The sequence below is a fragment of the Chamaea fasciata genome, unplaced genomic scaffold, assembly GCF_029207755.1.
Source record: "Chamaea fasciata isolate MVZ Bird 193981 ecotype frontalis unplaced genomic scaffold, bChaFas1.0.hap1 SCAF_7, whole genome shotgun sequence".
In the NCBI taxonomy this organism is placed as follows: Eukaryota; Metazoa; Chordata; class Aves; order Passeriformes; family Sylviidae; genus Chamaea; species Chamaea fasciata.
In genome coordinates, this window is record NW_027094092.1 from 49138245 (window position 1) to 49210333 (window position 72089).

The 72089-nt window shown below is 37.7% G+C and overlaps 1 protein-coding gene and 1 long non-coding RNA gene across 6 annotated transcripts in view; both read left to right on the plus strand.

The window, feature by feature from the left end:
* The first annotated feature begins 10037 nt into the window (after positions 1-10037).
* VRK1 (VRK serine/threonine kinase 1) lies at positions 10038-45733 on the plus strand. 5 transcript variants are annotated; one of them, XM_066188765.1, is made up of 14 exons: positions 10603-10724; positions 11163-11280; positions 17452-17610; positions 19074-19129; positions 23173-23242; positions 23636-23723; positions 25138-25246; positions 25389-25481; positions 26488-26620; positions 27805-27925; positions 28802-28860; positions 29708-29886; positions 33868-33961; positions 44020-45733. In XM_066188765.1, the coding sequence occupies exons 3-14, from the start codon at positions 17457-17459 to the stop codon at positions 44100-44102; spliced, it is 1239 nt and encodes a 412-aa protein (XP_066044862.1). In that variant the 5' UTR covers positions 10603-10724; positions 11163-11280; positions 17452-17456; the 3' UTR covers positions 44103-45733. The 5 variants fall into 5 exon arrangements, with proteins under 5 accessions (XP_066044864.1, XP_066044860.1, XP_066044862.1 ...); XM_066188767.1 differs by lacking the exons at positions 10603-10724; positions 11163-11280 and adding an exon at positions 10038-10185; XM_066188763.1 differs by lacking the exons at positions 10603-10724; positions 11163-11280 and adding an exon at positions 10040-10157.
* Positions 45734-49463: 3730 nt separating this feature from the next.
* Positions 49464-72089, plus strand: part of LOC136291812 (uncharacterized) — a 26511-nt gene continuing 3885 nt past the window's right edge. Inside the window, exon 1 of the long non-coding RNA XR_010721744.1 lies at positions 49464-49516. This is a non-coding gene — a long non-coding RNA (uncharacterized lncRNA). The remainder of the gene's footprint in view (positions 49517-72089) is intronic.

Sequence of the window (72089 nt, forward strand, 5' to 3'; positions counted from 1 at the left end):
CGGTAACTCCAGTTTTGTTCTCCTTGCCCTCTTCTGTCTAGACTCTCTGCCCTCTTTGTGCTTTATCTATTTCCCAACTTTTGTGCCCAGAATACCAGGTGCAATTCTTTTCTCCTTGCCACCAGACCAAACCCCTCAGCTGCCCACTCCTACCTGCTGTCATCTCTGTCACTCATCTGTTAAATCCCCAGGCTTCTTTTATTCCTAGGCAAATGTCCCTTCTGGTTCTTTCTTGGAACATCTCCTATGGTTTTTCTGAATATTTCTGTGTGTATATTTCTCATTATAGTTTTGATTTTTTTTGGTGTTATTTCCTCTGTTAGTCTACAGTGGGGAACAAGATTATTTTAATGTTCTGTTTTGTTTATTAGTACCCTGAAACGTTTTGCAGCTCATTATTGATGTGAAATATAAATTCACAATGCATCAAAGGTGAATAAAACGCTATTAGACCACACATTTAATGATACATGTTCAATCCAGGATTATATTGCCCTGGTACAAATGACCACATAAGGGCAGATAGGTTGATTTGCATTAAGCTATGTTGTTAATTTGAAAAAAAACCCCTTCATCTAAAAATGGGGTTTCACAAGGAACTTTTCAGATGCTTTACAAAAATCTTCATTCCTTACCTTATATTTAGCTTTCCATTGGGGGAAAAAGAACACAACAACCTTGAGGCTGTGAGTTAAATATGTCATTCTATGAAGAAAATTATCCATATGTCCTTTCAGTCTTTTATGCTTTCCATCTATAGAGTGTTTAGTAACTAAAGATAATTATACATAATAAATTAGAATCTTAATCAGTCATAAAACTTCAAATACTTCTACCCAGTATGTTATACATGTAATGTGAATTAATTGTTCACAACTGGCTTGTTTTAAAGACCAGGTAAAAATGTTTTTCAGGATATCTCTAGGAAAGTAGATACCTACACATGCATACCTCTTCCTTCCATTCACCTTTGTGATTCCAGGATGATATAATAGTTTTACTATTTCCAGCAGATGCTCTGGCAATTCAGAGATGTGACAAACAACATTTGCAGGAAAAGGTTATGTATCCTATCTGACCAATTGCATATAGAAATGACAAACTTCCATGCACATGATTTCCCCATTCAATTTTTTTATTTGAGAAAATTTTCTTGTGTCTCATTCTGAACATTCCCAAACATAGCCTTTCTCTCTTTCACATGACACAAAAATTGGTCACTAAAAAATTACATTTTGAGCTTAATCTAAACAACAGAACAAAGATATCAATGCTGAAGTGGAAGCAAGTGTGTCTTTAGCTGGTTATATAGGACTGTATTGTTGCTGGTTGTACAGGTTATATTGTTTGGGTTTTTTTTTAAATCTCTGGAACAGTTGTGTTTATTTTTTGATGCCTGGGGTGTGAGTGCTGAGTGCCATACCATGGGGTCTTGATTAAGAGTGAGAGGCAATGTAGCATCTATGTTGAATAGGTACTCCATGATGGCTGACTACAGGAAGGGAGCTATTCATCCCCAAACAAGTGCTTGGATAACATTCTACACGAGCAGGAGAGAGAGACAGCATGTGCACTTTGGGATAATTCAGCTCTGTCTGCATACAGGGTCGAGCAAACAGCACCAATGCTTTCAAGCCTAAACCAGGCAGAACTGTCCCTCTGCTTAGAAGGCTGTCTCATGCACAAACAATAAAAAGCCAACTAAACAGCAAGCACTCAGGAAACATTTTCAACTTTAAATAAATAACTTAATAAAAAGGGAAAAACACCTCATCAGGCAATCTACTGCTTTTGAAAGTAGTTGTACCGTCTCAAGTTTTTACAACTAGAAATGCTGGCAAAGCAGGCTCTATTTTGGGGCTCTGCAGAAAAACTATGCATTAAAAATATGCTCCCACTGTAATGATCATTCTCAAAAGACTCTTTGAAAATGAAGGAAAAACAAAGTTTACTTTGGTCAAGGAGACGGGACACAATTCTAAGAAATATTCAAGCATAAGTTATATAAAATTCATGAAGCTGGAATATTTACTCTTTTACCCATCAATTTTGACCCAGCTAAGTTACTTTCATCAGGAGAGATGGAATGCTTTATACTTATGGCCTTTCTAGCAGTCAATATAGTATTGACTGTATTGCAGCCAATGTAGCCAGTGTGGTGATGAGATACTGTAGTTTTCACAAGCTTTCATTAGGTTTGCTATGAAATGCCATGTTCTCATATTAGTCATCCTCTCTGCTTTGTATATTAGAAGATGCATTTCAAACTGTTTTTAAAGTACATTATTATTCAGCTGTTCACCAAAATAGACCAATATACATTATAATATGTTTACGAAGTGGCAGTCTTACAATTCAACAATTTAAAACTTACATTCCATCTGACATAGCTACAAAATTGTTTCAAATGGCTGTGCTTACTTTTTGGAGCAGGCAGTTCTAAATGAAAAGGTTGATGGCTTCAATTTGATTATTAGCAAGTAAAAGAACACTGATAGAAATATTGCAGTCAGTATGTTGATGTTCCAGGGAGAATGAAAAATGTTTGGTGGACAGTTTAGAATACTGTCAGTATACAGTGTCATAAAAACTGCTGAACTTGCTTCTTTATTTATATCATTAATGTAGGTTTAATACCATTTAAATATCTTCAAAGCCACGTCATTACTGAAAAAATTAGCTGTTTCAACAATAGATGGTAAACACCTTCTTCCTAGTGTGCTTCAACCAAATATGAACTATAGGCAGCTGGAGAGGGACAAAGCTTAGCACCTCCTGTCAAAAAGCAGCTAGTTTGCAGGGAATGCAGAACTCCTCACCTCCACCATGAGACACGCAAGGTCATCTTGTCATATGTGTGGATGGAGTCAGGTTCAAGTATGTGAAAGGAAAGGAGGTGGAGGAATGGAAGGAAAAAGCAGAAATTCAACCTATTGTCCCAATAACAAATCATGAAAGAGAAAGCCCCTCAGATTCTACACAATTTTTCTCTGCCCTGGTAATTTCACTGTGGCAGAGTAAAACTGATTATCATGTTTTCCTAGTTGCTACTACTATATTAATTAATTCAATGCTTTCAGCAGATGTCTGCATGAAAATACAGCAACTCAACTTGAAAAAACAGATCTTAAAAACAGAGGTCTTAGGAGGCGAGATAATACTCAAGTAAAACAGTAGTTCTCTGAATAACAGGGCCAGTGCCTGCGATATGGAAAATAAGCAAATGAGACCCCGAGGACAGAAAGAAGATGGAGAGGAGGAGCAGCTACAGTGTGTCTCCTGAAGTCGAGGTTGGAAAAAGTGCTGAGATTGTGTGTGAAGCTACATGTGTGTTTCTGCAGTTTCTTAAAAGCCTTGCATAACTCTTCAGTGAAAAATGTGTTTGCAATTTCCCCCACCTACCATTGGAAAGAAAGCAATTAATAATTTATTATCAGACAAGAAGTTGTCCTAAGTTATCTAAGCACATTTGCATCAAGTTATTCTAGAGGAATACCCATCTACAAACATCCAAACAAGTGGCCCTTAAAGCAAAGAGTGCTGGTCACACAGAAGATCCCTGCACTAACAGTACTGCACACTGAAAAGGCAGCACTGTCAGTGGGACTGCAAACATCCACCATCCCCACCTCCCTCTGTATAGCCAGAGGATACTCTCCTGTCTCCCTTCCATTCATCCTGAGCCTGTGCTGCTGCCAGCACATGTGACAACCATTGCCAATTGTGACAGTTGTTTTTGTGAAGGGGGACATCTGTCTACATAAAATCAGGCTGGGGTCTGCAAACTCATTCACAGAGGACATGAAATAGTCATCAGATGGTAAAAATTACCTTCTTGGTTAAAACACGAACTGCTGTCCCAAAAGTGAGAAAGACTCTATCTGACTAATGCTCACCTGAGCCAGGCTGAAGTTTGTAACATATGTGTTCGGGGGAACCCTTGTAATTGCTGACAGATGGATCTTCACCTAAAGAGCCTTCCACCTCTACTTGCATCTCTCATGTTTTGAAATGTTAACAATAGAAATTACCTTCTCCACCATACATCAAAAAACAGGAACATGAAATTATTGAAAAAGCGATCAATATATGCTATACATATCCTACCAATGAGCTGTTTACAAATGCCAATGAAATGGCCCACTGGCTTTGTAGCTTTTCACAGATGGAGTTGTCTCAGAGGAATATCAACATCAGCCCAAGTCTCTCCTTGGCATCTCCTTTCTCCTCTCATTGTTTCTCTAAATCTTTTGCTGTAAGCCTAAAAGCAAAAAAGTTATCCATACAGTTGGTTCCAATTAAGAAAATTAAAGCTATATATTTTTAAGGAAAAATAAAAATGTCACAGACAACATCTAAACATTTAAAGCACAAGAACAGTGAATGGGCAGGCAGTTATATTGACTCTTGACAATCTACCTTATGCAACACATTTCCAGGGTAAATGCATTAGCAGTTCAGTATTTCTTTAATTTTTGCACAGAAGCATCATTTTTTTTGGGTCAGATCACATTTTGTAACACAATATCAATCTTGCCATACCCATGTTCTAGACGGGCTGTAGGGACTCTGCTGTAATTATGTCAAAAAATGAAATATTTCAAAATCTGATTGACAGCTTGATTACAATAATGCATCTGATTAAATTCAGGGTGTGCTGGTGTAACGAAGGAGGGAATGTCAGTGGTAATTAACTGTATTTTTGCTAAAATTTGTTGAGCATTTCTTGCTCTTAGGTTGTGGTACATTGAAACCAATGAGACACCTAGTGGTAGCATATTTTTAGAGTTTCTTAGTGCCATTAGAGATTGGGGGAAACCAGTTCTTATGCAAAGCATATATTTTCTTACATGTCATGTAAATTTTATGTAGATTAGCATGGTCATGAACACCAACACTATGCAGTACAGTGGCATGACAGGATCCTTCCATGCAATGCTCAAGTATCCAATTGTAGTTCTGTAAGTATTTTTTCTTCTCCAGACAGCTATTATACTACTGTATAATAAAGCTTGCCAGAAGACAGACAAGTATGAATTATAATGAATTGCAGTGGTTTATTTTTAATTTTCACTGTATTACATCTCCTTCCTAGGAAACACTCAATGGCTTCTGCCCCTTCTACTTCCTCAAAGAAAGTTTGTGTGAGACAAAATTCACCAACAAACCTATTTATATGAATATGTATGAACTTTTGATATTAAAAAAGGATGAAATGTGCTAATTTTTATTACCTGTAAACAAAAACTCCTTTTTTCTCCAAACTTTGTTCCAAACTCCAAACTTTGTCTGCTCCTCAGACAAAACCTGCTGTCTCCAATCTAATAAAAGATCTTAGGTGTTTTAGCATGTAGTTTAGAAATACAGGTATTACTTAAATGACAATTTTTAGTGCTTTCTCTCATGAAACTGATGGATAAATGTAGAGATGAGAAATTATTATTTCCTAGATTTAAATAATTCAAGGTGGTATGAAGCATAATTGACTCAAACCTGTGTTCCTTCATGGAACACAGTTCCATGCTGATATCTGCTAACCTTGATATTTTGCCTGCACATCTCTTCCACAAGTTTTACTGTCCTTTCAAATGCATCCCCTACAACCACAAAATCCATTCCAGACCAATATTCTTCCCTTGACCCAGATTTTATTCCCTTTGAACAGTCTGTAACCACTGACTTGTCAGAAACCAGGTTACCTACATTTGTTCTATTTTGGGGAGTGAGGAGACAGAGTAGAACAACTAACAAGGCTTTTGAATTTATTTGGTATTTACTGACTGCAATATCTCTGAATAAGTGCTGTGTTTTCCTCTGTATCTGGGTAACATTCAATAAACTTTGCTTCTTGGCAAGGTATAGATGGTAAAAATATACAAATAAGATGCAATCTAATAAAATACAGTGAAAGATAAAAAATACGTATAAAGCTGGCACACTCATTTATTTTCTGTGAAAAGAATTGAAGAGATTGCTAGAGGAAGTAACAAGCACATGGTGATTCTTTATTTTTTCCAACACACAATTACATTTTCAAAAAGTGGGCAGAAAGATGCTATTTTTTTTCTATTTTCAAGCAAAAGAGTTAATACTGCATTGTTTAAAAATCCTCTGTAGAAAACATATGACAGCTTGTTGACCCTGGAAGTGATAGTGACGTCTTCAAGCAGTGGGAAATAAGGAACTGTAGATAGTGAGTATAAGGCATAGAGCTCTCCCTGTTTGCATCAAAAGAGGGTTTTAAAAAATATAACCTCATTCTTTCGTGCATTTTTCTAGAGCCTAATCACCTTAAGAAATCACTATTTGATCAGTAAGTCCACAGTTAAGTATAAGCTCACCTCATTCAAGAGATCTATAGCCTCTGAGCTACAAAGAATAGCAAATAATAAGTTTATAGAATTCTGGTTTCTTATTTAAATAGCATATAGTGACAACACTACTATTTAGCAGAGAAGTGTTTGGAGGTATGCTAATGACCACAAGAAAATTTCAAACCTCCATAATGTGCTTTAATCACCAGCTGGAGATCAAAAGCCACCATGTGATTTTATACAGCATGGGCAGCTTCCAGAACTGCCTTACATGGAAAGAGATCAATGGTAAAATTGGTAGATACAGCAAAGCTTTGCAATAAAAGCGTTTTATGTATCTCGTTCAAAGTATTCAAGTGCCTTTTAGATCACTGATTGAACCATAGACATTATAAAGTGGAACCTTTTAATACCAAAATAAATTTGCAGAGTAAAATTCCATTACAGGAAAAAGCATTGCACTGCAACAGGACAGATAATAATTCTCACACATGTAATGGGATATATGAAATGTTTGATGATAAACAGAAGTTCTTTGCATCATTACAGTCGGATCCTATGCAGTGCTGTTTGTGTGCATGTGAGTGAATCAATGGTGTAGGATATACAGTGCCCCCAGATAAAATGCATTTGTACCTATAAATATCACTCTAACTGGGACGGGGGGGAGACACTTCACAGGCAAGACAATTCAGTCATTTAAACAGAGAAAAACTGCCCATGCATATGAGTTTGGACCTTGACCAAAGAAAACATAGAAATGCTTTAGAAACTCATGAAAGTCCTTTAATTTGGATTAATTTAATGCACTTCAAACAAGCTCCAGTCTTAGAAGCTTCAACTTATTTAAAATTATTTCCTTTAACAGCTTCAAATCGTGTCTCTTAGCATCATAAAACTGCCAGAAAAGAAGTGAAACTTCCAATGGATCTCGCTGTGTAGCTTTTCTTCCACAGTGTTTCCATCAATTCTTCTAATACTTCATCTCCTTTCTGTGGAATTATTTTGGGTACACCATAGAGACTGGATCTCTCCTACCCCATATTCCATTCCTCTCTTTAACAAATAAACTACTCAGGGAATGAATTTTAAAAGACGACATTTTAAAAGAGCTACAAGACTTAAAAATATTTTCCCTGTCTCAGCATCTTAATTTTGAATTTTAAATATTTTGAAAAGTGCAATTAATAATGTCTTTTAAATTCATAATGTAGAATTAAGAGTCAAGTAAACCAGGTCTTACTATGAGAATAGTTACAAATTTCTTTTATCATTTCAAACTAAACTAACTTTACTCAGCATCTCTGGTTCTGATTCTTCATTTGTAATAAGGGGTAAATAATTATTTGCTGAAGTGATTATTTATTATGTTCTTTAGAAAGCTGACCCTAACAAAAACCAATATTGTACCTTCCTTTGGTGGGGAAAACTTAGATGACCACCTTATCTCATGGGGAACTTTTTAGACAGATATGTAGTAACTGCACTGAGTAAATAAATAGTCTCATCAAAAGGATTCAGTATTCAAAATCATAGTTTCTTATTCACTGCATACAGAAGGGATTAATAAACAAAAATTTAAATTCCTTCCCAAAAATACAAAAATTAGTCTAACTTTTAAAGACACCTAGAAAGATTGGGAAAACCGGTTTTGTTCCTACCTACCTTTTAAAAGCACTCAAACACAATTGGATGTTGTACTGGTCTCCTGAAATACACACAAGCTCTGAGGTTACTGGGTAGATCACTCTAAATTCTCTTGAAATGTCTATTAATGGACAAACAAGACAACTCTGGAGTGCCATACTGATATACTCAGAGAATAATGATTGCCCTTTTAAAGTTTAATAAAAGCACATTAAATGAAAAAAGCCACAGCCTTAATTTAATTTATATAACCTATTTCCTCCGAGGAAAATAGTGTGAAATGTGAAGACAAAAAGTAAGTTTACAGTAAACACATTTTTCCCTTAGTGTCAGTACATTGCCACTGCAGGATAACAACTGGATATGAGGAGAAGTATAATGCCTTGTACACCACAGTATGGGTGTGGTGGGAGCTTGGCAACAAAAGGTACTGAATCAAAAGCTTTCTCCTTGGAAGGTGACCATACCACTGTTGTTTTTCAGACTGTTTATGCACTCTGACAACAAGGTTTTCAACAAAACCTTTTGTGTTCTAACCATTCATGAGGTCTGCAATCTGACCAATATACCATGATGATTTTTTTGGTACAGTAACCTTTATCTCTACTCCCATCTTTGGTCCTCAACCCCCGGTTAGGACAGCTGAGTGTAACGCATGTGTACTCTTTTATCGAGTATCTGTGGTGGCACAGTCTCCCCATTCATTTTGGAATTGTCTGCTAATGTTTTATTATTATTTTGTGGTTTTTTAATGCATTGTGTGTAGTACAACATGGTGTTTGAGCAATGTATATGCATTTTTCTTCTCACTTTGCAAAGTAGAAAAATAAAGAAGATTGCAGAAAGAGAACACATATTGGAATTATAAGACATTTAATTCTACAATTTTTGGAAGAACATAATGTGAAGAACATAATTTACTTTGGAACTTGAGTACTACATTCTATTAAATTCAAATGTGATTTATATGTATAAGTGGAATAGTTATTAAATTTCTCATTTAATTTTCTCTATCAGCATCTTAAAATGGCTTCATGATCCCAGTAATTCAATTCTAAAGAGGATGGAACTGCAAGTGAAATGCTATCACGCCTAGTAGTGTTCTTCACTTAGTTCAAACATATGTCTGGTCTTTCTTATGAAAAGTAATATCCTAGAACATTTTGAACAGTTCAGATTCTTGAACATCTCTAGCAGTACCTAGTATTTCAAAAATACATTTCGATTATTCTTAATGTAGCCCGGGTGGCCAAGGAAATCTATGTAAGTACTGTCATGATGAGCATGCTACAGAATGATGGTTCTTTGATTGAAGCTGTTCTAAAACCGGAGCATATGAAGACGGTGGCCGTGAAATCACAACGCCTTTTTAAATGGTTGAAACACCCAGTAAATTAACAAAATAAAATAATTTTCTTTTTATTTTTCTGCCTCAGCCCCTAAATTCCCTGGTTTGCCATGTCTTTCATCCTCTGCACCTCTCTCTCACTTCGCAGCTTGGCATGATCAGGTGCGGATGTGCGGACAGTTGACAATGGAAGGAGGAAGAATCCCTGTTCCGGAGCTGTTTAAGGAAAGGCTGAACACGGCACTTAGTGCCCTGGTCTAGTTCACCTGGTAGTGTTCGGTCACAGGCTGGATTCGATGATCTTTTCTAACCTAACTGATTCTGTGCTATCAGCTTGACAAAGCCTTCCCAAACTTACTACAGCATAAGAAACCAAGGCTTCCTGTAACTCTCAAATTTTTTTCACTGAAAACAGCTTTGAAGCACTAGAAGAGGCTGCTCAGGGCAGTGGTGGATTCACCACTCCTGGAAATGTTCCACAAACGTGCGGATGTGGCACTTGATCACGGTTCAGAGGTGGACATGGGTCTCACAGATCTTCCCCAACCCAATCGACTCCATGACTGGAAAAGACTTCAGATCTTGGCCCACCTCGGGCCGCGGTGCCTGTTGGGAAGTGTAGTTCATGTCGGCCCCTCCTGCTGCCACTTGCTGCGGCCGCGGACTACTCTTCCCAGCAGGCATCGCGACCAGGGCGGGGCGGAGGCAGCCGGCCGCTCTCGGCGGACCAATGGGCGCTGGCGATGCTGGGAGGTGGCGCCGGGGCGGGCGGGCCGCCTGGGGCCGCGGGCAGTGCGGGAATTTCGGACCGGGAGGAAGGAGCGGTGCCGGGCCCGCTCGCGCAGGAGGTACTTGGAGCCAGCGGCTGCCTCTGCGGTGCAATTGTTTGGGGTTTTTTTTTTTAAGAGGCGAGTTTTGGGGTACTGTTTCGCATCCGCTTCGCCGTGCCGAGGGTTTCCGGCCCTTCTGGGGGTTTGCGGGCGGTTTTCCCCGCTTCCCTCGCGGAGGAGGCCGGTGGTTCCGCCGGAGCCGGCCCGAGCCTTGTTCCTTCCCAAGGGCAGGGAAGGCGCCTTGCCTTCCCCGTCCCGGCTCAAGCCGTGACCCGGAGGCGTCCCCTGGGCCGACAAGGGCGGGAGAGAACGGGGCAGGTGGGGCGGCGCTCCCTCACTTTCACCCTTGACGTCTGGGGCCGCTCCCCGCCTTCCCGGGCTGTGGGCTCTAAAGCTGCCTTCGGTGGCAGCGGCCCAACGTGTTTTCCTGTTTTTTTTTTTTTTTTTTTTTTTTTTTTTTTTTTTTGTTTTGTTTTGTTTTGTTTTGTTTTGTTTTGTTTTGGCACTAAGGCTAGGTGGAGGAGGCTGTGTAAAAGCAATGCTCTGTTCCGCTTTAGAGGTTCGTCACCTTCAGGATTGTCTCAGGTGTGGCATCACCTCGGCTGGGAGGCGTTCCTGACTTTTGTTTTAAAGTAATTTTTTTTTTTTTTTTTTTTTTTTTTTTTTAGCACAGGCCTAAAAATCACAAAAATCTGCAATTTTAGGATCAGGAGAGGCCTGGTGTGTAAGAATTCGGCTAAGCTGGATTCTGTCATTCGTTGTTGTTTTTCTTCCTGTTTCTTGCTAATTGACTTCCTTTTTTAAGACTTAAACAGTCTCAGACAGGGTGAACTCTCTTGTTCTCTTTGGCTTTTAATTTGTACTCTTAGAACTAAGGATTTTATTAATTTATAGGGAATTCATGGACCCCTTTTATGGCTAAGTAAAATACAAAAGCTGTTGTGAAGCTTTGTTGTGTCAAAGGGCTTGTGCCTTCGTTTGTGGGAATAAGCTGTCCACTGAATTCTTGGGGGTAATCCCCAGGTGAGGTGGGATTCCTGGTGAACTTCAGAGCTGCTGGTTTTTATACAGTGTGCTAAATTATCAAAAAGCCTTGAAGTTTCTCACTCACGTGTATCAGGCGTTTGCAGTTGGTGGAGAGGTGAGTGATTTGCAGTAACATGATTTGGTGCCTTACAGTGCTCACTGGTTTTTTATTGCAATAACTGAGGCATGATTAAGATTTTTCAGGAGAACCTTAAATAACCTTAAAAGAAACTTTAAAAAGGTAATGTATTCTTGAGAAAGCAGTTTAAAATTAGTAACACATTAATTCCTCTTGTAAATGGCTGTTTCCTACCTCTGCTGCATTCTGAAATATTAAGTCATCTTGGTTGGTTTAGCAAAAATAGAAAAAGGTCATTTCCTTGGTCCACTGTGGTGCTGTTGTGTTACATATATCTCAGTAATTTTGGTCCACTAATGGCATTTATTCATTTTGTCTAAAAAGAATTTTTTTTTTTTTTAATTTCTTGCGAGAGAACCTTAGTGCCTCTTCTTCCATAATAGCCATTAACTGTCTGTATCTTAATCAGGATCTTAGATTGGAGACGTTTTCACAGACAATGATCAACCAGTCACAGAATGTCTTGATTTATACAAGAAAATCTTTGTTCACCATCTACCTCACTCAGTGTAACACGTCAATGACGCATCAGTTGTTTTTTGTGTGGTCCCTCCCATGAAGCAGCTCTACAGTTTTCAGGAGTTTTTAAGTGTCATGTTCTTTCTTCCCCACTGCTTGAGCAAAAATTTAGTTTTGTTTTCTCCTTATTTTTTTTTCAGGCAGATGTGGATTTCTTGCTTTGACTAAAGAACAAGTTTTAATTATATATATAGATTTCAGGTCTTGCTGGAACTACCTGCTCATCTAGGAGCACAGGTCGCCAGCATGCCTTCTCTGGGTTGACAATGAAAATACATCCTGCTAGGATAAACAACTGTAAAAATTACAGTTTCCAGAGAATAAAAGAGGAAGTTCAGGAAGTAACCAGTTTGACTTAACACGCAACAGAAATTCCTTCAAAATAAATTTGTTTTGTATTCATTTCAGAGTTTTGTTGATGATGAATGACAGCAAGAATTGAGAAGTGGCTATTCATATTTATCCTAAGAGTTCAAGTATTCCTTAAGTAGCAGCCATAGCAGACAACATTTGTAAAGATAACACCACTGATATGCCGACAATTTTGCATCAACAGTGCTATCTCAAGTACTGTGTATTCTGTTTCTTCCAAGATGTTTTATTAGGTAGAAGCCTTTGTCATACTAAGAGGCTTCTGGAGAGAGTTTAGACAAATAGACTTCTGTTATTCATACTTCTTAGTAGGAAAATCTTTGTTTTGAGCACATTGTAGCGACATAAAATGCTGCTGTTTACAGTCATGCACCTTGAAAATTGTTCTTGTCAGGCACCTTAGCTAAGTAGGGTCAGGTCTGACACTTGAATGATAGTACAGTACTTGACATCCATGGCACTCTTTCCAAGGACTTTAGCATGATTGCAGGAACTAATGAATTAAACTTCACAATACCTGTGGATAGAAAATATTCCTTTTGTTGATGGGAAGAAGTATTGAGAGGAAAGTTTCAGGGTTTTTTTTTTCTTTTTGGTGGGATGGTGTTGGTGAATATTTAAAGGTGATTTTAGGGAGAATTAGATGGCTTTATTCCAGTTGTGCATTGACAGCTCTATGTCAAGTTTGTTGGTGCATAAGTTTCCTGACAAACCCCTTGTGTTTACTGTATTATGGTTTGAAAAGCATATAGAATGATAGAATTTGCACTAAATTTTAACTGTCTTTTTTTCAATTTTTTATCTTTTTTTTTTCCTAGTTCTATCTTTTCACATAGTAAATTTCTGCTGTGTCCAGGTGTCTTTGGTTTCAGTCAACAAAAGATACTTGAATGGATTTACCCAAATAAATGTGAAAGCATGTGCAGCCATTGCTTCAATATTTCCTTGGGTAACAGCTTTTTTTGCAAGAGAGCGAGCGCTTAGTTTTGTGCATGCTGCCCATTGCAAGCGATCCGTGTTTGGCACCTATGGCCCGCTGATAGTTTGACCAACTTGTAAGTAGGCACAGTGCCATGTGAACAGATGGGTATGAATACAGACAGCCAAGAAACCATGTATGTGTATCTAGTGTATTTGTTAAGGGCAGGGTTCCCAGCTGGGGACGTTCAAACTTATGTCCATTTTGAAATTTTTGCTTTTATGGATAAAGAGAAGTTGTCATTAACAATTTTTTTTTAAAATAAATACCTTCAGGCATACAATTATTGACCATGTTAAACAAAATAAGTGGGGGTGTGGAAGAAGAGGAAGCACCAGCTCTTCTTTGATACTCTCGAGGAGCTATTTTAAGTAAATTTAATTCCTTTTTAAGCAAGGCTGCTATCAAGAGTCTCACTGTGAATGTCAAAGATGTGCAGTGTATCAATAGGTTTGTTTCACAGGCTTGCTGGCCTTATTGAAAGAGAAGCTAAAATTTTTTCTTTTATGGGCAACAATCTGTCCAGCATTCGAGCACCCAAGTGTATCTGTCCAAGTCTTGCCCAAATTACTTGTGATAACTCAGAGATCAAGGGGCTGCAGCCCTTCAAGCCCTCTGCATGGTTCTTATATTGACAATAAGTTGTTTCTTTGCTTGAGGACAAGTATGCTCATTTTAGATAGGTTTTGGTATCCTTTAGATCCTTTAGTGTGTGTGATCTTGTCCCACATCTGAGTCACTGGGCAGTGCTGCTGATTTTTGCACTTTCTTGCCTTATCTGAGTCAGCTTTGGGGCTCCAAACTTCTGGTTTATTTCTTTAGCACTTCTAATAATTTCAGTCTGCCATTTATTTTAATCCATTTCCTGACTTAGATGTCCTGTGAAGCTGCTTAAAGGTCTGCAGTGATCTTTCTGGCCTGCTCTTGTAAGTGAAATCAACACGGAGCTCTGTTCCTTCTGACACTTTGACACCATTGCTTTCTCATTGCTGTGGTCTTATCTGAGCTGACTGGAATTGTCTTTGGTGCTTGAAAGTCTCATTTTTCTCCTGTAGAAAATCTGGAGGAAGGATCTTCCTCCAAGACAGTAAGCTATGTGTCACCTTGAAGATTAAAAAAAAAAAAAAGAAAGACAAAGGGATGTAAAAAGAGTTTCTTGAAGACACTGTGGATAATGATGTGAGTAAAGCTAGTCTTAAAATGTATGTGTAAGATGTGTCTTGATAGTAGGGAAGAATGTTACTGTATTGAAGTGGAAATATGGAAAAGTAATGCAGAATTAAAACATCCTGTTTTGTGGTAATGAGGAAGCTCGTGCAATATAGGTATTGATAAATACCAGTATCTTCCTGTGATGTGAGTATTTCATAGAAGTTTTGTTGAAGTTACTCATTTAGATATAAGTACTATATTCAGCAGGTATTCAGATGTGATTCCATGACATAAAGATACTTCTCAAATTAACAAGGACCCTAAAAAAGAACAGCTTTGGTCTGGAATGATGCACCTTCTTTTCTGTATTTATGCATGTATTGGGTGACTGTGGTGTCTGGAGGCTGCTTGCTGCCGGAGTCCATTACCATCTGACTAGGTTCTTTTAGATGTTCCATGTATAAAGGACTTAATATTTAGTATCAAATTTACTTCTTTGAAGATAGTTGATGCTATGTGATATTTCTGATTTAGGAGAGTGATATTTTATATTTACTGAAAACAATACAATTGTAAGTTACACTTGGCAAAATAGAGCAATTACAATGCACAATTCAGTCATGGTACTGGTGTGATTCTCATTACTGGTCTCTGTAGTATGTTCACTGTCACGATGCTGGTGTCCCCAGCTACTGGGAAGGAATATCTGGAATGCAACCAGCCCAAGCCCATTGGCCTCTTCAAAGTTATTTTGCTACTTATTTAGTTTTTGCATGCTTGTGTTGGACTCAGCCTCCTGTTCACTGCCCCCAAGCTGGCCTGGCTAATTTGGGGAGACATTTACACCTCCATTTGATCCAGTTAGCAATTCTGAGCTCCACTCAGCTATCATTTAGCTGTTTTCCTAAAACAAAGGCCACCCATTGGCACCCTTTGTGTTGAGCTCCTGGGAGTTCCTTTCCATTTTTGCCAGAGCTCCTCGGGCACATCACCATTCTCCATCTCTACTGAGTGTTTTATCCCCTGTTGGGCTTTATTCTGTCTCATTCCACTTAGAGGGGTTTGCTCAATCACAGCTATGTATACTGGACCATTAGTGGACAGAACAACATTTTCAGGCAGCTTGACAATTATTCTTGCCTTTACTAAGTAGAGAAGTGAATTCTCTCTTCAGATGCTGGTTGGGTGACAAACATCATTTGAGGAAGAAAACTTGTAGATACCCAGTCAGAAAAGTATTGTAGAGAGGGAGTGCTTTTGGAACAATTGTTGCAGTTATGCAGTTTTCTGTTTGGGAAATTAGAAGAAATCCTAGAGGAACATTAGAAATGAAAGAGGAAAACTGATGCTAAATAACTGAGTTTGGCTTAGGGTTATTGTACTGAGTTGCTGGACAAATAGGAAAAAGTTATTTTGCTATTCAGAAACTTCCCAAATTGTGTATTAATATTGCTTCTTCCTTCCAGCAAAATAATAAAATCCCACCAGTGAGAATGGTATCTTCTAGAAAATTAATGTGACTTGTTTATATGACATTTATCTTCATAAGGTAGAGGAAAAGATCAGGTTTTTGTAAAAGAATTTATAAAGACCTTTCATGTAAAGAGACCCAGTGTAGTCTTTGCTGTGTCATGGCTACATATTCAGTAATTTCTTCGAGTGCAGCAAAGTCTGACTCTACTAAAACCTCAAAAGATTTACTTGCTCAAAATGAGGCCGTCTGCCAAGAAGGATTTGGAGGTGATGGTGGATGAGAAGCTGTACAGGAGCCATCAAGCACTTCAGAAAATCAATAGTGTCCTGGGCTGCGTCCATAGCAGTGTGGGCAGCAGGGCAAGGCGGGGGATTGTGCCTGCCTGCTCTGCTCTAGTGGGATCCACCTGGAGCACTTCATCCAGCTCTGGGCTTCTCAGCACAGGAAGGACAGGGACCTGTTGGAGCCGCTCCAGAGGAGGAACATAAAAATGATTAGAGGGATTGAGCACTTCTACTATGAGAGGCTGGGAGAATTGGGATTTTTCACCCAGAGAAGAGAAGTCTCCAGGGAGACATTTTTGCAGCCTTTCAGTACTTGCTGGGGGCCTGTAAGAAAGATGGGGACAAACTTTTTAGCAGGGCTTCTTGTGATGGGACAAGGGGTAATGGTTTTCAGCTGAAAAAGGGTATATTTGGAATAGACAGAAGTTAGAAATTTTTACAATGAGTCTGGTGAAAAAGTAGAAGAGGTTGCCCAGGGAGGTGGTGGATGCCTCATACCTGGAAACATTCAAGTTCAGATTGGATGGGGCTCTGAGCAACTTCATCTGATTGAAGATGCCCCTGCTTATTGCAGAAGGACTGGATGACATTGAAAAAGTCCTTTGCAATTCACACCATTCTATGATTCTATGCTGCAGAAAGAGGCATATTCCAGTGGGCTCTTATGTTATTTCTGGAAATATTGCTTATCTGAAACCTGGGGTTATGAGAAGGCAACAGTAATACTTTCACACTTGGGATCTCAAAGTAGGTAGTTATGGATTAGTTTTTGTGGTGACCTACTCAATGTTGCCCTGTAAAAAATACTCAGACTTTCATTTTTTCTTGCTTGCAGTTATATAGGAGAAAAAAATAAAACGGTTTGACTCTTTTTTTTTTTTTTTTTTTTTTTTTTTTTTTTTTTTAATTACACAGAAGAGGAATTCCTCATATTACTGCTGAAGACTTGCAGTTTTTCAATTTGCAAGTTTAACTCTAGGAAAACTAATGAGCTTTATTTCATAAGTTTACTTTTTTCTAAGTTTAGACCTGTGATTGGTTGTGATTGATTGAATGTGGTAGATTCTGAGATTTGTTTTGAGCATGTATTATGCAAGGTCTTGTAATAAGTTTCTCTTCTGAAGATTTTTGCTGTCAAATTTTTTTGTGATGCCTGGAAAAATTAGTTGTTTCTCACTTTTAATTCGTGCCAATGAAGCTGCTTACTACATTTCTTTTCAAGTATCTCTGTAGTAACAAATTATGACTTAATCCATTCTTTTTTGTTTCTAACAGATTTCTATGTAAAATAAATTGGATCAACATGTATGCTATTTTTTTTTTATTATTATTCGTTTCTCTCATTTTCTTTCCGCTATTTTCTCTAGGGAAAATGCCAAATAAGAAAACAGCCGGAAAAAGAGCCCCTGCAAAAAGAAAACTTGCGGAAGTGTTTGGTCTGGGGGAGGTTCTAGCAGATACATCAAGAAAAGAATGGAAATTAGGTGTCCCTATAGGGCAGGGAGGCTTTGGACGCCTGTACCTTGGTAAGTGTAGCTATCTTTGGTAATTCTTTAAAATGGAGAGTAAATGTTTATGCCTATTCAAAACAAAGAAAAGTTGACCCTAAGTTAAATATGTGAAGTGTCTTAATGTGATCTTTTCTACTAGAACCTTAACTTGAGTCATGGTGTTGGAAAAAAATGACAGAAATAGACAAATGGTCATTTTAAGCACTAGTTTTATGAGTATCCAGTGGTAGTTTATTCTTTTTAAAAATCAAAATCTTTATTAAAAATATTTGAATTTTGGTCTGGTTGAAAGACTGGATTTTTCAGGAGTGTCTTTATAATGATGAATTCTGAACTGAAACTCAGTGCATATCATCTGGAGGCAGCTGGTCAGCCAGTACTTGGACTGGTTTTGACTTTGGTATTGCTTTTGTTTTTTCATTCCCTTGTGAACTTTTTTTAATATACATTTTTTTATATACACTTTTTAAAATGTAACCAATGCTAAAACCAAATCAAAATGTTGAACTTTACCTTTAAAGCCTCAGTTGAGGTCTTGTTTTGCAATTTTGTTACAAAGAAAACTTAAAGTGAAATAGGGTTCCATACTTAGTATCTTTTTTACTTGGACAAATGAACAGATGAGAGGTCTTGAGACTTCTCTGCCTCCTTGCCCCTAGTCATTTTTCAAACAATTCTGAAGGGAAGAAAGTTAATGTGATCATTATAATATAGTCTTCCTCATCTTGGAGAAAAGGTTGTGCTGGATTCATACTGAGTTGGAAAACAGGAAAAAAATCTGTCCTGCTTTTAAAATGAACAGACTGCAGCATAAGTGGGTTAAGGAGAAAAACAGGACCAGTGGGTGGCTTTTTGCCAAAGAAGCTTTCAACTTCTTACTCAGCCTCACTCAATGAGCTACTAAATTTACTGGAGTTCCAACTCATTCGAATTCCTGCTTTGTTCAAGCCAAAGCTTGCTCTCTGCTTCCCCATCATTTGCACAAAGCTGTGACCCTGATTCTTCCTCTACTTTGTACTTGCCTCACTTGATGTTCTTCATATCTGTATCTTCTGTCACAAATACCAACAACTTAGTAGCAACAGAAGGTCACTTTTGGAAACATGGCATGGCAACATAGAATTTATTTTTCTTCTTTATGTCTACAAATGTGTATGTTTATGATAGTCCTAGAAAGCAAAAGAAACACTATTGAATAGGCCAAAGTTACTGGATAAAAGGAAAAAGAACACCTTCATTTAGTAAACTGTCTGTACTCCTCAGACAGAAGGGAGAATGCAAGAATGGAATATCTGTATACAGTGGCCTTCACTTACAGTCTGATTCTCTTACCAAAGGCTCAGGCACTGGTCTATGTTCTGTCAGCACCTAGTTACTCTGTTGTATGTTTGTCCATCCTGCATAACAAAAGTGAGTTTATGCTGTGTGACAGTTCCCTCTCCTACTACTACTACTAATAAAAGCTTTCTTTTTAACAGCTGATGTTAATTCTTCAAAGTCGGTTGGCAGTGATGCCCCTTACGTTGCGAAAGTGGTAAGGGAGCATTTGAATCTTTACTTCACAAGTTGAAAATATTTGTTCTAGAATAGAATGTGTAATTTAAAACATCTTCTGAAAATAATGCAATTGCAAAGTGCCGTTTAAAATAAAAGTGTGGGGATACAGAGGGATGCTGCTGAGAATTGGGACTCCTGTGTATGAGGAACATCGTAATGGAACATCAGTGGAGTTGAAAAAGATCCACAAAATGGATCAAATTCTATTTCAATTGGTTCCTAAAACGGCGCAGATATGACCAAACAAATGAAATCTGTCTAGCTTTTGGAGAATTTCTGTGATTCAGCAGTGAGTCTCTGTGAACTGTTGCTCACCACTGGATGTTGATAAACTCCTGACTAGAAACAGCAAAACTAATTCCTGAGGTCTTCACAAAGTTCTTTAAATGTTTTTTTATAAGCCACATACATGTTCTAATTTCTATTGAACTAAAATAACATTGACCTAATTATTAATGATTAGAGAGAAGCAAAAGCATTGTTGATAGCTCATTTTTAGCCCATTGTAGCAAATCAGCAAATTCTTCTTATTACTTGAAATTTTCTTACGGTTTTAGTCTAAAAAAAGAGTTATTTACTTGGATTTGCCATTTCTCTTCCTAAGGTTTAAAGTTTTCTCTAAAATTTTGCCAGAGTATTTTGTGTAGATCAGGTAAGATCTTACAAAGTCTTAGTAAAAAAACAGGGAATATGGGAAGAGTCATAGTAGAGCCAGACCCTTCATTTTCTTGGTGGCACTTCTGTTGCTGCAATAAAAGTAAATACCAGAAAACTGTGCAAGAACTTCATAATGCAAAAGATTAGTTTTTTAGTGCAGTTCAGAATTGCACTTTTTAAACATTTTATTTATTAAACTATATGATGATACTGAAATGCCTTGCTGCAGTAGGCAACCACTTAAGTGCTTTTAACATCTATTCCTGAAACTATAAGGTTAGGTTAAATTAGAGTAAAATACATTTTGGTTAGTATGTGCCTTTAATCTTGGTATTTACATCTGCTGACTAAAGAGAAATTCTAGAATACTGGTTTTGATCCTGTTCAGAACCCCAAGGTACAGTTTGTGATGACCCTCTCTCTGAAATATTGTCCCTTGCTGGAAAAAGCAGTGCTTGCTAAGCAAATGTCAGACTGCCACACTTTCAACATCAACCTGCTGCTGCTGTCTTAGGTGTTTGTGGGCAGGAATTCCAGACAGAGTAGGAGCCCCAGCCTGCAGTTTTATCGTGGCAACCTGTGTTACTGTGTTCAGCCTGTCCTCTTGAGGGTGGGGGTGTCCACTGTGCATCTGTTTTAGAGGCAGATAACAGCAGTGGCTTGCCTGGGAGAGGCAGTGGCTTTAATTACTGGCTCCTGCTGAGTTTGGACTGAGCAGGAAGCAGAGCACCATTTAACTGTCATGGAAGAATCTGGTTTGACTTGCTGGGAGAACCATCAGATATGCATTACTTTATGCTGTGTGTAATTGCTGTCACCCTCTTTTGCTGAGTTTGGAACATGTCCATCTTCTCTCCACTTTGGGCTCTTATTATAAAGAGTTGCCCCAACTTTTGGGTTGCTCCTATGCTAGATTCACTTTGTTGCAGCATTTTGTAAATACCTCCATTGCTAATATCCCGGATGACTACTCACTTTTAATTTGACTTTCATAATTTTGTCTTTATGGCAATAAAGAGTAGCCCCAGTCCTTGTGCTAGCCTCACAAATGACCCATAACATATTATGCCTCTACTGTCTGGTAAAACGCAACTATGGATAAGAGCCCATTTTCTGATGCCTGGGTGGATTCTAGTTTTTCCATCAGCTGAAGCAAAGTGGTTAACAGCTTTGAACAATTATTAGTGTTTAACAAAATATGTGCTTCTATAATAATGTTCTTCAAATTAAGCTATTAAAGCAGGATGGAAATTGGCTGTCTTTGACATATCCTCATAGTATTGATGTCTGAGCAGTCTGAAATGAATCACAGTTTTTATTAAAAAAAGAAATGCTTTTGAACATGTGGACCTTTCAGATGTCATTGTTCAGGAGTGGATGTAGGGTTTAATTACACATCATTACATTGCTGACTGAAAAAGATCAGAATTCTTAAAACACTACTTGAAGTTTGTTGGGTTTTGACATGTACTTTATAATCTTTCATTATGTTATCTTTTGGAATAAGACTTTAATTTCAGTTTTATAAGTCATGTATTTAGAATGACCCTGAGCATAAAGCTGTAGAATTTTGTGTTTGCACTCCTTATGGACGATTATGGCAGATATTGGATGCTGTGTAAGCTTTTTTAGCATCATACATTTATTTATCTGTAGGTAGAATTGATGGTATTGTGGGAAAACACCTTCATAGTCAACATGAAGATCTGGTTTATAGTAAAATCATTTATCCATTCTCTAAGTATGAAAAGATAGCAGATTTTTCTTTCTGACCAGAGAAAGATACACATTTTCAGCACTGAGACATAAATTTTTGTGGAATAATTTATTTATGGATAAATACTGTAAGAATTTTTAACACCCACCTTTTTTTGCCGTGTTTCAGTAGGAAAACAACGTTGTTCAAGTCTATGTAAATTAAATGAAAATTTTAACCCTTCTCCTTTGCATATATAATCTCTGTATTGCTAATTTGTTGTTCATTGTGGATAATTAAACTAACTGTGAAAGTAAATGTGCAGGTACCAAAGTCTGTGTGTGTCGATCAGTTGGTCTGTGTTTGGTTTTGAGTTTTTTTTCTGGTTCCTCCTCACAAGGAGAGGCCAGAGAGCTGTCTTGGCTCCATTGTTTATCAGGGCAGTGCTGCTGGAGATAGTGAGGTGGAGACAGGCAGTGGGTTTGTAATCAAGTGTCCAGGCCTGGGAGTGGTGCCCAGGCTGGAGGTGTCTGCCCCTGGCATGTCCCGTGTCCCAGTCGGGCCTTGGAGCCCGCACAGCATCGCCCGCGGCCAGGGGCGCCCCGAGCTCTGCGTCGCCCCGGGGAGAGGCAGCAGGGAGCCTCCCTGAACTCAGGGCTGCACTCTGGCCTGCAGCAATTTCTGGATCACTACTACATCTGCATTTAAAAGTTAACATTAAACCCGTTTAAGATAGATATGTACCTAATGCCATGTGATTGTATTATTCTTGAGTTTCTTTGCAGTAATTGCATACGTTTTATTACTTTTTAAGTGTAGGATATTCCAAAACAGGTATTGTCAGAGAGGTAGAATGAATTCGGATATATATGAGTAACTAGACAAAAATATATTGCTTAAGCTCATCTTGAAATCAATTACTCAAAATTTACAAGAATTGAGATAATTTTTTTTTCTTTTTTCTTTACCAAGTTCTAGAAATGTAAAATCGAGATACTTCCTCATCTGGTGTTCTTGCAGTATTTCAAATTTTTTAATAGGAATTTCTCTCTTGAACTTTACTTGTAATATGTGATTCCCATAGATTTGCCTGTTGAAAGTGGAACTGAAATGTATTAAATACAAGGTAGACTCTAAAATTGAAATAGGTGTAGTTCTTATAATTTTGAGAAATTTTGAAATCTTCTGTTATTTTTTGTCTTGGACAACTAATGTATGAGGGGAACAAAATGTCTTATATTCAATAAGAATTTTTGTTAAGATTTTTTCATTAAATCATTTCAGGTGTTATTTTAAAATCACTAAAGGCTACTACAGTTGATGCAATCCAGCTCTAATCTGGAGAATCTGAGATAATGTTGTTTAATGTTCTCTGCTAAACTTCTGCCAATAATTGTTAATATTTCTATACATTTCAGTTAATTTTTTATTCTTTAGTCTTCTGCTGTGGGACAGTATTTTTGGTACCCTTAATGTCAAGCCATTTATACTAAAAATAGCTTTTAGTGCTCAATCTCTTTTATAATATGAATATATTCTATTGAGTTTATCAGTATCAGGTAGAGCATTTGAGGGAAAATATGTTTTTAAAGGGTGAATGTTTCAGCTTTTAATAATTATTAGGCATTAACACAGCAATTTTTAATGAATTTTAAATTGTCTTAAAGGAACCCAGCCAGAATGGACCTCTTTTTACTGAGTTAAAGTTCTACATGCGAGCTGCTAAGCCAGATGAAAGTAAGCGGTCTATTAAAATGTTTTAAATGAACTACAAGCATTTATGAAAACAGAGCCTGTAGAAGTAAAGTAAGGTTGAACTTTGAGAATTTCTTTAGGTAATTTTCAAAATTATTTTCAAATTATTGAAATTGAATTCAGATATATAGTAAATTAGAGGGTTTTGGTAAGAAGTGCTTTGTAGTTCTGTTGGTAGTATTCTCTAAGTTTAAACTTGAGTTGCATCTCTGTCCCTACAATGGATATGTGATTAACTATCCTGTATACTTTGCATATGCATTTCCATGAAATAAGCAGCTCACAGGTACACAGAAACTGTGATATGACTACTCCCTTTTTATGTAAGTCTCTACTCATGCAAATTCATGAACTTATCTTTATTTGTATTTTCAGTTCAGAAGTGGACTAAGTCCCATAAACTGAAATATTTAGGTGTGCCAAGATATTGGGGTTCTGGCTTGCATGAAAGAAATGGAAACAGGTGAATATATCTTTTGTTGACATATATTGGAATTTATTTCATCCAAACAACCATTATCTCTTTTAGCCTAAGTTAGTTTATAAGGTGTATTTTCTGCTTATCTTCATGGTTTTCACTTCTGCTACAAATTTTCATGTGCATGGCAAGGGTGTGTTTAGGGACTATATAAACAGATGCATTTTGTCTGTATTCTGTTTGTTACTACTATTTGTGTTTGTTAGTCTTTATAACTGAGACTTGATTTGTTGTGAACATTGCTGTAAAACGATGCTGTTTATATATATGTGGCTTACAAGCTTTTTATATTTTAATTAAAGAAAGTCAATTTCTAATGTAGAAGTCCTGAAATATTATGACTAAAGTTTTCCTTGTTGTGTGCACTGAAAGAGCATTTTCACTCACAAGTATTAAGGAATTAGTGCTCTCTCAAATCTGTTCTATTTTCCCTGGGGACGGGGCTTTTCCTGGTTTCATCTGTTAGGTAGAATAATTGCTGGTCTCATGTTAAATTTGTTTTAAGTTTAGGGAGAGTTTTTACTATTGTTCCATGCCAGGAAAGGTTTTTGTTGCTTGGTGTTTAATGTTAATGCTTATGTAATTGTCCTTATTTCCTAATGGCCATTCTCTGAACATCTGTGCTGTGAGGGAGATTTAGTAGTTCTATGGCAGCTTACAGTAAGTCAGGCTTTGTGTGGCTCACTGCATAGGGCAATCGGTATGGATGTCTTAGTATGTCAGAAATATCAGTGTTCCAGTAGGTTCTCGACTGTAAAACTAATGTAAAAACAGCATTCATTTGGAGAGCAAAAGTAAACGTAAATTTTTTTTATCCTGCGAATAAAAGTGACTTTGCATTCAGCATTTAGTGCATGAATTTCTTTAATATAGCCAGTATGAACTCTTATAGTGCTAGAACCAGTTTGGCTATAGCAATGAGTATCAGAACACCTCTTGCCAAGTGAAAGGTTTTTGTTTTTAACAGTAGGTCAAAAAAAGTTTGCAACAGATTTCAGTAAAGGAATAGTGTAAGTGAACATGTTAAATCACTTAGCGATTTATAAAAACTAAGAAATGTATTTTTGTAAGTTGATGATCCTTAGTTTTGCCAATAGTGAGTTACAATAGGGATGTTTTCCTCTGTGAGTACTTGTTATTTTATTGCATAACTAGAATAAAGAGCAGTTCTTTTTTGATGGATGAAAATTTGAGTGACTGATGTAAAAAAGGTAAGAATTCATGTGCAGTGTTAAAAAAATGCTGTATTTCAAGTATTTCCCATAGTTTCTTTTGAGAGGGATGTATTCAATCACTAGTTAGTACAGTTAACATGCAGATTAAATACTTTCCCTAAGTACGATTCAGTAACTTTGCTGGTTTTTTGGCTTTTTTATTTTTTTTTTGTCCTTGAATTTAGCTATCGATTTATGATAATGGACCGATTTGGCAGAGATCTTCAGAAGATGTATGAAGAGAATGCAAAGCAATTTTCCCATAAAACTGTGCTACAATTAGGCCTGAGAATAGTAAGTTTGAAAAAATGCATTTTATTTTCTCAATCTGTCTTCCCTGTGTAAATGTCTCAGTTCAGTCCCACTTTTGTGCCGAGTCCAGGTCCTCTGGTGGGCAGACCTGGGTACTGCATTTACATGACTTCTGTTTTGTTAGCTTGATATTCTGGAGTATGTCCATGAGCATGAATATGTGCATGGAGACATCAAGGCCGCAAACCTCCTTCTGAGTTACAAGAACCCTAATCAGGTATTTATAATGCATTTTACTCCTCATGTTTGAAACCTTCTATTTGACAACAATGAAAGTGCTTTGAACCTGTGAAATCTAGCAGAAGCTCATTTTTAAAAATGTATATGGTAACATTATTTCTGCTTGACATTTATATCTAGTTAATGTTCTACAATTTTTTAATGCATTTTGCAGGACAGTTATCAATTGACTGTTTGGTCTAAATAGTATTCTAGAGAAATTCTTGGGATTAAAAAAAATTTGACTCAGAAATAGGTATTTGCAGGTGGAAGCCTAAAATTATATAGCACACTGGTAAATTATATTTGCCTGTCTGCATTGTTACCTCTTTGCTTTGTTCAAGAAGTCCATCAGATAAGTGTTCTGTTACTTGGAAAAATTGGTCTTTAAACTGTTGATTGTTCCACTTGATTTACAGAAGTCTTTCATTTTTCTGCATTTTTAACTCTCTTTACTATTCAAACAATGCATATTAGGGTTTCGAATTATGTATTTGTTCTTGCCCAAATGTTTTAGCTTGTGAAATAGGTAAAATAATTAGTAATTTCAGTTCTCTTAAAGTAACTGTGTTGTTAGTGAGAAGTAGTAGTATGTAGTATTGTTCAAATGGGTGAACTGACTTTAAGGAGGGTAGTACAGTGATTGTATTTATAACTCTATTGACATTACTTTTTGTTTTGCTTGTTACTTGGGATTTTTGGGTTTTTTTTCTTAATCTAATTTTACTGATAATAACTATTGTACTGTACTTGCCTTCTGTAGCAGCAGGAAATGATTTCCAGATCAGACTGCTTTATGGAAAACAATAAAATCTAACTGACATTGTTTTCAAATCATATGTGTTAAGATTAATAAAAGTACTGAGAATCATTCAGAGTTGAACAACCCACCGTTCTTAATACTTTCAAAGAAGTTATGAGAAGGGTTGGGAGTTGCATTTATTATTTGTGTATGTTTTGTATTTATAGTTCTTTAACCTTGGAATGCTTTGTGGAATTACTAGGTGTACTTGGTGGATTACGGACTTGCCTATCGATACTGTCCTGAAGGAGTTCACAAAGTATATAAAGAAGATCCTAAAAGGTGCCATGATGGAACTATTGAATATACCAGTATTGATGCACACAAGGGTGTGGGTAAGGATGTAAAATTCAGCAACAGGCATTTGTATATCCTTTTTTATAAGTAAGACTTAATAAAACTCAGTGCAGCAAATAAACAAACCAGGTTTCTGATTCTAAAAAAATTCTTTTTCTTTATGTGCTATGCTGGCACTTTTCTTCTATTTACTAACTTTTACTAATTGTATTTTTAATGCAACTTTCTTAAGTGCTCCTTAAATTATAAAGATAAGAAGTTCAATGTGTCACTTTTTATTAACCAAGTAGAAATCGAATAGTGCTTGGGAGATCTTCATAGAACAATAGGTCCTGGTTTTAGGAGAAAAATAGTTACTGTTATCAATGTGAAAATATTTTTTATTTTAACTCAAACTTCAGTTGATTAATTATGCCTACACTCGCTGGACATCAAAAAGCAAGAAGTGAGAGAAGGTTGAATATGTAAAGGACAGGTTTATGTCTGATTAATCATTGAGGATTTATAGTGAATATCAACTTCATTTTCCTAATTCTTAAATTTTGCTTTATTAGCATTAGAGTGCTTTCTGCAAAAATAGCAGTTGTTGAAAATGATTATTTACTTGAGGATTATTAAAGCTGAATGTAACCAAAGACAACTTGATCTGCCAGTTTATACTTCTAGTGTAGTTTGTGGTCGTTGTACATGTGAATTGTTTTCCTGCTTTTTTGTGGTTGCTTATTCTTGATGGGGTTGTGAAGGCTTAGGGATCTGATCTCATACTGTCCTTTGTTCAGTTTTAAGGCCACATAAAATAATTCTGCATGTAGAATATTTTTTGGGGAAGGTGGGGTTTCAGCACTTTTATCTTTTTTTAGATGAAGGGAAGTAAAAACTATTTTGAACAGAAAGTCAATCACTTCACTAACTTGTTCTATTTTTTCCACAACCTGAGTACTTAAAAACCTTCCCAAATTGGGATAACTGCAGCATGTCATGTCTTTGAATAGGAGAGATTGATAAAGGACTTGAAAATGAAGTGATCCTTCCAGATGTAGGAACAATATTTTTTTTCCTTTTTAGCTTTCATGCTAAAATAAAGACTTAAGTAACAGATACAGTAGTGTTATATTGTTAGCATTGTCTTAACATATTTGTAAATTTTTGCTGTTGTTAAACTGTGTGTGCTTCATTAGCTAATGCTTTGGTTGGTTTTTTTAATGTATGCATATATATGTAGCACCATCGAGACGTGGTGATCTGGAGATCTTGGGTTACTGCATGATTCATTGGCTTAGTGGCCATCTACCATGGGAAGATAATTTGAAAGATCCAAATTTTGTCAGAGACTCAAAAATCAGGTGAGAAGCTATTTGTTTTCATTCTCTTTTGGAAATGAAAATATCTTTCTGTAGAAATGCTTTGTACTTTCAGTATGTTCCCTTTTGGTGAGTCGCCATTGTTTTGTATACCCCCCATTTTCCTTTCATGTCTCATGTATCCTTGACTTGTAATTAAACTTCACTCGTACTGTTCTGCTGGCTTCTTTTGTGTATGTGAGATGTTTACTTTTCCACCACAGTATTGGCACTTTAGGATTGCCATGGTGAATCCAAAAGCACTCTTAGCAGGATGCAGCTAACCATCAGTTATGATTTACAGGAAGAGAGAAGTGTGGAGTGTGAGTCCCTCTAACACCATGCTCTGATGCATGTGGCAGAAATGAAGGCTAAAGGGGGATCATAAATGTCTTTGAGCATCATTCCAGCTAGAGCACTACTGTTATGGGATTTTAAAATTATTTTTAATTTTGTCCCTTGGCCTCAATGTCAACCTGCCTTCATCTTCCCCTCAGCCCAGATCAACCTTCTCTTGTCACATATTTAATGTGGAGAGAGCTGTCCCAGCGCAGCAGTTTCTGTCTCATTAACAAGTATTTGTTATTTGGCTTCCTTAGCACTGGTATGTGAGAGTTGAAAATGGACCAGTTCTTTTCTTCAGTCTTTCACTCGCTTTTAAGAATCAAAAATTGTTTCAGATGGCCCATCTGGCATTCATCAGGTTCTCAAATGTGCTGCACACCTACAAATGGCTGTACTAAGTCATATCAAAGGTTTATGCAGTAGTGTTTCTTTTATCTGAGAGTGGCCCAAACTGGGTGCTGAAGTAGTTTATCAGAACTGGGCAAGATTAAAAATTCAAAAGAAACAGTAATTTTGACTAATTTTGTTTTTCAGATGTAGAGATAACATTTCCATTTTGATGGACAAATGCTTTCCTGGGAAAAATAAACCAGGTAAGAGGAGCTGTTTTAAAATACTTGTTTACTGAACTTTTTACCTATTTTAATTCTTCTTTCAATCAGGAACAACAAAGTGGCATGAATTATATTGCTGCTTAAGAGAAGTGTAGACTCGTTATGTTGGCTGCAGTTACATACACTACAGACAGTCTTGCTTCTGGTTAAGCACAGTATTATATTTCAAACATGAGATGTGTAAATTGATTTTTCTCAACTGGATTTTAGATATGGAAATTTAAGAAGTAATGCAAACTTGAAGTATAGGTTGTTCCTCTTTGGCAGAGGTGATTGCTGATTACATTATAATTTTTTTTAACTAACTCTATTAGAAATACACTTCTTTGAGATCTTAATATTTACTTATTTTCAGCTATTCCTCGTGATCAGAAGAGTTTTCTCATTCAAGTGTGACTTGTTTGTTTTTTCAGTGGTTTAATGTTTCATGTATTATTTAATATATGTTTCAGTCTTGAACTGATGAAATTCTGAGATTACATTGAATTTCCTTTTCCATATTTTTAAATGTAGACTTAAGACATACCATGTAAATAAGCATTCATTGGTGAAGATTGGCCTATTAGGTTTTTTTACAACTGACTGTTTTCTTCATTGCAATAAATACGTAAAAAACAGTGATGCTGTCATCACTGGGTAATGAACCTTGGTATAATTTTTTTCTAAAATGTGTAGTAGTAAAGACATAATTATTATTACGAGTTTATAAATAACCATTTCAGAAATAGCATAAGTAGTGCATGCATAATTTCTGTCTCTTTTGTAGTAAAACTGAACGATTAAAATGTTTTCAAATAGAAATTAATTGGAGGTGCCATTTCTTTAGATGAAATAGCTAAGTATATGGAAAAGGTGAAGCTACTCAGCTATGAGGAGAAACCTGTTTATCAGCATTTCCGAGAAGTGCTTCTGCAAGGTCTGAAGGCCATTGGACAGAAAGATGATGACGTGCTTGACTTTGGCTTGGCAGAGAATGGAGACTCTCGGAGAAATCCTGTGCAAAAGGTTTTACTCTAAAAATTCATGTAATCTCCTATTGCGTTTTGTTGAGCTAAGTAAGAGTTAGTGGTATTGGAAGTAGGTGTCATAACTTAATCCAGTAGCAAATAATTAAGTAGTGAAATGTTGAAGTCCTAGTTGCACACATTATTTCTCTAATTCAACTTAACTAGTTGTTAATAAAACTTAATATAGAATGATGTTCAGAGAGGTACTTTCATAGTAGATAGTATCTTGGATAACAAAATTTCTATACCTATATATAATGACGTTTGAACAGATGAATATTTGGTTAATTTACTTATTTCTTTAAATTGATAAAACTCCAGATGGATCAAAGTATGTGTAAGATTAGTCTAGTTTTTGTTTTGTATAAGTTTTCTTTCGATGATTAGTTCAAAGCTTAGTTTTAAGTATATACCTTTATGCCAAGTGTTTGATTCTGGAGTTCACATGTTGATTTCACTGTGATCTAATATGTTATTTTTGAGTCTTAACTGTATTGGTAGGCTAGGGTTATTTTCTTCCTTGTATTTATGAAGCCTTAAACTCTGGACTTGAATTCCAATTTGAATACGGCATTAAGGACTTTTTAAGCTTTAGGGAAAGTGAAAACTTATACCCGTTAAAAAGTAGTTACATAATGGGACAGTAATTATCATCTTCTACTTCAAAGGGCATTTATTACTTCTTTATTTACATTTGTTAGTAGCAGGTGGGCAGTTTATTGGTTCCTTTAGCATGAACTGGGGAACTGAGAATTATAATACAGTAGAGTAGTAGAAGTACATTGCCTGCTTACTGATGTGATCTGTATGTTAAAGATGGAGAAAGAGCAGGAAAAAACCCAAAACTGTAGGATTCTAGTCTTCTGAAGATATATATTCAGCTTTTCTTAGATCTTTTTGTCCAGTAAATAGTATTTTGGCTGAAATCATGCAGCTGTGGTCTCGGTAATAATATTTTCTGCTGAACTGAGTGTCTCCCGAAAAGGAGAGTTTGATAGCATAAGTTCTGTTCCCCCTGTGGTTTGATATGGCTTGAGACCTATATTTTGGAGGAAAACTAATTTGTCTGCAATGGTTAGCTGGTTTCTTTGCTGAGTAAGTTGGCCTGCTGCAGAGCCAACATCTGTGACCTTTAATGTCCTTGTCCAGCAGAGATGTCTGGTGCACATTTTCAATGATATAAAATACTGTTCTTTTAACCTGTATCAGTCAAGACCATTTCCAACGGTTGGGATAATCCTTTTCCATAGGTCCTTACCTCCTGACATCAAATAGAAGTAAGCCTTTTCATTGGGTTTCTTCTTTTTAATATATTTGAGAGCCATATGCATGGTCAGCTTACTCAGTTGTCACAAATATGAAGCACTTTGATAAAACAGGGAGTGCTACTGGCCCACTTGAGTAAGTGTTTTCAGCTGTCTGCTTCATATTTCAAATGGACTTGATGCTACTTCATGCCAGATACTGCTAAAGTGTCTGGACAGAATAAGATTGATGGACATCATAGCCTTCTTACTTTTGACCAAACACCAGGACAGATGACTCTTTCTTCTACATTGAGTTTTGTTGGTCTTGTAGCAGCTGCAGTATAGGCTAGGGTAGAAGATGACCTAGGGTTTTAGAGATAAGCTCCAAATTACAAATTTCATTAAAAACTACTCTCCATAAAGATAATTTGTCATTAATCAGTAGGATTTTGCCTCTGAAAGCCAGGATCTTCTATCACATGCTGAATTTTGTTTGGCATGCTTAATGCCTAATTTGAAAAAGGAAAAAAGCAGTCTGGCATCCATCCTTGAGAGGGCTGCGACCTCTAACACAAGATATCTATGACATTTTGGCTCTACTGATCTTTTAATCACAACAGCGCTTAACACACCTATTCGTCATTTCTTTTGGAGCAATCTACCGTAATATTTTCTTAAAATAGTGTTATTTGATGTTCTGAAGTTACACTGTTTCATAGCTGGGAGATATTTCTAGCTTTTCGGTAAATACGTTCTTAGTATGTAGGATTCTCCTGTGCTGTCAGCTATTTGAGCCATGGTGGGCATTGTATGTTACATATAAGCATGATTGTTCTGGAGTCTCAGTCATTCTCCAATACTGGTATCTTGGTAAAAGTCACAGATGTCTGCTATATTAAAAGTTAGCATTTTATTTTCTATCATGACTCAAGTTTCCCCAGATGTATAAGTAATTGAAGCATAGTACACAGCTGTCCTCAAGGTTTTTCCTTTTTTCTTTTTTTTTTTCTCTATAGTAGACATGCTAGTTTGTGAGTGTGATATTCTCTAGCAGTTCTAGACAAATAAGAAGCTAGCAGTACCATGTACTGAAGGAAATATTTCAAGCTCTTGACTAAATTATTTAGAGCAAGGACCACATTTAACTGTTGTTCAGTGCTGAAGAGTGCTTGGAAATATTGTGAGTAAAGTAGCCTGGAAAAATACAGATCTTAGTGATTTGTAGTTCCTTCTAATGTTCAGGTTCAGATGTGCAGATGTTGCTTTTGTCAGATGAATGCTGCCTGATTTCTACTGCTATGTAATTCACCTGCATCAAGATTAAGAAACCACTTTTTATTAAATAAGCTTGGAAACAAGATAAATGTATTTTGCTTTTGTGTAATATGTGTATCCATTATGTATATGTATATATATATATATATATATGAATATCTGTTTTTCTGATGAGCATATAAAATGTTTCCTGGTACAATTGGGAGGAGTGCATTATCTCTCATATAAAAGCAGTACAGTGCTGAAATAGTCCTCCTTAATTTTGGTCAGAATGAACAAAAGTGTCTGTGTTTATTCCTGCCTAATGCATCACAAATCTGCTGACATGCTAACCTTGGAGTCTTGGCTGGCAGTAATCAGGCCTGTGCACCGGCAGGAAAGATGTACCTAATGCACTCCATCAGTGCAGTTTGCATATGGAAGTTCTCACAGGGGAGCTGCCCTGTGCCAGCTGAGGGTTACCTGCCCACTGCAGTTATTGTATGTAATTATCGAACCAATCTGTTCAGCCCAGCAGGGTTTAGATGGTAATCATGAAGCAACACTTTGGAAAGATGTAATGCACTCTCCCCTTCTCCCGTGAGCTGTGTGAAGTTGTAGCCACTTTTAAAGTGGTATTAGTAAAGCTCTAGTCTCACACTATTAAAAAATAAATAAATACAAAGAAAGAGAAAAGGTAAACCTCCTCCAGTGTTCAGTGTTTTTCCTGTATGCCTGATGCAGGTCAGTTCATCTTTTGCAACAATTGTGGCGTTAAACCAATAATTTTTCATAACTACTTCAGGAATACTTTGTCATAGTAAGTTTAATTGTAATGCACAGACAGTAAGAATTCCATTAGAGGTTTTAAGGTAATGTACCTTGAATAGAGTTCAGATTTTCCAAATACCTCTCTTTGGAACAGAACCTATGGTTGCTATTTCAAAAAAAAATTAAAAAGCACTATCAGTGAGTATTAGCTTCTTTTAAGCTGTGCAAAGAAAGCCTTAAGAAGCAAGGATCCAGGTAAACTTGAATTTAATGTGGTGTAATTTTTTCAGAAAAACCCAATTAATATGGACTTGGGATAAAATGTTTTTATGTGTTCTTTAAGTTTTTCAGATTGCTCCTTTTGTAACGTTTATTCAGAGTAAGTTAAAAATTCTCCCAGGTTATGATCACAATACCTCATGATTTCCTACATCAAAATTTAAACTACTAAAGTGATCTGCAGGTTAGGGAACTGTTGTTTTAAATTGTGTATGGCTTAGTAGGAGTATTGTGTTAATACAGAAATAAATCTTCTCCATGACTGGAGACATAATAGATAATATAAAATAAGGGAATGCCTCATGAAGATATTGTCTACTTTACGGTCTTTCCTGCTCTTGAATTCAATTGCTATTTTTTGGTTTTTTTTTTTTTTTGTTTTGTTTTGTTTTGTTTTGTTTTTTTTTCCCCCCCCCCCCCTCCCCCAGAAAAGAAGAAAGGCAGCAGCTGCAGCCAGTGAGAGCACTGAGGCGGAAATGGAAGATACAGGAAGTCCAAAAAAAAAGAAAGCTGCTACTTCTAGTAAGTCAAAAGATTGTTCTGACAGTCACATGTACTGATGTGGCAGGATACCTTGGCTAGAGTCCAGAGCCCCACACAGCCACTCGCTCCCCTCCTCAGTGGGACACAAAGAAAAAATAGGATGAAAAAACCTATGAATTAAAGCAAAGATGAGGATATTTATTGCTGTTTTTTGTTTTGGGCAAACCAGACTCAGCTTGGGGAAAATAAATATAATATATTGCAAATTTTAAAAAAATTTGGATAGTGACAAACATTAAAACAACACCTTTCTTTCCCCTTCCTTCCCCCAACCTCAACCTGACTACTTCACCCTAAAATCTACCACTCTTCTTGTTCAGTGCAGGGGTCCTGGAGGGAAAGTGTGCCGTGGTCTCTGCTGCTCCTTCATCCTTACATTTTCCCCTTCTCTAGTGTGGGCTCTCTCTTTTGGGTTGCAGTCTTTCAGGGAAAACAAAAAAAAAGTGGCCCAGTTTTTTTCAGGAAATATCCATTTTTTTCCTGGTTGGGCTCTCACATGAGTTGCAGGGGATATCTCCTCCATTCTGGGTCCTTCCTGAGCTACAAGGAATATGTGCTCTAGTGCGATGGAGTACCACTTCCACCTCTGACTTTGGTGTACTGTCTGCTGTTTCCCACTCTTCTTCCTGCACTGTTACTCCCTTTTTACCTGGCCAGTGGTTTTTTTGTCCTTTTTTAAATCTTTCCACAGTGGTGCCGCAAACGAATTTGGCTCAGCTTTGGCCTACAGTGGGTTTGTTTTGAAGCTTTGGCCTACAGTGGGTTTGTACTGGAGCCAGCTGGAAAGGGCTGTCAGGCACAGGAGAGCAGCTGGCCTCTCCCCACAGAGGCTAGCCCTGAAGCTGACCTCAGCTTACCAAAACTCAGCCACATGGCCATAAAATACCCAGTAGAACCTTTAGCAGTTCAAGTGCTTTTAGATTAACTATATTAAAAAAAGTTAAAATATTTCAACTTTCTATGTAAGGAAGGATTATGCTCCAATTAAGTAGTGCCCAGAGCTGGTGGAATTGCTAGGTGATAAAAATTGATGGCTGGAGCCTGTTATTTTGCCATCTTTCATTCTCCGCTCATTCTTGTTTTCGTCCTCCTGTTTTGTCCAGTTCAGTGAGAGAACATGCTGACTCCTCAGGATTCCTCTTCACAGAGCATTAAAGTCAAGGGCTAACAGCAGCAGCTTCCAAAAGCAAGCGTGTTTAAAGTCAAGGAAGGGATTAGCTATAAGGATAGAAAATGCTGAAGCTATTATTTCAACATAATTTGGCATAGTTTCAGTGCGGTATGGAAAAAGTCATGGACAGGTAAAGTAGGATTATTGAAAGTCCAATGTGAGAAATCTTCAGTAGATCTGTATAGGGTAAGCTGATGGTGAGTGTCCCATCAAACTGCTTTATGGATTTGACCTTGTAATGCCTTTATTATTATATCAGTAAATGTGAACTAAATTCAAGTACTAGCAAATATGTTTTTCCTAAAGAATTTTTTATTTATAATTTTAAATAAAATACCAGATGTTATCTGTGGTCAAATAGTCTAAAAATAATTAAGCAGTAGGACTGAAGTCCATCCCAAAACAAATCTTGTTTAAAAATGGTTTGATGAAGGAGTATTGCAGGATGGGAAATTGTAACCTTTCAAAGACAATAGTAATACTGGTGAGTTTTGGATTTACCCCGGTATACTTGCTCAATCTGTATGGCACAAAGTACAAGGAATGAAGCTAATGTTACTCTAGGCGGTGACTCTGCTTTGGTCATTTTCAGCTGTTCCTATTATAGAATTTTAATCATTAAGACCAGTAATTATTTCTCCTTTTTGAATGCCTTTTTACTTATTGACTTCAATTTATTATAAATTTTCTAGTCTGTCAGTTGCTGAAAAAGTGTTAATTGGATGATACTTTCTTTCATAGGAATAGAATTACTTTATATGATGCTGAGACAGCTTTAGCATTTTAGATATAATTTAAGACTTTTTAACAAAATACTTAATTCAGTTGACTGTTTTCTGGTTGTGATTTGATGCACATGTGCAGAACTTACTTTCTTTTCTTATAATGTTTTATACTACTTTTTCCTGGGATTGTAGATTTAAATTCTTATAAAAGGAGTTGGAAAAGAACTTGAGGAATTGCAATGCAGGTGGTAACATCAGCTTTTTGTAAACAATGAGGTTTTTTCAGACTAAGTAAAGGTATTTGGGAGGCCATATAGATTTTCAACATAAGCTTAAATGGGATAAACTTCCTCTTGCTAGTTCAATAGAGTTACAGATGAAATGGCTTTAATTTCACCTTTTTACACTACTCAATTTAATGAATACCAAGTAGAGGGAGTATATAAAATGCTTTCAGGTGAAATGTGATACATGTACTTACTCATTTCGTTCTCTCCAAATTTGGAATTAAAAACTTTACCAACTATTACGTGATTCATAAACCTGTGTTGAAGGAAAGGGCAACTGTTTCATAATCTTTTCTGATTCTGATGCTTTTATAGTTTGAAAAGGGCTGACTATTATAGAAATTCTTAAAAGTGTTTCCAAATGTGACTAGTTTTGTGTTACCATGGACTTGTTTCTCCATTAAATGATTTTTCCCATGACTAAAAAAAAATCCTGAAGTTCAGTAAAATGAATATTTTCTTGATACCTCTTAGTTGTACAATTTGAAGTTGAATCATACAGGAATGCTTTAAAAGTTGTTGCAATTCTATTTTATTGGTTTCCAAGGGGCATAAATGTGGTGGAATGGTGGCTGCTCTTCAGGTATTCAAGCAACATCTCATAAGTGTTTGAACAGAAAGCAATGGCAAGAGCTGTGCAGCCTCTTGCTGTTTAGTTCATCAGCATTAACCACATCTGACTGTGCAGTTAGTCTTGTCCAGTCCAAAAGACTAGTTGTCCCCAAAAGATCCTGATCAACTGTGTGGCATTTTGAATACCGTAAGGTGCTCAGTGGCTATAGGAAATCTGCCAGTATTGAAATCTACTGGGGCTGGGGAACCCCCAGAGATGGAGGAGGAGGGAGGGAGAATGGCACTGAGAAAGGACAGTCATCTGGAAATTCTTGCTTCTGCTGTCAGCTGCCCTTGGTTGTTCTCAATGTAAGAGTGGCCACATCAGATGAGGTCATTAAAGGCCTTTTCTTCCAATCCTGTCAACCATCAGTGTTTCTAGAGCAGTCAAGTGACTCTTTGGAAACAGAATTTCAGAAAGCCCTTGAGAAACAAGCTGTGTTTGACTTCTGAAATAAGTTGCATGAAATTTGGTGAAATTCTTAAATTGTTTTTTATTTATATTAGCATGTTATCAGCTTTTTCTTGTGGTGGTTTTTTTTTTTTTTCCTTTTTTTTTTTTCCTGACATAACAAACCCATAGGCTTTCCTGAAAAGTGGAATTTTGCAAGGTATCCTTTTTAAAGTAGTAAGGATGATGTTGAAGTATTATATTAGCCAATCTATCTCCACCAGGAGAAGTGCCATCAGAAGAGATGATTTCTATTTAAATGAGAAGCTTTTCCTCCCTCTCTTGCAGCTCCATTTTCAGTGTTAGATGCCTTCATGTACAGTGGTAAAATACAGAGGCTTATAAATGATACTGTTAAAACAGAATACCAAACTTTGGCATACACTGAACATATCCATCAATGCTCATGCAGGGGTGTCATGCATAAGATGATAGGACTAATATGCTTATTTTTGATCAGTTTGGTGGAACAGGCAGATAGTACTGGCATCCTCAGTGAAAATCTCATAAATACTGGAAAAACGAGTTTCATGAGAATTTGAGAATAATCTTAGGTTCAAAGTTACAATAGAAATAAAACAACTACCCTGGCAGGTATTTTTAAATCACGAGGTTGATGAAGATTGGATTAGAGCAAAACAGAATTTTTTTTATTTTCTGTTCTGAATTTTTTAAGACAGTTTTGGGATTTATTAACTAGGACATATAAAGAAAAAATATTAAAGTAGATATGACAATGAAAATACTGTTTTTTTAATGTACTTTTAAAATAGTCTATACTCCTAAGACTAGGAATTCTGCAGGTCTGTATTGCTGGATGGCATCTACCATGTTAAGGCTTAACTGGGGTCTTTGGTTACTCTTGCAGTATAAATAAAGAACTGTGTGAACAGCTCCAATATGAAAACGGCCATACTGATGGATTGCTTAGAAGAACATTCCAAAAGGGTGGTTTAATATTATTTCTCAATTAATAGGTACTTAGCTTTATGTTTCTTTACCTTGCATGACTTCGCATAAATCAGTATCTGGGTTATTGTCTTAAATATTTTTTTCTTTATTCAAGTAAGATTTAATACTTACTGTCCACTGAGGTGCATTTTTGCATTTAGAGAATTATTGGCGTTGTCACAAAGCTTTAGGAGAAAGCAAGTCCTATCTTTTTTGGTGCAACTTGTTACTTGTCTTCCTCTTCTGTTCCAATGCCTACGTTACAGGTGGTACGTTTCTTATCTCTTAATCTTGTACCCTAAAAAATTTATTTTCTGTGAAACTTGTACTGCACAACAGTTCTAATTTTGTAGTATATCTCTTCCTTCTTGTGGAGGATTTGGTATTGCCTACTATTTGTTACAGACTCCAGGAGGAGTCTGTAACACACTTAAAACACAAGTTTTAAAACTGTATATCCATCTCTGTGCTTAGTGACTGAAAGATCTGTCTCTTTCTGTGCCCTCTTAGCCTTTGCTTACCTGTCTCAGGAATGTTGCAAGTTAAATGTTCTAGTACAATAGTTAGGTGGTCTGCTTTTAGAAGTTAAAGGCATGTGCTGCAATGTTGTGCCTAGAAATTACCAAAGAGATCTGGGTTTTAAGCAGAGAAAATACTGTTTTCAGTTGTCTGAAATACTGACAAACGCACTTCTATATTTTGCGTTAAGTATATTCAAACACAATATGAAGTCCTCTGACTTTTTATGCCTGCCCAGAGGTTGTTTGAGGATCTTCAAAAGCTATTAGAAATTAAAAGTGTGGTAGGAGGTGCTTTTAATTTTAAAGATGTTTAAATATTGTGGATAGGAAGGTTAAAACAGATTTCCTTTACATTTAATTTATCTTTGTGGTTTTTTCGACAATCTGCAAGTGACAAATTCAGTGAGAATTACTTTTAACTTGTGCTACTATTCATAATAAGGAGAAAAAATGAATGTCTAACATGTAAAGTATGGGAGTATTACTGTGTACTTCTGTGTGTGCTTGGAACACAGTTCTTTATTTAATCTACCTTTATATTTTAGGCTTATTTCTGTACAATATTTTCAGGTCATTTCTAGCACTTGAACATTTAAAATGTAAGTAATTTAGGTTCCCTTTTTACATTTCATGGGATTTTCTTGTGTTTTCTGCTAATATAAAGTAATAAATTAAAATTTGTAACAAAAGTTTTCCACGTGTATAGTTTTATGCAATGACTTTACATGTAGAACTAAGTAATTTAAGAAAAAAAAAAGTTATGTCTACTTTTTTGGTTGTTTTTCTGTGACCTGAAGATGAATTGCAGTATGTTGAACAAGTATTGCAATTCAAACTCAGATAGAAAATTTGCAAGTGAAATTTTTCTACAGGAAAGAAAAATTGTACTGCAGTGACTCTGATTTTTACAGGGAACTAACCTTTTCCAAGATTGCAAGTAATGTTTTGAATTAAACTGCCTGCTTCCTGCAAATTGCTCTGTGGTGAAGAGGAAGGTTAATTTTAGACACATGCTGCATGGGATGAATGATTTCTGTTTATGTACAATTGTGTTTTGAAATATCTTCAGTGCAGCAATTTTTGCAAATAGAAGTAAACCAGTTTCAGTTTCATCTGGAACAATTTTATATTAAAATTTTTAAAAGAACACTCATGCATTTGTTGTTATCTGTAAGAAATACATAGGCATAAAGTCATAAATAATAGATTATTGTGTTCTGATGTTTTTCCTTATGAGAATATGAAAAGTATTTGCTTTATTTGTTTCAGGATAGTACTTGGCAGAACAGGATAGCTAAAGCTAAGCTCCATTCCACAACTTCAGACTTCTCTCTCTGATCTCCACTCCACAGTCTTATATTTACTGGAATTCAAGTCTATATTTGCATTCTTGTGGTCTCTCCTTTTTTTTCCTGAGTTGTATTTCTGAATTCTTGTAGAAAAAGACCTGCTGTGGAAACAGAAAAAGCCAACTAACCACAACTACTATTTGTTGCCCTTGCAATTTCTTCAGCAGCTTCAGAGTACTGAGAAATGCTTGTCTCAAGAAGTGTTATTCACCAGGTTTTTTTCAGTTATGCAGGGGTTCCATGGCTGAACTGGGAAAGAGCTTGTCAGAGGACTCTTCCTTAAAAGAAGGAAGAGTCTTCTTAAAAGAAGACTTCATCTTCTTACAATCTTTTTAAAAGATTTTGTTTTTTATCTTTTTTAACAGTATCTCTTCATCTCTTCATTATTCAAACTGCCCAAAGTGGTTGGAGAATGTTGGTGTTTAACTCATTAAATGTTGCAGCCTGGCCTAAGTTCCTGTTTGATGTTTGCAGCTGGTTGTTGAATGTAGTCTTCAGCTTCCAACACTATTTTTTTTATTTCTTCCATATGTAAATAGAAAATGTATGGGTTCCATTTTCTTGTTTCCTTTATCAATCTGATGATTTTAGAACCCTTTTAAGGGGCAGTTGAAGGAAAAAGGTCTCCTAGAGAGCCATCTAGCAAAATGGCTTGAATATTTGATACCAACAAAGACAGCTGAAATATACCTGAAGCACATTTTGCAAGAGAAAAGGGATACTGTGATCAGGAAGAATTTGGAAGAACTGGCAGTTCTAAATTTAGCTGTTTTGGAAACCACAAGTATGTATTTATTACTTAAATTAGTAACAAAATTATTCTTGGGAATGATTTATTACACTGAGATCTGACGTAGTAGTATATGTAAGGTCGTAGATTAAGGGCAGTCTCTTTCCTACCTTATCACTTCTCAGGTTAGCTGTGGCAATTTCACATATTTGTGTGTGGAATAATTAAATACAGGCATGTACTTGCCTGTATTAAAGCAATGTCAGTCCTAACACTGTCCTGCTGTGGCACATGGGGTGTCTACAGTGAGATGATGATTAAGCTTCATTTGTGTGGATACCAGTTGAGAACATCTCTTCCAGAGAACTCCATCACATCATCCACCACTCCAGATTTACTGACCTTTGTTTCTTAAAGAGGTAAACATAGAGCAAAATGTGTGTATAAGATTGTGCACACATATGCAGGGATATTAGGTTTGGGGTTCTTTTTGAGAAAGGAAACCTTGTAGTGTCTGATAAATGTACTCCACCACTTCTTTAGATGTTAGGTGTTTTATTCCATGATGATGACTACAAATTTGGTTTTAGAGCTACAGTTGCTAGAACTCTTCAGCCCATTAGCTGGAGACTGGCATGTACTTAGCCTTTTTCAGGTATAGATTCAGCATATGGAAGTGATGCAGTTGGTTCATATCTAGCATGTCTGCTATTAGATATTTTTCACTTACCTGATGTTTACTGACAGTCTAACATCTCTATGTGGCTCTGTTTTCAGATATTCTAACCTATGACGTAACTTAACTAAATCATACCTGATTTTATCTACTCAGTTGGTGTTTTCATGTTTCCAAATCTCTCACTGTTCTCCTTTTCATCAAAGAAGGCAATTTAAACAGGAAGTCTGTGACTGTTTTTACCAAAGGAACTTCTGTAATTTTATAGAAACTTTAATTTTTTGGCTTGAGCACAGTTTTATTTCTTAGTCATAAAACTTGTGTATTTCTGAAACAGTGTATATGGAATTGGAAGATGAGAAGGGACATCAAGAAGAGATCTGCTCTACACAGCAGTCTATTTAATTTATGTTGGTGTTAATCTTGATACATGCTAATATTTTATCTTAAAACCTGTGTGATTATTCTAAAACTTCCCCGGTGAACACCTCTTGTAATACTTAACTATCATTACTATTACAAAGGATGTAATAAGGGGGAGTACTTTAATATTTTTATTACCTAATATGAATTTCCCTTAAGTTTAGTAGTTGTCCTAGCTGCTGTGGACATGAAAATCATACTTATTCTATGAAGCAACCTTTTGCACATCATATGTCTCCCATTTTTCTTTTTTCTACTCTCTTCAGATAAACTAGTTAAATTCAATGTTTTCTTGTTGTTGTTTTTGTTAGAGAGCTGGAAACCATTTCTTCTCCCTGTTTTTCTCAGACCGTTTTTGAAGACTAGAGCCCAGAACTATAAACAGTACTGCTGGATTTCTTTTGTAAAGCTTTGTTTTGCATTGTTCTATGTCTCCTTGATTCACCCAAGTTTACTCATTGAACTTGAATGATCAGTGACTCCCACTGCTCAAAGGCTGTTGTCTTATGCAAGTAGCTTCTTTCTTAAGGACTTCCATGAAATTCAGTTTTACTTTTCTTTACCTGTACGCTTGACAAGGATTGTGGAATTATATATAGTTTTAGTATATATAGTTTTAGTTAGGCATGCTATCTTCAAGGAGGAATTTAGGATTAAGAAAAGAAAATAAAAAATTACATGACTAGGACATGAAAAATATTTCATTGTTACTATATATACAAAAAGGTAGAAATTTTTATTATATATAATATTTTTTGTCAAAGCGACTGCAGTTGCATGCAATTCACAGAAATGAGCAGTGGTGTTTTGTTTTCTTCCTTTTCCCTGGTAGTAGGCAGGCAAGAATCAAAGTGCAGGGATGTTTTTATTATTGCTTTTAGGTATGGTCTCTTTGAACAAGCTGCCTGCCAGGTTTACTAAGAATCTTATTTAGATGGGATTATTCCTTACCTTTGTTAATAAAATAATTGTCAAGTGATAGCTTGAATCTGTAGGCACAGTTGCACTGATAGCTGATTTAACAGCTGACATTGCCAAACAGAAATCTTCTTTTTCACCTGTGTGCCTTCCACGTCCCCTTGTATAAACTCCATTTAGAATGCTCTAAGATGCCACATTTCACTAAACTGTGAGAATACCAGACCAAAATTTCTTTGCTAAATGTCCTAGTTTCAGCTGGGATAGAGTTTATTTTCTTCCTAGTAGCTGGTGCAGAGCTGTGTTTTAGATTCAGTATGAGAATAATGTGGATAACACAGATGTTTTGGCTGTTGCTGAGTAGTGCTTACCTTAAGTAAAGAATTTTCCAGTTTCCTGTGCTCTGCCAGTGAGGAGCTTCACAAGAAGTCAGGAGGGAGCACACCCCGGAGAGCTCATCCAAACTGGCCAAAGGGATATTCCATACCGTGGAATGTCATACCCGGTATATAAAATGGGAGAGTTGGCTGGAAGGGTCCAGTTACTGCTGAAGGGCTGAGCTGGGCATCAGTCAGTGAGTGATGAGTTCTTGTATTGTGTATCACTTGTGGGTTAGGGTTTTTTTCCATGTGTGGTAATTTATCTCTTTCTTTTTACTTTCGTTATTATTGTATTTTACTTTATTGTAACTATTAAACTCTTCCTATTTCAACCCATGGGTTTTTTTTTCCTTTTTCCAATTCTCCTCTACTTCCCAGTGGGAGTGGATGGGGAGTGAGTGAACGAACTCTGCATGGTAGGTAGTTACTGTCTGGAGTTAAACTGTGATGCCAGAGCTGGATGAGCTTAGCACAAGTCCAGAAAATGGCTTATTACTGGAAAGCATTATAAAACTAAAAGTTGGTGCATGGAGAGGGAGGAGGGGTGTAGATTTTGTAGAAGATCTCGATCTTTTGGTGAAGATGAGCTAAAAAAATGACTCAACTCCATGTGATGATACTCTTGGGGAAGTTGAACTGTACAACATATTTTTCAGAAGGTCAGTGCCCAGAAATAGTTGCAGATTATCCTCTGTCCATGGCACATTCCCCATCACCACTTGAAGCTCAGTGAATGATTTAAGTTGAGCTATCCTTTTAAAAAACTAAAAGTATTTTCTTGTGATCTGTTTTTGTTATTTTATTTAACACAAAGTGTGTATTTTTGTTTTGTTTAAATTGCAGATGCAATTGCTACCAGAACCCAGAAGATGACCTCACCAAAACCCAAGAAAAGTACAGCAACCAGAAAGAGAGTCCAGAAGTAAATAATATATGGAGCAACAAATTAAGTTGCTCTGTGGCTCATTTCTGGATTTTTTGTTGTTGTTGTTTTTTTTTTTTTTTTCTGTAGCACTGGAATCTTTTTCTTTCCTTTTTAAATGATGAATCCTGTAAAAACATGGGCTGCTGTTTGTACCTGTTTTAGAAGAATAAATGTTTTATTAAAATATTTGCATAATTTATGTATACTTAAATACTAATGCAAAATTTTGCCAACTTTTGAAGTGGGGATGCATTTTTATTCTTTATGTACATGAATTCATGTCTTAAAGGCAAACTAAAGAGAGTGTTTTTTTCCTGTTTTGTAAAGTAGAGATAAACCCTTATTTAACAGTTTCATTATGGATACTGTATAAGAAACAGCAGTGTTGCATCTGATTTCTCACAGTTTTGAGTAAAGTCATATTGGTGGTCACTTAAATGCACACAGAGATGAAGTCTGAAAAAGCAGAAATAGCTTTTAAATGTGTTTCAAGTGTTTGAATTAAAAACAGAACATAAGGCAAAAATCATGTCCTTCCATTCTATTTTGTAAAAAATGAATTTAAACAATTCTTTGGAAGACAGGTACTGAATTTTAGCCTTTTTTTTTTTTTTTTTTTTTTTTTTTTCATAAGTATTTGTGTTTGTATCACTTTTCTGATTATTCACAGTTTCTCTGGAAAGAAAGAGACCAAAATTTCAGATGAAGGGTCCAGAGCAAAGAAAAGAACCAACCAAAAACGAATGCCTTTTCTCAACCACCCCTCAAGTTTTCTTTTTATATTAGTGAAAAGACTAGGATATAATTGTGAGTAACCTTGTGCAGGATCTAGTTCCAGTGTACTATTGTCTTTTATCTGCTTCTCATAGCAATAATTGTTTACCTTTGAGAAGCATGTAATCTTCCCAATCCTTTTGTAAAAGTAGTTCTGTGGTTAGCTATGAGTCCTCTCTTCAGAGTTGTAAGTCAAAAAATAGTGTTAAATTCCAGTGTGAAACACTGATACTTTTCATATATCTACTGCATCATACACATAATAAGGTATGAACCTCATTCTTATCAGGGCAACAGAAAGTATGACAAACCAAAAGGAGTCCATATGAGCCAGTGAGAGTGTAGTCGTATGGATGTCCAGCTTGCTTGATTATATGTCTGAGTAACTCATGAGATTAAATAAATGTGTTGTAGCGTGAAATGTTGAATGAATGAATGAATGATGAGGTTATGTTTTTTAACAAGGGAATCCGTTGTTTTGAAATAAAACTGGAATACCATAGTTAAGAGGTGCTTTCTCATTTCTGTTGATGTAGGCTCGTTTTCCTGAGTATTAGCAGAGTGTGGCTGACAACATTAAGCGTAGCATGCTCTTCATTTCAGATGTAAAAATAGGATTGCTAAAGCGTCTCTCAAGTTTAAAACTCCTCAAATCAAACTACCATTTTAATGACTTTGTTTAATCATTTTATTCAGAAAGTATGTTACGATGTTCTGAATAGCTATTGTCAGGAAGGCATACTGTATTCTCTTGTCACATACTCAAAGTTAATGTCATTCTTTTGTACTTCAGTTGTTTGACATTTTATTTTTTTTGGTAACTTATTTACCAGTAAACTTCCTTTGATTACTTCCCAAGTTTTCAAGCGGTGTGTTTTCTTTTGACACCACCAAAGCCAAATGGAACAAACAGTAATTTCCATATATTTGAAAACAATATTTTGAGGTGCAAAATTCATAAGCCACCCCTACCTCCTCCCACTCCAAAAATGTCTTGGAAAAAGATGTCCTGTCAGGTGTTCTGCGAAAGGAAAGGGTGCTTTTTATTCAAGGTGAATGCAGTTTCAGGGCTTGTTTCTGCTCACCAGGCACTGTAAAAGCCCAGGCTCCAGCTCGCTCTAACTGCAGTAGTGTTTAAAGCGTGGGATGGCCAGGAGGAGTGGAGGGGAAGGCTGTGATCATCCCCGCAGCGCTACCGTATGGATCACATACAGCGTGTGCTTGCACACACGTGTTCCCTCTGCTTTGCAAAGCACTGAGGGGGAAATACAGCACTTCCAGAGAGGTGGAGGGTGCAGTTGGATTTTGTTGACATTCCCTGTTTGAAAGTAAAGCCCCTAACACAAAAGAAGCAAGCTGCCTTTAGACTGCATTTACTGCTCTTGATGACTCCAGTTGTGTGTAAATATTAGAAAACAGCAGGGTCCTGCATTCCAAGAATCACTTGAGCAGTGCCATGAAGACAAGTGTCCTTACTAGTATTGTAGTCATACTCCCAAGCTCTCCTGCTGTTTCTAATCTGTGCGTGCAGCCGTGAAAAAACTGGACTGACATTTACAGGCACAGCAGGGAAACACTTGAGTAGGGAATGTTAAAGACTCCGCTACCTATGTTTCAAAGTGGCCACCATACAAGATAAATCTTCACAGGAGAACTAGTCAGCACTTCAGCTGATGGTGTAATGAGGATATTGATAATGAAGCACAGAATGCTTCTTTTAGTGCTTGAACATTTTGCAGACAGATTGTTTCTATTTTCCCCTAATCTAAAATATCTGGAGTGACAGTCAAATTCAGGATGGATATAACATATTTTTTAGATGGTGCTGGTTTGATAATTTTTACAGGATTATTTTCCAATAAGTTAATATAAAATAATAATTCCCCATATTTGCTGCAGCTAGCATTAAGAAGGGGGTCAGTTGCTTTCCTGAGTAGTTTGACAGACTTTCCTCACTGTTTTGTCCCAGTGAGCTGCCAGATTTGGGATGCCATAATACCAGTAATGCAATTAGGTTTTCTGCACGTTGTCTGGTTGACTTCTCAGTTAAGAGTTTCTTTCCCTTTGGGAATAAGACTAGACAGACTGTCATTTGCTATTACTAATTCCGCTTAGCATTATCACTGGAGCTTTTTTGTAATTAGCTATCTTAGTTGGCTCTTAAATTTTAATAGCCAATTGAAGCTACATTTTAGCCAAGTTCCATATCTAAATTGCATTCAGTCCATTAACAAAGTTGGTTAAAAGGCTATTAAAACAAAAGCCAATATATGGTGGTTAGCACTTACATCTTTGCAGCAGTAGTAGTACCAGCCTCCAATGAATATTCTCAAGAAATGGCACTTCCTTCTAGAAAGGAAGTGCACGAAGAATGACCAAAGTTTGCTTTGGGAACAAAGGCTGAATATGCAGAATACTTGTAGAAAAAATAAATAAATTGGAGTGTGTCTTTTCTGGAAGAAGGTGGAAAAGATGGCAGGGGGAGATATAGAAGGGGGCAATTAATTGTTCTGCTCAGATTTGACAGGTTCTGGAAAAGCCAAATAAATGATGTTTTTCTCCATTTCAGCTGATCAAAATTATTAGCAAAACCATCTGAAGCACCTTCTGGTGGAATTGTCATCTTGCTGAGTTTCGTTTGTAAAACATCCTGCCAGACCTTAAAAAAAAACTGTAAGCATGCCAGCACATAGGCTCAGAGCGCCACTTCTCTAATTGATAGACCCTATAATTTTCTTTTTTACTGAAGACTATGGCTGGATACCTCAGCCTCCCATGTAATTTAATGTAGCATCAGTCTGAATTTTTTTATGTCTAGTAGCATTTGTTTAAATTAGCTTTTTCTCCTCTTTCTTAAGGTGCAGACAGGAGATTAGCTGCCTTTGGTTTATCCTGTAACTAATAATGACTTTCTCAGACTTTTCTGCTTAAAAAAAACCCCCAAAAAACCTTTACTTTTGGGAAGACATCAGATATTAATCCTGCTATGGCTTTAACAGAGAGTCTACCAGTTGCTGATGAACTGTTTTGAGGATGGTTTGCAGTGCCCTGTATAGGTGATGATAGGTGAGTGTTAGTAGCTTCATTGTAGGAGGTGTGAGGCAGACTCCAGATTGTGTCTTAATAACCAGTATATATCTGCTTTTACCAGCATATGCAGTGAGACATCTAAATTAGAGTTTCCATAGTGTACCAGTTCTGTTGTAAAACAGAACACAGAGCTGGTGCTCTTTGAACAAGAGTCAGATCCTGTTGTCTAGAGTGGCACTGCAGCATCAAACTGGAAAAGCTCCATGAAAGTAAATACCAATTCCTTTACCTCCCATGTTGTTTTGGGGGTGCTGGGCTCTTTGCAATGATGAGGAACTCAAAGGGAGAAGGAATCTGTTCTTTATGTACTTTCTCAAAGGCAGAGAGAAAGCAGATGTGGTGGGATCAACTTTTTTGAAAAATCCTAGAGTCCTAGTTAGGATCTCAGCTTGTTGCAATTGCGTGCTAACTCATAGGCATTTCAGTTCTCTTCACTGATATTGTCAAGATTCAGCAGCTGAAGATTTATAAAGTTGATTCCATGAATTTGATGCTTCATTTAAGTCCTTTATCTCCATGAATGGTGCATCTATAGCACCAGTTTGGGGTTTAGAAAAATGCAACAGCTGTAACTGGCTGCTACAATTCGACTGCTTTTCACTACATGGATGTGCCACGTTTTTAAATGTGAAATCACAAACAGTATTGCACCTTCTGCTTCTTTCTGGAGTCTGTGTTTCAAATTATCCTACCACAACCTATCTTCTTCCAGACTGGTGCATATCCTGCCCATGTGGTCTTTCATGCCAGATTTTAATGCCCTTGCATTTAGTTCTGCATACAAATCCCTGAAATTGTCAAAAGGCCTTAAAGTTTCACAGCTTCCTAAGCTGCTATAAGTGTAGCTTTTTCTTCCCCATTGGGACTGCTGGAAGAAGTCTAAATTGAGGTTTTGCATTTTCTCAGGAGTACCCCAAAGAGTAAAAGAATTGTGGAGGAACTGTCATTTGATAGGAGAAATATTGGCTCCTGTATTTCTACCCCTTGTCTTGGAAGGTCAGCTTTCCAACCCTGCAGACCTTAGCTGCTGTAATGGGCTTTCATAGGTATACTCAAAAGAAAAGTGATGAGAACACAGTGAGACAGCTGTGAAGGATAGTAAAGTGAAAAGAAAATATACATTTTTATGAACTTTCCTGAACTAATTCCTTTTGCCAGACCACTCCAGACAGGAAGAAGCTGGCACAGTGGGGATCTGCATCTGCAGCTTCTGAGAGAAGAAAAATTCTTCCTTGGCAAATGGAGCTATAAACACAGAAAATTAAGGATTAATATGTTCATTTATACAGAGCAGTGAGAACACAATAACATGAAATACAACCAAGGAGGATGCATTTAAAAGACAAAAGAGCCCTGGAAGGGACGGTACTTAGCTTTGTTCAGAATGCAAACTCTAACATGCAGTTCTGGGAATTGGTGAATTGCACAGCTTAATGTTAAAAGAAATTACTTCATACCACAAGAAATACGCGATCTGTGCCTTGAAAACCTGAAGGTACTTTCCTTTCTCTTTCTGCCAGGAGAGGAGTGGAACGCTGGATCTACTTGAAAGTAAGTAACCCTCCAGCTAATTTTGTCTATCCGCTGCTAAACCTGAACAGAAATAATAAATTGAATTCCTTTTTGAAAAGATATATCTATAAAAAAATAATAATGCCTTTATTCTTACATTCTCACTAATCTCTCATTGTGGAGCTGTTTCCTTTGGATTGGTGAGGGTAGATCTGCAGTAGCAAATATGCAGTCCCTGACTCACATCTAACAATGCTTGGTGATGGCCACAGCAAAAAAATATACAGCAGAGAGCACCACATTTAGAAGACAATATAGTGCTGGAAATATCTGGGTGTGGTGTAATAACTGGTTTCCTCTGTCACTGAGAGAGCTGATCCTCAGTAATTTGTCAGCTTTGGGCTTTTGTGGTCAAATGTGGAAGGAGGCAGAATTTGAAATTCATCTCTTATCCAGACCAGGTATCACCTGATAAATCTCTTTGGAGACTGACAACAGTTTTTGCCTTTATTATTCGGATATGTGAGATGGTTTATGTGTGGCAGTGAGTTGTGTCACTGATTGCTTGTTTTGCTTCTTCATGGCAAAGCCCTCCTAAAAGCAATTTTGAAATTTGTCGTCCATATCTGGTGAAAGCACTGCCCAAGATTTTCTCTGAATCCAACCAGAATACTTTTCTTTAAGTGCATGGAAACTATTCTGTTTTGGGGGTGAATTCCAGTTGTTTATATTGAGACCCTGACCTTTCAGAGGTAGTAGTGCCCAAAATATTTTTTGTAGCCAGTAAGGGCTGCAGGTAACCATTATCTCTGAAAATCAAGTTTATGTTCCTCTAAAAGTGTATCTTTTGCCTGCTAGGAAGATAATGATATTTTTTGCTGTCAAGCACACTGCTGAATTTTCTTTAAATGTTAGGGGTAGGAGCAAAATTGCAAGAGAGACCCTAACAAGGAATGAGTAATTCAGAAGTAAAATTGCATGCTGCAAACCAGTAACTTGAGCTGAACCACAGAACTTGTGCTTGAACTTGACATTCTGTGATTAACTAAGGGTACTGTGTCCAAGGTAATGAGGAACTGGAGGAGTGAGAAAAAATGTATGTAAATGTGCATGGGTTTTTGCTGCGTTCTTCAGGTTTTTTTCATAATGTCTGTTATAAGCTCTTTCCGGATGTGGTTGTCTTCTTACCCCACTGCATAATACCTGCTATAGTAGAATGTGAGAAATTGAGTGCCTGTGATAAAAAGAATTTCCTTTTATTAGTTATTTTGTTTATTTCATGCCAAAATGCTTCTTCCTTCTGCCTTTCAAGGGAGTATTTTGACTATTCAACAAGTATTTTAGCTTTATTAGACTAATTATTTAGCCTTATTAGATTATTAGCCCTAATGAAATTCATGTTGCCCTGAAGAGCACAGAAAATGAGGGGAGATATGGGAGACCTGGGGCACTGGCAGGCACTGGAGTAGGCCAGGGCACAACATTGTGCTTGTAGCTGAGGAAATGGAATGGCTGTTCTGGACAGGCTGTCTTGCCCAAGGTTGATGATTCAAGGTGCGGGCATTTCTTACAAGCGTGGCTGCCCTGCTGCTTCCTCTTCATCACATCTGCCTGGTAAAAGCAAGACAGAGCCATCTGCCTTGGGTCTTTCCTTCATCTATCTCTTTCAATCCTATGTATCTGATTTCTTCCCCATGTCAGCACAGACAATGCCATTTGCTGCACTGTTCTAATCAATCACTCTTGCAATGTTCAAAGCCCGGGGACCAGAAGTCTGACTCCTGCACAGGTTCTAGGGGACCCACTAGATCACTGTGGGTCACCTGAGTTTCACATCTTGGCAGGGGCTGTAATATTGCATGGAGCTTTTAAGGAGACACAAATAGTGCATGAGAGTTTCCTCTCTGTTCTCCCCTAAACTGTCTCCTTTTATTTTTTTTTCCACAGTAGCATGTCCTCAGATCATTATAGAGTCTACAGATGTTGTTCTCTCCCTTCCAACCATTTTCACTCTACTTCTCTTCTACAAAAACATCTGACGACTCATCAGAGAAGCCTACACTTACTGTGTTTCCACATTATCATTTTGCCTTTGACAATCCTATTAGTTTTTCTGAAAGACCATCAAACTGGGAATGAAATGTACCAAGGAAGCAATTTCTTCTAGAAAACTGTTTTATTCAATTGTATGATGTTCAGCCACCAGAGTATTCCTTTACTTCATAAGCATGATAGTTTTCTGTGTATATGGCTCATCTAGGTATGGCTTCTCAGGAGTGCTTGAGTTTCTTAATATATTAATAGTCCCCAAGGGAGAGCCCCTAGTTATCTCTTGAAGTCTCAAGTATCTAGATTGAAAGATGGACAAAGAATTTTGTAAGTCAGGTCACATTCCACTGGGAGTGTTTTTTTCCCTGAGGAAACCTGCCTGAATGCATGGATAGTCCATACAAGTCAGCAGCAAGCAATGGAGTGTTCAACTAAAAATTACAAGTTATATTTCTAACTGCAAGACTTCTTCAGACAAATGCCAGGGGATATTATGTGACCAACAGCTGATCATTCTAGTAGAACACCAGTCAAACAGGGGTCCAAACCTCTGGTGGCAAAGGGAATGGCATAATTTTCTGTCTTAGGAATGTCGGCCTGTTCAAAAAGTAGAACTTTATCTGGAGCAGCATTTGTTAAATAAACGTCCATAATTTTAAAAAAACGAATGTCTACTTAGAGATTTCCATTCTTTTGTTTCCCTTGTTGCAATCTGAAGATGATATCTTTGTCTGAACTGGTAAATTTCAAACCCTGCCCCAGTAGCTGCATTCCAATAATGGGCAAGAGCACACCTGCTCTTGTATCACAAGCAGTGACACGTTTCTAGTGTATAATATGCTGGCGAGTTATTTAAGCCATCAGCCCACAAAAGACTATCAAACTTGCATACCTACACACCTTATAAGAGAATTTGTGAGCACTGCCAGGTAACTATGCTTGAACAAGCTATGGTGCAGCTGTGGTCTGTTCTTCCCCTTTCCTGGTGACATCCCAATGTCTGAAGGAGACATTTGTCAAGAGAAAGGGTGGGAAAATCTGATGGGTGGATGGGAAAGAGGAATTTTAGCAAAGCTGCTCCAGAGACACTTGTCTTCAGGAAATCATAAGTCGCAGTTCCATGTACACTTGATAATCATCACTTCTGCCTTTGATACCATAGTATATTATGCAATTTGCTGTCATTTATTGTCCTAGGATGCTTTAGAAAGCTTTTTCATTCTGTCATAAATTCTTCCAGGTCTTATTCCAGGATCTGGATTTCTTGCTTTGTGTTTCTCTGAAGGAATCAATCAAACATACATGATGACTGCTGATTTTTTGCATTAAATTTTAGTGGTAGGTTAATCCTGATAATTAATGAAGCACTATCAAATGTAGTAAGGGAAACTTTTATAAAAGTCCAACGACAATGTTGTAAAAGTTAGAAAAGAAGGTTGGAAAGAATTAGTGTCTCTCTGAATGGAGCACTTCCTTCATTTTTGAAAGCCTGGGGTGTTTTTTTGTCTTTGCGGAGCATCAGCCCAGTCTAAACACTGAAACAAGGTGGGTGAATAAAACTTCAACACATCTTTGATCATTCAGACTCTGCAGAAATTCAGGGCAAGTCATTGCTGCCTAGTTCTGTTTTCAGAACAAAGGTTTTTAGAGCAGTGAAGTTCAGCAATTACTATTTTTGAAATTTTAACGGATCACTAAGATATATGAATCTTTTTTTGCTTCCTCCTCATCAAAGTATTTGATTACCATTTGATGGTTGGAGGACATCACAGTCAGAAACCCTTTAGCTCTCACTGCTGCATCCTTTGCAAAGCAGCAGCTGAGTTCAAGACCTGCCCCAGAATTCATACCCGGTTTCTACCTCCTCTTGAGAGGCTGAGTGGTGTTAAGAGTTGTACATAGCTTACAGAGGGCATACACGTAAGTGATACCAAATGGAATTGAACTATTTCTGAAACGTTGAGGAGCACCTCTGATGCAGAGCATGGTTCTTTTAAAAATTAGGGCATGCTATTCCTCTACAGTTCTTTGCTGTGCCAAAAGAGAACTAGTCAGTGGATTATTTATATAAAACTTGTATTAAGTTTTTCTTCCTACTAATGATGAGGATAGCATGTGTAGTAATTTAGTGTTACTTTCAGGTAAGAAAGGTTAAGATTCAGTCCATTCTCTGTTAGACTTTTTTGTTTTTATCAATGATCCTGACATTATATTGATGAGATAAAAATATGCAAGGGAAGAATCTTGGGAAGAAGCTCAAATTCAGAAAAAGAACTTTTTTCCCCCCCTTAAGCTATTTTGTCCTTCTTACCCTGCAAAACATAGGCAAGCACTAGAAGAGAAAAATTAATCAACAGCAAACCAAATTACATAAAGAGAGACCATGAGAAAATCAGTTATTTTTCACCTATCCTTTTTAGAAGGGTAATTGAAAGAGGCAGAAGTCAACTAAATTTAGCACACTAAAACAATGTACAGTACTGTGAGTACTCCAACCTAATGGATCAAATATAGTTCTTTAAATCCTTCCCATTGCAAATCCAAGGGGAGAGAATTAAAGAGGCTTTATTTTCAGAGTGGTTAGTCAGTTAACTGTAAAATAATTTCCAAAGATAAAAAGATGTCCTTAATGCTTTATACTGTGTGGATTCAGGTTGGAATATTTTTGTTCTGCAAAGTTTCCATCACCAGAATCTCTTTCCTTCCTTGTTCAGGCATTTAAAATCCACATTCAGACCTGTCAAGTCTTATACTCAGAGAATGAGACTCATTTGATTCATTCCCGTCTCACATGTTTCTATAGATGGGCTTGATATCAATCAGAGAATAGATTCACATTTCAACCAAGCCAATCCAGTGGGCACCTGGGGTCAGTAGCACAGTCCCATTTTCTTTTGCTGCTCCCTGGTTATGTGTTCCCCCCCACCTTTGCAGTGGTAATATTGTTGCTCATTGCAGTGAACTACCTAAACCTGCTGGGTGTAAAACCCTTTGTTAAAATAGGGCTTGGGACTTTTCTTTGTTTATTTTCTGAAGTAAAGTTTAAAGCCCCTTTTTAACTAAAAAATATTTCTATTTCCCTGGCTCGTAATACTTTAATATTATCCATTTCTGGGCTGGATGTAAATCATTCAGGTAGCCAAAAGTGGTTGTTGAGCAGCCCTAAATACCTGTATTGTCCCAAGAGTTCCACATGCCTTTCTGAGAAATTCCCTTCTACCTTTGCACAGTGGAGAATTAGCCAGGTATCTGATCAAGCTGCAACATTATGCCTCATCACTGATATTTTCTTATTGAGAATAAGATATATATATTCTTATTGAGTATATATTCGTGCATTAAGTCCCATTAAGTAACACACTAAGTCACATGTGAAAGTCAGTTTTGAAAAATAAATTTTTGGAGGCCAAAAGAAGAAATTAAAAACCTACAATTACTTTCATTTTCCAACATTACTTCTAGTAGTGGAGCCTCAGGCATCACCAGGCATTGTCACTCAGTCTGGTGCCTGTGTCACATTTTAATGTCTCCTTGTCACCAATCTAGCAGGTCACAGGGTTAATTCTAGAATGTCCATTTCAAGCTATTAACTTTGTAATCAGAATAAGTGTTGGTTTGGAATGTGATGAAGTGGTTTAGAGTAATTTCCAGGGCTGTCAAGATGCACATGCTAGCACTGTGACTGCAAGAGACATGCAGTGGAAGCTGAATGATTGGCAGGGACAAGTTGAAACCAGTTGCTGCTAGGCTATCCTGTATGGGTTGTTGCATTATCATAAAGCCATGCATATACAATAGGTGGATTTGATTTTTCACAAAATGGATTACCAGTAAGTCTATGACATTATATTTCATTCTAACATGGAGTGGAAACAAAACACACATCCTTCCTCGCAAAAGCAATGGCCCCCAGAAAGTCTCTTTGTGTTAGAAGGATAATGAGAGCCTTCAAAATTTTAGGCACTCACCTGAAATGTGCATGTCTGAAGCTTTGTGTGGCGTAATTATAAAGGGAAGGCATTCTTCCCAGTATATTACCTGTTTGAGAGAAAGAGAAATTACAAAGAACGTGGAGTGTAAAATGAGTCTTGATGTTTTAAATAGTATTGACTAGGGCCTCTAAAGAATTCCGTGGGCTGCTTGATAAAGCAGAAAGAGACAATAGAGAATTTTCTACATGCTGGCTTTTGCAGAAACATGTTCTATATTTGCTTGTTTCATTGAGTGCAGCAAGAGAGTATGCAAAACATTTGGGATCAATAATGTTTTTGTACATGTTTTTTCCAAAGATGCTAGGTTATTCTACAAGAAGTGAGCATCAGTAGGAGAAGCTCCTATCTAGGAACTAGGTACCCTCTTCCTTTTAAAGGGAAACAGGGACCAGACACACAGTTCAGCTTGCTCAGCATCCCATGCTAAGTCAGATACTAAATTGCATATAAAATTCCCAGACAGCACATGTCACTTCATCTTCTGGTCTTTCATACAAGCCCTGAAAAGTGTTTGGTCTTGATTAATTGTCAAGCTAAATTATTTAGGTCCAATGTTAGTGTCTGTGGAGGCCTTGTGAAGTAAACCAGCCTCAGTCTATTCAGTCAAATTCAAGGAGCTATCTATCTGCAGTGGAAGCTATACAGGTTCTTCTCTAAACTCCTTTATAAGTCACAAACGAGGAGTAGTATATGATCTGGATTATTTCTCTTGTCCATTTGCTTTTAAATATGAACTAATCATCTGGCCAGTCCTGGGCTGGGAATTACATTAATCACCTTAAGATGGCAAATGTGTGTGCTGCACCAACCAAGCATTCGTGTAGCTGCCAATTCCCAAAGCCCTTTGGCAGTTAAAATATAATTACCTGTGTGGACATGAGATGGTTGACTGAATAGGTTATATCATCAACATAATTATAATGCTGGTACTCTGTAGGTGTTATGGGGGGCAGAAGTTAGCACATTTCTGCTGTTTTATCTGAGGGAAACTTCCTAATGCTTCCAGCAGGGAAATCAACATGCTACTGGGTTCAGTGCCTGTCTCTGTTGCTGAGACTGGATTAGTTTTCAAGCCTTTCTCACCTCTCTAAGAAATGGTTAAACTCATAGACTGCTTCTGAGAAGGCTTCATGAGTTTCTTTGCATTTTATAAGCAAAGAATCCTATGCAAGAGCAAATTCTGATTGCTTAATTATTTGCAACATCTTGTGTCAACTCTCCCACTACTTTCCTGAAACCTTCCACTTCATACAAGTGTTCACCCTAAACAGGCACAACTTTCTTTGCATTTTAAGGATCTGATCCTTTCAAAATGGTAGATACTATTTTTATAGGAAGCTTCTAGTACATCATTAGTAAAAGAACAGGTATATTTACCTTTTGAAATAATTATTTACAATTTCTCATTTTTCTAGTAAATTCATGATTGCAATCAGGTCATCAGTTTGTAAGAAGAATTCTAAATATATATTCATAGAGGGCATTTTTTTAGAAAGGGAAATAACAATGCATAACCTAATGTATTAGAACAGTAGAAGTCTTCCACTGTTTTTAAAAGTTTGGGTTAAATGTAAGGTGTTTTGTAATGCTAGTAAAAATAGCTGTGCTTTATTTTCTGGGGATAATGAGGAGAGACAGAAGTGGCCTCCATCTTCTGAAATTTAGAAGGGAAAATAAGTTTGTCAGGAGAGGGTTTGAAACAGGTGCTCAGGTAATCAAAGGAATGCACACAGAGTCCAGCATTCCTAGTTCCATTATTGTCGAACCTCTCCAAAATGACATTCCATGTTTTTTTTGTATTGATTGTAATTAGGTCATTACAGAAATGTGTTCTGTCTTCCTCTTCTCAGTGCTTGCTACAGCAGCCCAGAGGGAAGTTGACACTTCACATTACCTTGTTTTTCAAGGATGCAAAATCTCCACTGCTTGTTGGGTTACCTGCTGGAAGCCAGCTGTGGCCTACCATCAAAAGTTATGTATCAGGTTTCAAGAGCATGTTACAGTGGGGTGGTAAAAACAGTAGAGCCACATATTACTGTGTGTGGTAGCCCGTAGAAAGGGGCAATAATGTAAAGTGAGAATATTTTTTTCAGAAATAGACTTCTAGGATCCAGCTGCCAGGTACTCACAGACTAGGATGTATCCCTGTCTGTGGTTTTGCCCAAGGACAGAGCAAAAGTGGGAGCAGGAGATCTCATGAGGAGAAGCCCAGGGAAGTTTGGGGGTAGGATGTGGGATGAAAGACTGAAACTAAGGATAAATTCTGCATCCAAAGGTAGCAGTGGACTTTCTGATACTCCATTCTCTGACTTCTCAGTGGGGTTTGCCACAATTCATGCACATCAAGGCCTGAGTTAAGTCATGCAAGGGGCCATCCTGCCTGGCAGAGAAAGACCATGGCCATGGCACACCAAGCATGCTGGGAGTTGCAGGGTAGGCCAAGCCTGCAGCTCAGTTTTGTCATCATGTGCAAGGCAGTGTGGGCTGCAGGAAGGCCAGGGGGTTGTGAGACCTGGGGTGGCACTGAGGGATGACAGCCTGTGTGTCCAGTCAGCTGTGGGGCTCTGAAAGTCCCTAGGAGGAGTGCACTTCCTGGGATCTGGAGATTTGAATGATTACAGTGCACGTCAGTCAGGAATTTGTGGCTGGAGGAAAATTTTGTTATTAATACACAGAAGAAATCCTCTTTATGTGGGATACAGCTTCTACTTACCTCCACCTGTCCATAAAGACACTTGAAACTTTCCAGCTCATGCTCCATAAACACACACTAGACCTACACCACAGCTCTGGCTGACAGACTGCCAAAGCTTTTAAAGCTTTATAAAGTTATAAACATATATAAACTATATATGTACACTGGAAACAATCCAGATTCAAGAAGCATCTGAGAAGCACGTGGTAAACACAAAGTCAGTAACTTTTATATAACATGGAAGCTACTGGTTTGCTTCAGAACTGCAGAGCTCTGACCACAGTGGATTTGGAAAGCTGGCTGGTGTGGCTGAAGGCAGACCTATTCCTGTGCTGCAGAAGTGATTTCCCTGGGATTTGTAGTATTCCCCTTTAGCTAAAAGTTTCTCTTTGCCTCTGACTGCCTTATGGAGACAACTACACTAAGTACACAAAATAAGCAGTTGTCATCCGGGGTACAACAGGATCTGAGCAGAGTCAGTGGATTGTCATTTTCTCCTGCCATGCTAAATCTCTTCAATTTACAATTTCTTTCTCCTTATACTTTCATGTTCTGTAGCTGTTTGTAAACCTGTGAGCTGTACCCAGTTCAAGCTGCCTTCTCCATAAAGAGCAGTCATGAAAATGTAGCTGTGGGCTTTTGTCCACATAAACACATTTCAGCCTTGGGTGCCTCTGTTGTTGTCGAACTAGTTGCTGGCCTTTGAGCTTTCTGTGCCCCATTTCAGACAAGTGGTGTGTTTATTAAAAAAAAAAAAAAATCTTTGCACATATTCAGGTTTTACAGCCAGGACTTGCAGCCACTTACAACCACAGTCGTTTTCAGCTGCTCTGTGGCAACAAAGATGTAAGTAGGTAAAAAAGGAGCTGGAAACTGTTTCCAAAAGAAAACCATCCTTAGTGGAAGGGACGTCTCACTGTTCCGTCAGAAGGAAGGCTCAGTGCTGGGTTTGCTCAAGGCCTGGGGTTGGGCTGCAGTTCCCCTGGATGTCACCAAAGGAGCCTCTCACAGCCATGATGTCATTATTTGAAGGTTTGTTTTTAAAAGAATATTCCTGCTCCTGGTTAGACTTCTCAGCTTCTTGCTTCTCTGTTGCGTTACCTCTGAAAGAGTTAACACGAGAGTGAGCTGCAAAGCCAGGAGACTGATGAGAAAAAGGGACCTGAAGGCTGGGAAGGGCTGTGGACCATTATGAGGGGCTGGGCTGAGTATGGGTACTGCCAGCTGGATCAGTCATCTGGAAATAGAGTTTCAGAGGCCCCGAGCCTGAAAGAGAAACCGGTGGCTCATCACCCTCGCCCTGCTGTCGCCCTTTCGGTGGGGTCGGGGCCGCTGAAGCATTTGAGGGGTGTGGGTTCAGCAGTGAGCGGGCTGAGCAAGTGCCATGGGAGGGCAGCATTGCTCAGACACACAGCCCCGCGCCTTTCAGCCTTGTCCTGCACACATCCATGGAAGGGCTTGTCCTCTGAGAACCCCTGCGCACTCCCGGTCCATGGGACGTGCTGCCCCGGCGGTCAGCCCGGGACTTTGCAGAGAGCCAGGCTCATGGGGGACCGCTGAGCCAACTGTCAGCCTTAGCTGCTCACCTGTCCCCGGCAAACTCGGCTGCTCTTGAGCTAGTTTGGTGAGTTTTTTTCCTTTTGTCTTCCAGTGTCTTCAAAAGATAATTACGTGGAGCTGGGGCCATTTGCTCAAGTTACTTTTAATTCCCATGGTGGTTGTAATGAAGTGTGTACTGCACATCCATTTTACTAAAGTAGTGTATAAGGACACACTTGACTTGCTTTTCCTCTGCAGTTGAGAAAGGACAGATCATTAAGAAAACAGAACCACTACGTTATTGGAGCCTTCAAACACATCCCCTGCCTGACTCCTTTGGAAGAGATGCACAGAGTCTGAGACATACGGAGGCTTTGGTAAAGGGCTTTAAAATGCTTCCTCCCCCCCAGGCTGGTGCTGCTCCCAGCATTACTGCAGGTTTTATCTCAAAGTAGGTAGGCTTGCTAGTGAACAGGAGTAGTGTCCATTAGAGGAAACAAGGGAGAAACGCCCTGCACCAGTGAACAAAACCATTTCTGAAGATTTCCACTTTGTAGTAATGCTGGCAGGTGCTCTTCCCACACGGCTCAGTTGAGGCTTGGAGATTTGTGTGTTTAAGTGCTGGCTGGTCTGACTCATGCTGAGTGCCCAAGGTGGTGTCAGAGAACAGATATTTCCACATTCAAATCCTCCTTTCCCGGTTCTTGACTTCACAGAAGTTGCAGCACATACACAAATGCATGTTCATTTATTATTTCCTGAAAAATTGTCTCCTTGGGGCTGCTCTCGGTAGAAGTGCTATCCTATAGTCTCTCACAGAGGAACTGATGACAGGGATTTAAATCAAGCCCTTCCTGTATGTCAAAATAGTACATAACTCCCCAGCCAGAGTGCATTTTGAAGCTGAGATTACATTGGATCTTTCAAGCTAGATATATTTTATATAAAGTAATTGCACAGTCTTGTGTTTAAGAAATGCACTCAAGTTTCTGTCTTTGATCTAAGAAATGCTTATTTCCCAAAGTGGAATAGTGTCAATAGGAAATATTCATAATTCAAATATTGCTTCAGGGCTGGGGTGCTGTCCTGGGAGACTGAAAATAGGGCTGTTCTGTTCCAAGTGATCTCCCTAAACACTGAAATTTGTGAATAAAAGTCAGAGGTAAAAAAAGGCAAAGTTGACATCAGCAGCTTTTTCTCTTGCATTTTCTCTTAAAAAAATAGAAGTTACACAAATAATTCTTTTCAATCCAAATGGAACCAAGGGTTTTGTCTTTGTCACAGAAAACACAAAAATATTTTTGGGCTGGATCAATTTTATTTTCTTCTTTTATTTTAGTAAATAATATTCTTAAATATCCTTGTAGGGGTCTATGCGAGATTCACTGAGCAGAAACCTGTTCATGCTTTTACAGTGCTTTGTTCACTGGACTTGGCATTGTCTGTCAAAGCTTTGATTAACATGACAAGATTATGATGAATTTTTGTCCATGGTGAATAATCCAACATCCTTTGCTAGTATAAAAGGGGATTATATTGTTTTTTCGTATCTACAGAGAGACACAGACACGAAGAAAGGATAGAGTAAAATTCCTAATACTTGTTAATAATTTGCCTTTGTATTACCCTGCCATCCTTCATTTCCTCCACGAAGTTTCCTAATGTCAGGATAAACTGAAATGAAAGTATTAGTTTAGAGGTAACTGAGACTGAAGCTCTTGTTTCAGGATTAGGGACGTCACTTTAACATGATGGTGTCTCACTATGGTTTTTTTCACTGTTCTGAAATTCAAGGGAACTTTGTGTTCCGCCTATGTAAAGGACCAATGTAAACTCTGAATGACCACTAAAAATTGCTATTTATTATTTTATAGCTGAATATTGGTAGCTACTTCAGAGTTGTGAAAAGAGAAGACATCCTTAGCTGTCTGTGCAGAGCATTTACAGACTAAGGGGTCAGCAAGCACTGGTATGATACTTATAATCATGCAGTGCTCTGCTATATTTTCATAGTAAGGAAAATATATTATCCTGTAGGAACTACTGTGTTCAGTTCTTTGCCCTATGTTAAGCTGATAGTAGCTCAGATTTTAGGGGTCCTTCATCCCTTAAAAAAGGTTAGCTAAATCTACCACTCTGAGTTGAACGATGCCATTTTTGCATTAAAGCATTGGACTGTTTCACAAAAAACCCCAAACAACACCTTTTGAACTCTAGATTATAATAAAGAGATAATATAGAAAAGAGAAAAACAGTAATTTTGCAGTGAGAGTAAAACATATTCTTTGTACTCCCCAAGGCAGGTTTTCCTCTGGTGAGGCCTCAGGAGGAATAATAGGCAGAAAATGAATCCTGTGATTTTTAGGCTTGTGGTTTGCTGTTTTGCAATGTGACACATAAATTGGTGGACAAAAATGTTTATTTTCTATTAGGTGTTTCTAATGAAGCATCCATACTTCTTTGAGAACTCAAAGTGAACTCCAGTCCTGCATTGTTACGTACAAGAGTCAGTGCTGATTTCTTCTCTGCATTCCTCTATGGCAGCCTTAAGTGCCTTTATTTTGCAATGATGCAAGATTGGTATCAGTCTATTTTCTTTCCTTTCTCACTGTATCTCAACTTGAATTGAGCTTTTGGTGGGCTCACCCCATGCTTCCCTTAGTATCACATTTAAGGCGTCCAGATGGGGTGACAGAATGGAATAAGACACCAGCCCTCCATCTGTTAAAAAAAAAGAAGAAAGAAAAAAAAAGAAATTAAATACAAGGTTTTATTGTTCTTTAAGTAAGAACAGATACAGTCTGTATGTCAAGGCCAAACTCTATGCTATTAAATCTATCCTTTGAAGTCTTCCATTGGGCTGACCAAGGACAGATGGTGAACTGTTATCAGTTGATATGGGATGAGGTCAAGTCGAAGTTCAAGACTGAGGGTAACAGTGAGAGTCTCAGTTCAGTTGTGAAATGTATTAGTTTATTTAACAAATACCACATAGTCAGCATCTCTGCTACCGTTCTGCTAGTTTAAAAATTGGGAGATTTATTTACCCAGGGATCTCCACACTCTTCAGAAGTTTAATATGGCAAGTGTATCTGTTGTAACTTAGTAGATGAATAGCAATAAAATCTTTATTCTTTTGGAGGAGAAAATAGTTCAGATTTAAGATGTACCAGCCTAAAATATACTGCAATTCTTTTTATTTTTTTTCATTTTATCTTTACCTGGCTCATATATTTGCATAATTTGCCTTTGTGTTTCTGTTTTCTTTGCATATGCACCAACCCCAAAATATTCTTATTGGAGAAACTGATTACTAGTATCAGATGTAGGGAAGCTTGTAGCAGCATTTCATTTCTTGCACTTTATTTTCACACTCAAATAATGGATGAAGACTATTGACCGTGAAGCTGAAATGCTGCATACATGTCAGGCTGTCTGTTCTTCAAATTTGGCAGAGGAAATGAACTTGCTTTAAAAACAACCTAACCAAACATGTTTAGAAACAGCTTTTGCAGAACTGGCTGATGTTTACCATATGACACGTGCAATGGACATTAGACATAATTTGGAAGCAAGAAAAGCAGTTAAGCGTATGCCAGTGAACGAGCTGAGGCAAAATGAACTTTCAAGATCTGGTAATAAACTTACAGAATAATTCTGTGTCAGCCTCATGGTTTAATAATAGGCATGGTTTATATAAGTTAAGGACTGTTGGGATGGGCCTTTGCTAGCAAAGCTAGAGCTAAAAATGCTCAAAATAACTTCCTAGAGAACAGCTCTTCTTTATAGCTCTATTTTTTTTTCTCCCCATAACTCCTTTAAAAATTCATTGAAAAGGAAATTCTTCTCTATAAGGTGTGTTCAGGCAGAAAAGAGGAGCACTAGTCATGAACCGTGGTAGTGTGAAGTTCTCTACAGTCACAGGAGGAAAGGCGGCTACTGCAGCATTGGAATTATCTTTCAGGTATAAAAATCATGACATTAAAACAATCTAAGGTTTTCCTAATACTGTTCAGTATATTGTGGGTACACATTGACTTCTCCATATGACATTTGTTCTTTTATGTACTTATTACATATGTTAATGTGTCATGTGAATAAGTAAATATTGCCAGAGAAACAGGACTTTTGAAGTTGTGACACTTTGTGCTTCATCACTTGACATTCAACAGCTCTTCTTAATTTTTACAGTTGGGATGATGTGTAGCTGACTGTAGCGTTATACTGTGTTAGTAACACATCCAAACTAAAAAAAGAGACAACCCTAGAACTGTTTCTGGTTCACTCTCAGCTCAAAGAAGTTTCTGTCTGAAGGCTCAGGACTCAATTCCAATTTAAGTAAAATTTTAAGCTTGGCTGGAGGTGCTGGGAAAATCACTTCATACCATTTTTCCTATTCCCTGGACTTGGCCTGGCTGAAACTACTGTTGTAACAAGGCTTCGGGCTTCCTCCTGTCTGTCACAAGGAATGCTGTAGCTCCCTGAGTACTGCTCAACTTCAGCACTCAAATGTGACTGGTCTGCAGACTCCTTTGCTATGCTCCTTTCTCCCCCTGCTGCCTGCTGTTCCATGCTGAGCTAGCAACCCTTGGGCAGAGTGACAGGCATATTCCAGCGGCTGGATGGACAAGGCACACAGCACAGGCCTCCTTCTTCAGAGATCCACAATGTTCTGCAATGTAGCAGTGCATAAATGTTTTAGCTTCAAGCTTCAGCTACAAGACTGGTAAACCTGGAAAAATCATCTATGCAGACTGGACTTTTCCTTACCCATTCTCCCAGGTAGCTGTATCCAATTCAGGGAACAGGGATGGAACAAGTGCAGAAAGTAGCCATTAGAAACTTGTTGAGCATTTCTGTGAGCCTTTTCTCATCTGAGTGTAAGCTTTACATAATTACCATAGACTACAAAAGTGGAAAACTATAACACCAGGTGGAAAGAGTCTCGGATCTACTTTCCAGACACGTTTCAAAGTCACTCAGGAGAAGCAAAACATTTTCATTTCAGAATGTTGGTCTTTTCCACTTTCTTTTTTGATTAGCCTTTTGTAGCACTTACCTAAACTAAGACCCATGTCTGTACTTGCTACGTGAACAGGAAAAAACTTTCCTTATACTTGGCAACATAAAGGAATGTAAATAATCAAAACCAAACTTCATTTGCTCAGGATATTTTGATATCCAAGTGTGTTCAAAATATGATAGTCTATACACGGATAGAGGTTCTACATGCAGGTTCCTGCTGTAATTTCATTTTCCCTTTTTCCCTATGTTTTCCTCTCTGCTCGTTCTTTTGAGAGGGGATTCACACCTTCCTTGGTTTCAAAATTCCCTGGCTACTGCAGCTTTGTTTACTTGAGTCCAGTTAGCTCCCTGAGGCTTTGGTTACTATTAGGTTTTTTGAGGTAAATAGTGAGAAAATTGGACCTCTAAAAGCACTTGGCCTCCCACTTCTAGTGTTAATGTTTCTCTTTGAGGATCCACCAGGTCCTACATTCCTAAAGCTGGAAAGTTCTTAGGAGATCTTACCCTTCACTTCTGAACCCAAGCTGACCAACCCCCAGGTCTGCATATAAACCTATTCAGGCATGTTTCCTATATCCACTTTGCCTACAACATTTTTCTTGGACATGAATGTGTCTTCTCAAGGACCTGGACAATTCCTAGAGCCTGATGTACTTCCTGTGATGCAGAGGAAGATATTGCACCTGTAGGGAGAGAGGTGTGCAGGTCAGAAAGATGTAACACTAACTCTTGTGAGTGTCTTTGGGGCATGTTCCCACAGTCTGTTGTACTCACCGTGGACTGTTCCTTGTGTGTTTGCTCTGGGACAGGCCTCATGCAAACAGTAATGTCAATATATTAAAACAGATTAGAGTTCACGGGTGCATATTGAAAATTAGGCTCGTTGTAATTTTTCTCCATAAATAGCAGCAGCAATTGCATTATTTTGTAAAAGTCTAGGATATAATAAGTATAAATGGCACACTCTAAAAAATAATAAAAAAAAAATCTGTTCTGCAATATCCAGGGGCCATGGCTGTCAGGGGCCAACACAGCCATCAAGAAAGTCTAAAATTAAAACAGACAAGTTGCCAATGCATAAAACTGCCATCATCATGTTCACTTCCCAGTTTGTTTCAATGACCATCCCATCTGTGAAACATATTTCTGTGGGACAGTTAAGGGTTGCAATCATAAACCAGCCCATTCCAGTGAATGCTACAACCCAGGTGTCGCTCTTGTTTGAAAAATGCCTGGGTGGCCCCACTGCCAAGGATATAACCACAGATAATACAATCCAGAAATCCCTTTCCAAAGCAGTGAGTAATTGAAATTTATGTACTTGCATAACTCATTTATTGCTGTGAGAGCAACGAATCCAAGGTTGTCAGCTCCAGCCATGGGGGTTGTTCCCTCATCCAAGAGGCCTGTGACTTTATTGTTTGAATGGGAGAGCTGAGGCTGGTGACTGGCACTGCTGTTTAGAGGCTGAAATGTATAGCTGGGGACATGCTGGATGAGAGGTAAGGGCACAAACTGCTCTCCTTGGCAGGAGGAAGAATACCTCAGCAGGAGTGATTTAAGTGGGTAGGGGTTTGAATCCAAGGCTTGAGGCCAATCTAATAGGCTCTGTTTTCTCAAATGGAAAGTCTCTGATTTGCCTCATTCCTAGCAATGTGGTAGCACCCACAGATTCTCTTCCATTTCAAATCCAAACTTAAAGGCTTTCAAGGTCAGCTCTGGTTTTATGCATTGTTGTGACTGAGATCTGGGAAGCAAGTTTGGGATACTCAGAAGAATATCATGCTGGAAAAATTCTTTACATCTGGAAGATCTGTTTTCCCTCCCTTGCTGCTGTCATGGATTGAACTGATTTCATAAGTACCCTAGAACTTCTAAAGGCATATCTGGTAGCAAAATGGAAAGAGTTTTTCTGGGAAGGGTCTGTGAAGCTCTTAAGTGACTGATGCTAAAAAAATACTAAGTATTACTGTGACTAATTAAATGATTTGACACAAAGGTTTGTTTTAAAAAGCCTTTGCTCTTGTGTGAGGCATCCAAGCAGGGACACAGCCTCAGTGCCTGGACTCTGGGGCTGATTTTGTTTTCTCTCTTCCAAAGCAGTCACCTTTTCTTCCATTTTACTGTCTGTCATGATAATTTTTCCTTTCTTTCAGAGAGATGAAGGAGTTCTGTTTAGAATGAGATTCTCCTAATGTTGCATAGATGGGACAAAAGGTACAACATACTATCATCAACTAGCTTACTTCAGTGGTAAAATCTGAGTGTAACATTTCAGTTTTGTAAATATTGAGACATCTGACATGTATCCACAAAGTTTCTGGTGTCTCTTCATTTTTCAAAACAGAATGAGACAACATAGTCTTTTTAGGGGAGATCGGGATGGGACTGGTTTTCACATTCAGACAAAAATCAGATTTTTTTTTCCTCTTGAGTGGGAGAAAATCACTGACTGCTATTGCTTATGGTGACAAACTTCTCATACATACATTTGCAATCTGAATTGGGGCTATTCTTAGTCCCAAAATCTCTGTGTGCTCTACAGATGGAAGAGAAATTAAATTTCATGGCAGCCTTTTTTTAATCAAGGAAAATGGGGCATGGAAAGGTCAGTCAACCTGCTCTTGACCGTGGGGGGACCATAAGTACTACACACTTCTTGTTATCTGGCATTTTTTTTTTCCTGCACAAACAACTGTCCTCCATCTTGCCCTGAATCCTAGGTCAAACAGATCTATAGTGTGAGGATTGCAATAAACCCCATTACAACATCTTCTCATCTTCCTTCTCTGGTGGTGAGAGATGCTGACCGAGCTGAATATATGACTTCCTATGTCCTTTTAACCACAGGCCTGACCTTCTTCATAAAAGTTTCTATGTTATCATAGTCTTGTCAGGATTTACTGGTTGTGCTTATTATTAATTAAGAGGTACTAAGTTTAAAAAGTCATTAGAAATCAAATCACAAAGGGTAAGTTAAAAACCTTTCTGTGAACTTTGACATGACCCCATATTACATCTAAACCCACACCAACAAAAAGAAGCATTAATAAAATCATTATATATTTGAAGAGCAACACCTAGCCCATGTAAAGTTTATGGCTACAAATGAATATGTGTCAGGGAGCACCATCAAGTCCATTAGGCCAAAGATTTCACTGTTGCTATTCATTTAGAGGGTATGGAACTTGTATGTTTTCATGATAGACAGTAACATAAAAAATTTAAAAGAGGGATAAAAGGCCCTTTCTCCTTTTTCAACCTGGCCTTATAAACCATATACACTTCTAGGAAAGTATGAATAAAAATAAAACTTGCTGCCATGATTTACTCATTCATAATTTTTTTTTTTTCTCTTAATCACTGGAAATCTATTCCAGTGCATGTAAAGCCTTAATGAGACCTGCAACATTATGAGTGCTGGGAGCAATCGCCCTTCAGCCTCATGCCTGCAAATGCTCTCAAGGCATGCATATATCTCATTATGGCCGAACGCCCTGTCATGTGTTATTCCTTACTTAGTGACAATTTGTCATTGTCACCCTTGACATGTCACTCTGCTGCAGAAGGATTTGACTTCAGCGTAAAATGTGACAATCAGATGAGAGGATTTTGTAATCTAAACTGAAATATGGGGCTGAGAGAGACTAATTTTATTCAAAAACAATCCTAATATAACATAAATGGGAAGAAATGTTTGCATTTAAGGATTTTTGTTAAGGTTTCCTTCCTTTGCCTTTTCCCAGCCCCTGCTTCCCTACTTCAATTATACCTTAGAATAATGCTTTTATTTTTGAAGGATAGAGCCTTATGTTTTAATACCATGCATTTTCAATTAAGTGCACTAAGATCTGCGGATATAACTATTACTTAAACTATAAGTAATGGTTACATGTAAAAATTAGGGAAACATATTGTGCTTTAGATAAATTACATTCAGATTACTTCTTATTATAAATGGGGTAGAAAATGGATTTTTAGCTCTGGCTGGCCAAAGAGCCAGCATTTGTATCTACTTCATTTGTTTAAATATATTTCAAGCCAGATTGAAATCCATATTGCCTGACATTAATTGAGTACTGAAACATCAGTGTACTCAAGTTTCATAAACCACTGATGAGTGAGTTTCTACAGGCTTGATTTAAAAATATACTGTCCCTTTTATATGAAAATTATATTCCATTTATAGTGTAATTCTTAAAGCACAGCATTAAACGGTATAAATCTTAATAAGACGAATGTAAATATGACATTTGTGCTGTTGAGTTGACATCTTGTTTGCTAAGAAAATTAAATTCTGTACTTGGTATTTATTAACATCTTCTTCTGTATGATATTGTAGGCAAACTGGTTTTCTTTTGAAAAGCAGAATGGAGATGAGAGGGGGTGGGCTCTGAGATGGACTGATGCTGAAGGTCACTTACAGGGTTTTTCTTAGACACCTCATGCTGGACAGGATATTCCCTTCCTGGGCATCTTTTGACAATCAATCCTATCAGGTTGCCCAGTAATTTATTGGCTTTGTGGCACTGACAAGTAGTCAATCATTCCAGTGGTAGCCTATAGAAAGTAAGGTTTGAGCTCATGTTTCCAGAGGTGAAAGTCTAGGGCAATTTAACCCATTTTTCACACTTGTAATTTTCAGAGAAGCAGACATTATTTGAACAAGATTCTGGATTCTGGATTTCACAAAGAAGGTGCAAGGCTATGATTTTTTCTTCAAGTTTCATCAAATTTTTCTGCATAAGATGAATGAATGAATAAGTTACTAACTAACTAACTAAAGACACCCTCATCAAGCAGCTTTTACTGGCTGAACCAAGTGTCCTATGGCCCTCATCAAGCTGCGCTCTCTCTGAGGTAGGGAATGACGGCTTTTAAGTGAACGCATTATGAAGTGCCATCTGCAATGTGCCGTCCTCCTGGATATTTTTATCAGGACTAACATAGCTGTCAGGATGTCATGGAATGAATGTCGGATAATTTGTACACTTGATTTTTTTTTTTCATAAAGCTCTTCCATACTATTATTATAATGATAAAGGCAGCTTTCTGCTTGAAGTGCATTTGCTGCTTTCTCAATGTGCTTAACTGAAGTTTTTTTCTTTAAAATCTTTAACATTACAAATTTTGTTTAATAACACAAACATGGTGAAAGAACACGGTATGCATTGAAAAAAGGCTTCTGTGAGGAGTGTGGATTTTTGATGTAAGTTCTATCATTTATCTCCTTCATTTATTACCTTCAAAACCAGGAGCAACCTGTCCTTATTTGTTAAAACCGTAGAACATGGTAGATCTTTATTTCATATTCCAGAAGAGCTGCATTTTTTATTTGAGTACTGTTTGTTTCGATTCACCATCTGCAAGACATGGGAAATCTTAGCTACCTCACAGAGAAGTTAATGGAAATACACTTAGGTGGCTGCAGGCATTCAGATAAGAGGCGGATGAGCATGAAAGCACCAGGTGAATCTCTAAACCATGACCAGCAGCTTTTGCTTTTTTTGTCACCTCTTTTTTTCATGCTGAGCTGTGTACTCTGGTCCTCTCCCATGGACTAGCTTGACAATTGTTCCATAATTTTTCTGTGCTAAGTCATCTCTTTATGCTCGGTAAAACCATTTTTCTTCTCATGGTTTTCCCCCTGTTGATTCATCAATTTAGTTGGCTTAGTGGGACCTCCTCCTTTTGATAATTGTGAGGTATAACTTCACCAAAATTTTCACCGGAATTACTTTGAAGTCATTACAGTTTTCTGTGTCACAAGACATATCTTCAGGACAATCTGAGCCAAAGTATTAGATCATCATGGTCAAGGAGTGGAGCTTAACTCTCCTGCACCCTTACTCTTAGTCTAGCTCAGAACTGAACATATGGTGCTTAGTTTGGGATGGGTTTGGCTCGAGTGTTTGGTTGTTTGGGTTAGTCAGTTTAGCTCACTCAAATACAGGAACTAGGCCAGAAATGAAAACAACAACAAAAAGTAGGTATTTCTTTGCTGAATTTGTGTTCCACTGGACTTGCTCCAACAGATCAACCTCCTTATTATGTTGGGGCTCCAGAGATGGAGACAGTACTGCAGAAGGGGCCTCAAAAGAGGAGTAGAGGGGGAGAATCAGCTGCCTTGACCTGCTGGTCACGCTTATGTTGCTAGAGCCCAGGATACAATTGACATTCTGGGCTCCAAGCACACATTGCTGGGTCATGTTCAGCCTCTCATCCACCAGCACGCCCAAGTCCTCCTCAGGGCTGCTCTCAGTTCCCTGCTTCCCAGCTTGTATTTGTGCTTGGGGTTGCCCTGACCCAGGTTCAAGACCTTGTACTTGGCCTTGTTGAGCTTCATGGGGTTTGCACAGTCCCAGCTCTCAAAGCCTGTCTAGATCCCTCTGGATGGGATCTCTTCTCTCCATTCGATCAGTGGCACAACACAGCTTGGTGTCATTGGCTGTCTTGGGTTTTGTAACAAAAAAAAAAAAAAAAAAAGTTTATTCTATTCCGTCTATTGAAACCCGGTTAGAGAGTAACTCCTGAAAGGAAAGGGTAACTGCCTTCTCTGACAACAAGCCAGCTGTTAAAAACTGGGTAGAGCAGTGTTGCTTATCAGATGGGTCAGTGTTGGTCAGAAATCTTTGTTCATTGTTCCACTACCCCCACAGGGATATCTTCTGCTAATGGACCATTAAAGCTCACCAATGACATGACGCATTACATCATACTGTTGTAAGATGCTCTACCCAGGGAGAAGGACCCCAACCATCTTCACCTAAATGAAAAAAGCCACAAGTGTCATTCCTGTTTTCCACTGGATTCCTGAAGGAAGACCAAACCCATCTCACCATTACTAGACCCTTTTTCTATGAGACCATCTCTACTCCAACAGAACCAGATCTGGCACTCCAAGAAAGCTTACTCTAGACTGCTTCCAACACCCTGACCAACAAGATGTCGGGTTGTATTTCTGACTCTGTCAAAGTTTTCTAAAATTTCTCGGTTTTTTTTTGTTTGCTTGCTTATTCTTCTGTACTACAATATTTGTATTTTTTTTTATATCCCTAATAAAGAACTTCTATACCTATTCCCAAAATCTTTGCCTGACAGGCTTTTAATTTCAAATTTATAATAATTTAGAAAGGGGGGGAGAGGGACTTACATTCCAGGGGAGACTCCAATCTTCCCTAGCAGATACCTGTCTATCTAAACCAAGACATTGGCAGACTTGCTAAAGGTGCATTTGATCCCACTGTCCATGTCACCAACAAAGATGTTAAACAGCATATCTCCTTGCTGGGTTGATGACTTACAACAGAAA

Excerpts from the sequence above, each read along its gene's own strand:
- VRK1 (XM_066188767.1), top strand. The coding sequence starts at position 10,053 with ATGCTGGGAGGTGGCGCCGGGGCGGGCGGGCCGCCTGGGGCCGCGGGC. Across the intron at positions 17,611-19,073 it reads CTTTGGACGCCTGTACCTTG|CTGATGTTAATTCTTCAAAG; the intron begins GTAAGTGTAGCT and ends TCTTTTTAACAG. Across the intron at positions 23,724-25,137 it reads CATGAAAGAAATGGAAACAG|CTATCGATTTATGATAATGG; the intron begins GTGAATATATCT and ends CCTTGAATTTAG.